The following is a 72,089-nucleotide window of genomic DNA, read 5'->3' on the forward strand; positions in this document are numbered from 1 at the left end:
TTTCCTGTTTGCTTCAGAAGTCTGTATGCAAAATTTGCGATATGACTACTATTGTCTAATACAGGGTAATATTTAGGGGGGGAGGGGTATTCCTCCAAAGCAAAAGCCCCCTAAAAAGGAAAATATACCCCTCAAACCCCCCTCCTATTCCCTTAATGGACTCTCCGATTAATGTTAATATTTTATGGTACTTCCTTTAACATTGAGTAAAGAAAGTACCTTTGTTTTATGGCACTTTCTTTAACAATGGATTTTGTATTTAATCGTTTAATATTGAAATTAAATGAAGTTTATTGTTTTTTGCCTAATAACTTTTTTCTAAAGAAAAAATATGGTGAAGCAAAGGTTTGGGACCTAAGTTTAATCACTCCTCTCCATTAAACAAAAAACCATAAAAACCGGTTCATTAAGTGAGACGCTTTAAATTTACAAACAACAAAGCATGAGTATGAAATTTGAAGAGTTCCCACGATTTCTCCAGGATCCCTCATACCCGGAATTAAAGACCATTAAACGACCGAGAGAAGTATACCGTTTCAAACAGAAAAAGAATTTTTCTAATCGGTCCAGGCGTCTTCTAGCAATCGGGGAGCATAGTACATAAAAAAAAAGTTCCAACGAAGTCTGTTAATTAGTACTGCCATAACTGTAAATTAAACTGACGACGTCATGAAATATTAAATCTATACTCCTTGTCAAACTTCAGAAATTAGACATCTCAGTTACGATATACAGTAAAACCTGTTAAGTTGACCACCTCTCTAAGTCATTGGCGTAAACTAGGGGGGGCATAGGGGGGCAAGTGCCCCCTACTTTTTTTGAGCTATGGGCAAAGTATTTTTTTGCCCCCATAGTTCTTTAAAGCAAAGTTAAGCAAATAGTTAAAAGCAAAGGACTTTTTAAAATTGTATGTCAAATGATCAATATATTATTTTCAAATGATAATAAAATGTAATTCGCATATTATCAATGCAATTGTCATGAATTATATGCAAAAGATGTATCCTTGTCTTTAACCACCAATTAGTAATTTCAACCTATAATTAATCTGTTTTTAAACTGCACCAAGGCGGCGCAACTGAAGCCCAGAAGAGGCCCGTGTACCTGATCGCCTAATCCCGAAGTGATGATGAACATCTCCCCCCCTCACAATATATAGGCATGTGATCCTAGTTTACTAAATTCAGGTAGTAAACTAGGATTACATGACCAAAAAAATGAGTGTTTTCGGGAAAGAGCGGAAATGTTCCTGCAAAATTCCGAAGTTTTTCTTAAAGCGAAATTTACTTTTAATCCTTTAATTGGAGCTCACATGAATGAACTACCAACCATGCAATGGACGGGTCAGAATAGAACAGTGGTACAACCAGAAAGGAAGCTAAAAGCCTGAGCCCCATAGAATGCTTGAATTGAATGTTTTTTAAAACTATTCTTTATTATTGATGAGAAGACGTCTTTCGAAAACAAAGTAATTTTTAGAAATTAATAGTAATGTTACGGGAAAATCTTAATTTCTTTTAAAAGTAAATCTTTGAATAAAAAATATTCAAAAGTAACAGTTTATTGATCAACAATCACCCCCGCCCCCACCACTCCGTCCTATTATCTAAAAATAAGAAAGTTATCAAAATGCTGCTCCTCCGAAGAGCCCCCTCCCCCCTCCCCCCCCACACACACCGGAAGCATTATGGAGCATTTGACGTTTCATTTTCAGGTTTCAATTTCGCGAATTTTCCAGGGGAAAGCCCCCAATTACCGAACAACATCGAAAATCGCTTAAAATTACGTTTTTGGAGTTTTAATTTCGAAAAATTACTGGCCCTAAATTACAAAATATGGTCTTACAACCGCGTTTTAAGACTTGAATTTCAGAAAATATTCGGGCAAGTGTCCCTATGCCGCCACCCTCCAACACCATAAACAGTTTTGTTTTTTAAACTATACATTAAAAAAAAATTTAAGTGGAATAGCCCCTGACTATAAAACATTGCTTTAGTTTTTAGCACCATATTTTTAAAAATTTTACCAGGGAAGAGCTTCAGAACCTTCTTCCCGTAAAATCTTCAACGTTTGTCTAAAATTGCGTTTTTAAACTTCAATGTCAAAAGCAGTGGGAAGAGGAATTGATTTCAACCTATAAAAAAAATCGATCGGGGACAGTCCTTGAGCTCCATCCGTTACCCTAACGTCGATAAAATATGGCCTATAATCGCGTTTTTAAAGCTTCAAGTTCTCGAAATTCCGCTGAGACCCCTGTACCTTTTGTCACCCTAACATCAACGAAGAAAGTTTAAAATTGCATTTTTGAAGTTAAAAGTTTAAAAATTTTCCGGGGGAAAACCCCCGGACCCCCCCCCCCCCTTCCTATCAGTTCTACATTTTTCTTTTCTTTTTGGATGTGCTCCCTCCTCCCCCCCCCCCTTTTTCTGATTGCGTCACTGAAGTAGAATATTACTTTGGTTCAGGGCATAGGCTACTAATAGCAAGGTGTATACACTGTACCAATTCTTCATTCCCGGGATCCTGGAAAACAACTTCGGAAAGAAAGAAAAATCATTTCTAAAGTACAGAATTCCTTGAACTTTCTAATTAGTCCATGGAATTATTCGAAAATTAAAACCAACGCAACTTAGAAAACGATATCCGTACTTTAGGATTACAAAACGTAAGCAAAACTGTTAGGCGCCAGTGATTATGTAAACTATAAATACAACAACAAAAGAGTATCAGTATATTTTTTGGGAAAGCGTGATACTTCTCCGGATGTCTCTGTAGCTTTATTCTGTTTATACTAAATAACGTACATTGTGTTAAAAGTTATTATGATTTTTTAAATTCATTTATTTTTTGAAAAAATAAATTTTTTTCAGAATTTAGTTGGATGGCAAAATATGAATCAAATAAATTTCCCTTGAAAAAAAAAGTTTGCCCCCCTATTTTACGTGGCCAAGTTACGCCTCTGCTCTAAGTTGACCGCTTTTTTCAGGCATGGAATTAGCCCTTATCATATAAATCAACCTCTGTAAGTTGACCACCTGTTTAAGTTGACCACTAAAGTAGTGCACCGCGAGTGGTCAACTTACACAGGTTTCACTTTATTTAATAAGGAATATAAATTTAATCGTCGGGAAGAGGGGAATTTTTGTCTTCAATTCCCCTTGAATTGAACACAAAATATATTTGAACTATTTGAAAAAAAAATATATTAAATTAATTAATTTAACTATTTTCGTAGCAAAATACATTTAATTTACTCATTTGCTACATAAGAAATAAATACATTAGTAAGACTATAATTAAAATTAACAGGTTGCTCCGTGAAAATCAAACATTCCGATGCATGAGAATTAAATATTGTTCAAGACAAGATTCCTCCGTCGAAAATTCACCATTCACGCAAAAACCACGTGACCTGTGAGTGACGTATCTCGCAGTGACGAAAACTGGTCTACGAAGCCACAACGTATGAAATATAAAGTTTCTTAGATTCCTCCGAGACCCCTCATCAGATCCAGACAAAATTAACTTGGAACCATCTGGGAAGTATACCCTTCCAAACACAAAAAGAATTTTTCAAATCGGTCCAGTATTCTTCAAGTAATACGAAAACATACATAAAAAGCCGCATGACGAAATCATAAACTCCTTTTTTGAAGTCGGTTAAAAATACAACGATAGCAAAAATATAAATAATTTAAGAAAAATAATACAGATAAATTGTGAACAAGCGTTGCAACTTGTTCGTCCATGAATTCAGCACGCTTGAAAAATTTTTGAAATACATTCAGCAATAGAAAAAACGGTCGTGATTTTTAAACGGTTAAAAAGGTACGAGTATGAAATGAGAGATTCTATACATATTATGTTTTTTACAAGTTAGCTATACATTTTTTTCATTGTTCAGTTGCTATTTTTAAAATAAGTTATAAACGACCAGGGGCGGACCTTACTAACAAAGGGCGCAAAAAAAAAAAAAAAAAAACCGAATGAGCACTGGTTTGGAGGCGGAAAAAGAAAAGGACACTAAGAGCACGATTTAAAGTTGAAAAGAAAAAAACGAAGGCGCACAGGTTTGAGGGCGCAAGAACCGAAAGCACACAGGTTTGAGGGCGCAAAAAATAATAATAATAATAATAATAGTAATAATAATAATAATAATAATAATAATAATAAATAAATAAATAAATAAATAAACAAACGAAGGTGCACATATTTGGGTACGCCAAAAAACCTGAAGGCACACAGTTTTGGAGGCCAAAGGCTCGAGGGCGCGAAATGGGCCGTCGCTGGGTGGCGGGCCAGTCCGCCCCTGTAAACGACGTTTTTCTGGGAAGTGTCGTAATAAGCAAGCTGACTCTAGATAAAATATTTAAAAAGTTAATGATATTCGGCAAACTATTAATTCTTGCAGTCTAGTAGAATTTATGTAGCAATTAGTCTTGTGTCCTATGCCGGTAACTATTATTTCGTTTTCCATAGGGAAGATTCAGCATCCAAAGTACTAATAATAATAGTACTCTTACCAATCTAAAGAATGTTTTGTTCAGTATTTTAGATTTATTTTGGTCTGGAAATATGTGAGTAACTCTGTTGCAATTAAAATTATGCACTCATTACTGCTTTGTGCTTTGTCAATCTTTCGTTAAGATGTGAAATTTTAAAAACCAAAAGAAATTTATTATGTTTAGTGATTTACTGTTATCATTCTTAATTAAGGAATTCATTTTTAATTATTATTATAATACATGATGTTAATGTTACCTAGTAATTTATATTGGAATATATTTGATTTCTTTTCTCTTTTTTCTCTATTTTGTACTCGTTTCAAATTGAGTTTCTCAATATTTTTCCCTGCGTCGTTCACTTTAAACATTTCAAATGAAATACAGTAGGCAATGTAGTTTCATATCAGGGTAGTTTAAGCATTTTAACGACATTTATGGCCGCAATATCAGTTGCGAGTTATCCTCCGGCCGAAACAAGGGCGGATTCAGGGGAGGGCCAAAAGGTCAGCTGACCCCCCTGTGACAAGATTTATATTATGATTATTATTGAACTTCAAATTTTTAGATCCGAAAATATAGTACCTGGTATCAATGTGAATCTTTTTTTTTTTTTTTTTTGGCTTGGTTCTGTTCGGTATTTCTTCTCAGCGCGTCATAATTCAAAGGATTGACTGGGTTAGTTTACTGGGCCATTGTTATTCTTAATTTTTTGCTAATTTTCAAAGGAATAATTATTTCTAATGAGCTTAAAGTTTTTTCAAAGCACTCTTCCAACTCAAACCACATGTCGTATGTGCGTTGTCTGAGCTTTTTTTCAACTATTTAATAACTGTAATCTCATGTACTCAGAGCTTAGGCTAACGTGACTAGCCTGTCTATCTAAAGAAATATGAGTTTTGATCAAAATTTAAGGGAATATAATCTATGGCGTAAGTTGCGGCATTGAAAAATGTAGGGGGAAAGATTGACAGGGTTTCGATCTCATTTGGGGGAGGAGGGGATGGGCACCCCTGCTTCACTGATACTATTTTAAGTTGGAGGTGTAACGCTGATCATTAAAACCTGACCTCCCTTACAAAAATTTCTGGATCCGCCCCTGGGCCAAAAATAACTCTTGAGTTCAGGTAGCCTTATTCTAAATCCCAATACAAAGCAATCTCAACTCGTTCTCATCGTAATGAACGGGTTTTTGCTCCGTCACAAAAGTTACCCCGAGGATAAGAGCCAGTAAGTTTGCTTACACGTTAATAACTGTAAGAAGCAGCTTATAAAAACTGATAAATGTAAGCCACACAACACAAATACAAAACTGCCTCACTGTTAAGCAAACAAAAATCAAAACTATGTTGGCATTATGTTTTGCATATAAAGAGAATTTGCAATCATATTAAATGCATTCAAAGTTATATACTTCCTTCATTTTTTTGTAACAGGTTATTTTTGATAGTTAATCTTGTGCTTTTTCAGAAGTATCTCGTAAGTATAACTGTATGTCCTGTTTAAAATATTGTAGTGCATTTTTGAATTCTCACTTTGGAAGTTATTTTTCAAAGCGATTTTGAAGTAGTGTCAGAAAAAAAAGGTTATTATATATATATATATATATATATATATATATATATATATATATATACGCTTTGGAAGAATTTTTTATGCAATATATATATATATATATATATATATATATTGCATAAAAAATTCTTCCAAAGCGTTTATTCGCAGAAAATCGACCTGCTAAGGTTAGGATATGTATTAGGCTCAAATTTCCTCATAAAGACAAATGTAAAGCTGTTATTTAATTTGAACTTTTCAAAATAGAACGAAAAATTATTCCTGTTAAAAATAGAGAAGAAAAGGAATCGACACATTTCGACTTCTCATACGCCTGTTTTCAATTATATTTTTCAAAGTAAAAGGGAGGAATGCAAAGCGTGTGTATGTGCGCAGTGTTTGCTGGTCAAAAAATAGACGAAAAAGAGTGTTCAAATAAAAACATTTGAAAAATGGGACTAGGCTGTTATGGAAAAATGTCTGGTAAGTTTTTATCGAGCTATTACCTCAAAAATTACCTGAGGGAAGGAAATGGCAAACAAACATACCTACGTACATACCAAATGTTTTGCTTTTTAATATAATTTAGCTGGACATACATTTGAGCCATATTTTTATGTTACTAAGCTTTCTTTCACGATTTTACTTTTATTTAGCATTAGACAAATCTTTTATAGAGTGGTAGGATGGTAATTAGAAGAAACAAATGAAAGACGCATGTACTTTTTTGTTCACCGTAATAGCTTTAATGAATGAAGTTCACTACAGACATTAAATATCAATAAACATTTAAACACAAAAAATATCAGAAGACGCTTCACACACATAAATCGTATACTAAAGAGACCAGATTGAAACAAACTACGTATACCAATTGACTACCTTTCTGAGTCCTTTTGCGATTTCTTGAACTCAGAAACAAATTTTCGAAATAGATACATTTCATTTACATTATTTAGCTTTTATATGATGTACATATACATTATAATGTTATCATTTGTTCAATTTTTTACAAAATAAAGTCACTGGAATCGAAAACACTTTCTTTTTTAAATGTTGACATAATTTTCAATAATTTTTTTAAAGTAATTAAAGTAATAAAGAAATTTACTTCATTAGAAAAAATAACAAAACTGAGAAAAATTATTTCATAATTTTTCTACTTAAAAAATCTTTTTTTTTTTTTTTTTTTTTTTTTTGAATAAATCTTCCATTAGAAAAAATAACAAAACTATATCTGTATTCATTTAGGACCAGATTTATTAAGAGACTCCTGAATCCCGAGCTAAGCTCGGAGAGTCTCAAAATTGTAGATCATGTAGAAAATTACAACTATCTGATTTTAACTTGTTTATTATGATGTTTAAAATCTAGAGTGACGAACAAAATATGTATCAATTTGGATTTTAACACCAAAATAAACATTTTTTGCTGTCTAGTATTTCGATTAGTTAGTTTACACCCTCAGTGTTCCCTCGCCTGTAGCATATGCAATAAAGGAGTGCGGTTGCACCGCTACAACTCTTTATTCGATTGCACTATTCAAAGAAGCCCCTGGGTGTCCAGCTTACAGTTCTAAGATTTCTAAATTGGGTCCTGCATGCATTTCTGCATGCATTGATTGAAGAGTGTATGAAAAGACTATATTTAGATTTATTTGGAGATTAAAACATATTTGTAGAGCATAAAAATTTAACTGTAGCTATTTACATGTAATACTGCTCTTGTTCCAAGTCTTTTTTTGCGTAATTTTATGTAATTACAATATGAAACATTTATTATGTCAAGATCATAGTTATGAAATCTTGGATGTATAAAACAAGTCCAGTAAATGTTATTGATTTCAAATAATAATGTAAAATTTTGGATTAATTATGACGTTGTGTATAGTATACACATTTTCTTTTTGGGAATACATTGCGTTATCTACACCAGTCTGACAGGAAGGAAACAAGTTAATTTTGTTTCTACAAATTCCAGAATCCGGCGCTTCAAATTCAAAAGAATTGCAGTACACTTTGTTTTCAACCAATAAATAACATTTTAGGTTTTTACAAAGTTGCTCTTTGGATTGAAATAAATAATTTTTTTAGTAACAATTCGCTTTGTATATATTTCCAAAAAATGTCCTTTATTATTTCTGTTGGTAATACTAATAAAATTTTTCGTAATAATTTACTTAGTATGCCTTTAAAAAGAATCTATAATTGTCAATATAAGTAGTAGTCTTGGAAGTTTTCCAAATTCTACGCAATTTAGATCCTACTACTATCTAGTGATCCACGGACGTAAAATTATAAAAATAATTTCACAGTTCATATTGTTCCATATGTTCACACATAAAATATCACACATTTTGGCTTCATAACCTAACCATATTTTATCGTGAAAATGTTTTAGAAAAAACAAAACTTCCAACAATATACTGGAAAAGTAATCGGATTAATCATGAATTCAGTTTTCTTACCGAAATATCGATGATACTCGTTCCAGTGTATCAATATACAATTTGAACCACCGATTTTACGTATCCACGTTGTGGTTAACATTATTTTCTTCGTAAAAATACTTCTTCAATTTCATACTTTTTCGTATGTTCACACATAAAATATCACACGTTTCGGCTGCATTCTGTAAACTTAGCCACCGTTCATCGTGGGAGTGTTTTAAGCAACTCTTTTAGCGACCTAAATGCATAAATAGTAAGATGAATCACCGATTCGATTTTTTTTCAGAACGAAACACCAATAGTGCTTCAGTATATAATTTAAACCACCGATTTTTACGCATCCACGCTGTGGATAATAATATTTTTTTAGTTAAAAATACTTCTTCAGTTTTTTTCCTGTTTAACCGCATATAAACTGAGTCACTTTCTCTTTGCACAGATCACACTTCACGTCGCAGCACCAGTAAAATTTACAACGACAACTAGTTTCAACATTCACAGATTTCTTGCGAACCCTCAGGCCACAGCCACGACACAAAGTCCTGCAACTCACACGTTCTGATTCAGACACGTCGCTACCCCTTCTCCTAGAGCATTGTCGTCCTTTAGTTCCAGCGATGCCAGCAGTCTGGTTAGCCAAGCAATAATTGGGAGATGGTGTCATGTATATCAACTGGTGCCTTGGGACCTTCAATCTGTGACTGGAAGAGGCTGAGTTTTCACCCCTCTGCTTACGTTGTTTCGTTGCTAGGAGATTGCCGAAACCATTATAGTCCACCCGGACAGCTGTCTTGTAAGCATTCTTTAGGTGATTCCCTACTTGACGAAGATCTTCCATGCGCATCCAACAAGTCTGCGTGGCACAACTGCCAGATACACCATGACACTTGCACAGTCTTCTCATAGTCTTTTTGACGAGCTAAAAACATATGGATGATTGATTAAAATTGTGAAAAACAATCACACATTACAATTTTAATCTGGATCAATTTTAAAAAAAGTCTGCAATAGAACTGAGAACTACCAAACACTTGCCAAAAAGTTGATGGAGGACAGCAGCTTTTGTTAGCAATCTTAAGCTTTAGATTTTCGACGACAGATACCAACCTGACATCACATGCTCTTATGTGCGCATGCATTCTAGTGAGTTGGAATTTCTGGAGCATGAGCAAAAGAGAGCATGTCATGGCAGCTTAGCACCAGTCATCCAGATAGAGCAAAAGCCTAATAAAAACAGGCTAAAATGTTTTATGATCACCGTATTATATCAACGACGAACCAATTTTTAAATTCAGTCAGAATTATGCCTTTCAGAAATTTTATATCAAAAAGAATTGTTACAGGTTACAGTCTATCATACTTCCGACGCATATGTAAAACAGGATTCAATACCGCATACAGAAGATAGTATTGTACAATTTAAGAATATATCAATATGTGCTAACCCCGTAGTTAGTAATATGAGAACATTCATCAATACAATAACAGCCATATTTAAGAAAATGCTGCTTTTAATTAATAGATATTTATAAAATAAATTGCAACAACGTAATTAATTGTTGTATATTTTCTTCTCAAATGATAAGAAAACTATTTGATTTCTTACAATAAGTAGTGAAGTAAGTTAGTAGGTTAAAAACAATATCTATAGCTATTTGAAATATTTTAGATTTTGAAATTTACAAAAAAAAAAAAAAAATTACAGGCTGTCTGTAACGATGTAGCACATGGAAAAACTTTCACCTTTAATTGGCCGATATTTTTAGTTTATTTTCTTGGTGTTTTGAAACCATGATCATACAGATTAGTGCATCCTTAAAAATGTTAAAATATTTGACCAATTGTACGCTTCACAAAGGAATAAATTATGCGAAATCAAGACCTAACCGTAATTTAAATGTATTCATAAAGTAACATCATTGATTTTTCAGAACAATTGACACCTTTATTGACTATCTTATATACATGAGGGCAAACTGCGCCCTCTATAATTAAAGTAGAAGTTATTAAATAAAATTAATATCCAATCAACAAAAAAGAAAGAAAACACAAGTAAATGGAACAATTTCCCAGAAAAGTTTTATTAAATGCTTTTCGTACATCGCAAACGTCAGGATTTTACTTAAATCAAAAAATAATATATTTGCTGATATCCTTCTACTACAATTGCATAATATTAATAAAAAACAAAAGAATATAAATTTTTGATCCTAAAATGAAATTACTTACTGTTCTTCCAACCTTGTTATTATGCAAGTTAATCAGCGCTTTTGCATCTCTTCCCATTTCCTTCGCATCTAAGAACTCTTTCGCCATTTTGTTTCCTATCATTATGTTGTCACTGCAGCCTCCCCAAGACCATCCTTTGTAATCTAAAAGAATAATGTGAGTATTTTATTTCTGAGTTATATCAATTGCAAGACATTTTTTAAACTAAATTAGAGTGAATATCTTTTTTATCGATATCTAATATTACAACAGATTATAAGGTACAAATTTGACACGAAACTTAAAGGTACTAATCGCGGAGTAGAAGGAAACCTCTTATTCAATGCCATTTTTATTTCTTACAAGTACAATTGGCTTGTGTTGAATTCGTCCATATGCAACTTTGGTGCAGTTCGAATTTGGATACATATAAGTTATGTGTATATTGGTATGCTAAATGTTGTACGCTTTTGTTTTATTTACCGGTGTCCTTAGTTTCTTAACAACTATATGGGCTTAATTTTTACTTTCTAAGGTAAAATATTTTACAAAAACTCAAAATCTGGTGCACTATTAAAAATCAAAAATCCTTCTAAAATGTTTTTAAATAGCAAAGCGAACAATATAAATTTTGTTAATCATTTCTTTTGAACTTAATCTCCTAGAAATGTCGCATAGTATTGCTTCTTCTTTTCCTTACTGTTACTATTATGTATTGAGGTTATTATTTTTTCTCTCAAAATTTACATTTCTAAAATAATTATGATGGCAAAGATGAAAAACGAAGTAATATGAATGGATGAAACAATTTATGTTCAAACCTTCACAAATTTTAAATGCTAAAGGGAATGCTACCAACTTTACTGTCTCATTAAATTATTTTTTACCAAGAAACGAACAATTATTTTAATTAATCATACATTAATTTTTACTGTCTTTTCTAGATACTTTACACTTTAATCATGTCTTTTTTGTGGCTAAACTGCGAAGTGCTTCAAAAATTGAGATTAATAAAGGCTGTAAAGAAGAAAGGTATCTACCTAAAATTTTTTGTTCTGCAGCATTTGATAAATGACCCTGTTCACGAGTGCCCGTTTCCAAATAAACACTTCCTAAAAAGAAACAAAAATATCAGATATATTTCATTGCTATCAGATCTCAATTGATATGAAAAATATTTAATGTCCAAAAAAAAAAAACTATTTTTTAATGTTAAATTAAATTTGTCAAAAAAAAAATCGATTTTTTGTTCTAATATGATTATCACAGAAAAACAAAACAGAAGGTGGAATTATTATGATCAAATTAGGCGCGGAAAATGCCTTTTAAAAATTTTTATGAAAATATCAATCGATCCAGCTTTTGAAATTTACCGTTTTAGATTTGTTTATTTTCATAAAAACGAATTAATAATTCTATGAAATTTCAAACATTTAAATGTATGTTTTAGCATTTTCTATATTTTTTTGTAAATTCTTAAAAATAAAAATAATCTAGTGTTTTGAGAGAAGCATAAGTTTCAAGCATACATGAAAAGGTCATTATTCATTAGTAGGCTTAATTGTGTCCAATACAATGGCATTGGTAACACTTTTACCTAATTCAGTTATTGTACTTAAAATAGAGGGTATTTGAACCCGGATGTTTTGAAATGTTGGATCCATAAATTTCTTGTTTTTTTTTTTTTTTTTCTTTTTTTAAATTTTGAAATTATTTAACGAACATTTTATGCTTAGGTGTTTGAGGCACAATAATATTTTGTTTATAATTTTTTAATTTTTGTTTCCTGCTGCAAAAAAAAAAAAAAAAAAAAAAGATTTTTTTCGTGATCGTGGATTTTCTGTTTGTTACCTTTTTTTTCCAAACAGGCAAAACAAAACTGACATAGAATGAAAATTAGCCGTTTTTAGAAGAGAATGATTTATTTAAAAGAAGTCCCTAGTTCAGTAAATAATAAATCCTTAACGCAGATATTAAGAGATAATAGTTAATTTTAAACGATTGCAGGTTAAAAGTTCACACTTGGTCACTAACTGGTCACCTCCCGCAAAGGCCAGATATCTGGTTGGGAGGGGACTCAAGTCAAAGTGCATTAGTAGGATGTCTTTAAAAAATGTGATTTTGTCGATGATAACTTTACATTTATATTTTTTACAAAATTGAGAGTATATTTCAAATCTGAGTCGTAATATTTACTTTTTATCTTTCGAATAGCGGTTTTTCTTTTCGCTCACATTATACTATAACAAATTTCAGGGGCAGAAGCAAAATTTATTAATCGGTTTTTTTCTTCATTTGTTATTCAACAAACTCTCAGCCAAATAGAAAATACTCAGGTAAGAATACAAATAAAAAATGCTATGCTCTTCAATATTTAAAATAAACATATTGCAATTTAGAAAATAGGAAGCAATGTCTCTAAGAACCCCCCCCCCTTCTCCCCCATAAATACCGGTTTTGCACTATCCGAAGAATATGATTAAGATAATATTTCGCCTACACACCATTATTAAACACTGAAAAGAGGTTTCCTTCAAACGTTGGGCAACTATTTTTGTGCAGTCTTTTCTTTCTTTCTTTCTTTTTTTTAAGGAAACTTTGCAAATTTTAGCTTAAATAGCTTCAGAATTCAGTCCCGTTTTGTTGTTAATCTTTTCATGCACAAAATTTTCTTACCTATGGCTCCATTCTTCGTCTTGTCACATCCACACGAATCGAAATGTCCCAAGCTGCAATTTCTCGTGAGCGTGATCACGATGGCTGCACTCACAATAGCATGCAAAAATGCCATTTCTCGGGTCGCTGAAAAGATAGTCGAAAATAATAATTACGGATTTGCCAAATGTTGTTTTGTAACGAAAGCAACAATTATAATAATATGAATAATTTTTCACAGTGATGCAGAAAGAGGAGGAAAAATACAATGCGGACAGGGACGCCGCGAACTTCAATTTTTGAGAGGGCAGAAATTTTCAATTTGCCAAATGGAACCAAAAATTTCGCCGAATGAAATGAGCCGAATATGTTTAATTGATTATTAATTGACATTTTGCCAAATAGAACTTCAAATTTGGCCGAATGATGATAATTTTTCTAAATCGTCAGACAGAATTTGCCGAATTAAGAAATTTTTGGAAGATATTTTGTATAAACAAAAATCTTAACGAGTAGGGTCCTATCGCATTTCGTGGTTGCGAAAAACATAATATGAATTCAAGTGGTCAAAATTCAAATTATTTTATTGTTTCTTTTTTTTTATTACTTTTACTCTTATTTTTTTTAACCAGGCATTATCCACTTTTTTTTTTTTTTTTTGTAAAAAGCGATTTTTCCTAAAAAAGACTTATGAAAAAATCTTACCTGGTTGACTAGTTGACTTTGAAAAGACATTAAAGCTGGATTTCGGACAGTCCCACCTTTCCCATTCAAACTGATGCCGACATTCCTCCATTCCTCGCTGGGCAGCTATGGCTACACTTTCGGAAAATATGTGACTCGCCTAAAAAATATCATTTGGATACATTAATAAATTTGTAAAAGAAAAGAAATAATGGCCAAAAATATTTACTTTTTCACAAAATCTGCAATCGACAAAAGGTATTTGAAACTCATAAAACTTGCATTTTATGAAACATATATTGTTTACAAATAAATGTTTTATAAACAATATATAATATTAATGAATATAATATAATATAATATATAATGAATTATAATAAACAAATGTTTATTATAATTCTCGCTTATAAATAAATGTTTTCGCTGTTGCCACACGCTCGGTGGCTAAACTTTTCAGGATAAAGTAGAATTACATGCAAATTCGACCGAATATGCAAAAATAAAAAGTCCTCTACAAATTTAAGTGTAAGTGTCCTTTGTAAATAATATTTAAACAAAATTCTTAAAAGCCTGATAGAAAAGTATTCAATACAATTTTGCTTTTTTTTCTGCATTTGGGGAATTTGAAATTAAAATCATTGTGTAAAAACAGTCTTTGTGACCTAAAATGTAATTAAAGAACTCTATATTATGGACAAAAAAGAAGAAATCCTAAACTAGATGTTTTGTTAATTGTGGTACGTATTTACAATATTTAAAAAATAAATTGTTTCATTGTTTGTCGTTTTGGTTATTGCGTTCTATAAAAAAAATTTACAATAAATATGAAGCGCAAAAAAAAAAAAAAAGTACGAAAAATTAAAATTAAATGGCTCTGAAATTTTCTTGTCATAAAAATAAGTGTTTGGACTAATTAATTACCTACTATGAAACATTGCCTTCTTCGCTTATTTGAACAGGCTCATTTACGCTTCTATTTTCTTATTACTCCCAAATACTTTGAAAAATAATATTGAGAGGGGGACTTTTGAAAGAGATTTGGTGGATGCAAAACGTTTTAGGCAAAATTTCACGGATAGTTTTTCGCTTTAAAGTGAGGAGATGAAAAGGATAGCTATGCTTATGATTTTTAAATATCGTACGTGTAAGAGTTGAATTCATTAAAACGTGTTGTTACACATTTTCTGTTTTAAGTGCATTAAATAATTTGCATACGAAGCAAAAATAAAAAAGATTTTTAAAAAAAATTACTTTATTTATTTATTTATTTATTTTGAGCTTGCGGAAAGAATTTTTATTATTCCTAAATGTGAAATTTTTTCAAATCAAATCATTTTCAATACTTTTCAGAGTGTTGCTGTAAACGTCAAAAGGAGGAAATGTCTTTAAAACAAAATTATGGCTAGCTAAAGCTAAGCAGTATTGTAATTATGAACTATTGCTGTAAAATATTTCTATCTTGAAATGTAGTTCTGAGTTTATAATCCGAGTCATTGATATCGTATTTACATTTAATCCACTAGTAATTTAAAAACTCAAACAATATAGTATATTCAAGGTTATATTTTCTTTTTCCATTCCATTGACGGGAAAAGTGGACCACCCATACTGGTGACTCAAATCGAAAACGACTTCTGCATCGGTACGATTTCTTATTCAATTTAATTCACTTTCACGTTTGCAGTTTCAGGTGTTCAAAATCACGCCCTCAAATCTCGAAACTCTCCTAAAGAACTCCCAAAAACAAATTACACGATCCAACAAAAAAAAAAAATTTTTTTTCTTATATTTAATTTTATACGCCTCGAAATCCAAAAGCATGGCATTAACCCAAATAATTCAATTGAATTCCGGGACTAGATAAATAAGAGCTCAGGTTTTCTGAAAAATATTAATATCATAACCGCAAACCTACACTTTGAACCTCAAACCACTGCAAATTAAATACCACTTTCCATCAAGTGCGAGTAACATTAAAGAAAAAAAAAAAAACGAAAAGCAACCACCCACCGAAACGTGCACCACCCCTTCCCACGTGCCATTCACAGCTTCGAAATTGAAGACCTTAAAAAAAAAAGAATCCAAAGCTCCGCTAAAGTACCAGCCTTTACAAAACCATCCAACACCTTTCGTGTGCACCTGAGAAACCGCCAGACAGAGTAAAGGGGGAAAATCTGTCCTAGGGAAAAATGCAATAAAAAGTTAAGAAAAATATGTAATTCTCTAGCGGAGCCGCAACCGCTAATAGAGATAATTTGATTCCATAAACGCCAATAGCCTGTCCTTTCCATAATGAATAACACTTGTGAGGTCCCCTTAATTTTCTTTCTAGTCTTTCTTTTCCGTCTGACTGTCTTCCCTCCACGATTTCTTGAGGTCTGATCTTCCAAACCTGTTGCGAGTCTCTTCGTTGGAGGTCTTTATATGCCGTGGCATCCTGTTTTTGCAGAATACGTTAATTAAATAAGCCTTCTCGTGATATGAACCAGCTATTTAAGTATCTATGTACACATTTCCCCAGAGTACTCATATTCGCGTTTGGGCTTGAGACACTCTGTGCGAGTGCTTGATTACGATTCCTTGAATTAATCGCGATGGAAAGTGATTCGCATTTATGGCGAAACTCCCACTTTCCGAGGTAATGAAGAACGAGTTAGCCTCAGATAATCAAAAACTCATGTAATACGAACAAGATAAACGTTCTCACGGTAACATTCGTTCTTGGCAACTGCCCAACTGGTGTTGATTATATTTGATTATATGGTGTGGTCATCTGTGGAAGCCAGTGCGCTGACTTGTTTGGAAGAAGTGTGTATAACATGCATGGTGTAATTATTCATAGTATGTACGTTTAGTCATAAATCGAGCTATCTTCCTTTTCTTCTGAAAGTCGGTTCAGCGTTGTTCAACTCCTACTTCAATAAGCAGTTTTTAACTGCACACTATAAATGTAAATACGAGTATAAAGGAATCACTTCAGAAATCTTGCAATTGAAGCAGAAAGAGTGAAAAATGAATCGACTATACTTCCGTGGGCATGTAAAGGTGGGGAGGTAGGGGGGTTCTCAACATTTTCCTATGATTATATTGAATCTAAAACACGTTTCTTTAAATATCTCCAAAACTTACCTCAGCACTTTATTCTCCAACTTATTTTTTTTAATTTAATCAAGACCTAAACTTGACTTTAATCAATATCTGAGTCGCGTAGATTCAGTCAATAAAATAAGCGAGACAAATAGTAGAATTTAAATAGGATTTAAAAACTTACTTGAAGGCAAATAACTTTGAAAATCCCATTTTTCATTACTTTTCGTTGCTACTTATTTTTACAGCCCAAATTTGATCCCCTTTCAAATAAGTTTCTCAATAAAATCCTGTTACCTGCTACTAAACCTCTTTGCCCTGCTTGTTTTTTTTTATGTACTTGGTCCTTCTGGCGTTGAAGTTGATTGCATTTTATCTCAAATCTACTTCCAGATTACATAAACTTCACTACCTGGTCGTCCAACCGCATTCGTCAAAGAAATATTACACAAATGTCGCATTCAAGCTGGAAGGGACGAACCTTAAACAATAGACACCCCACTTGCCATCTGTCAAATTCGTTCCCACCGGGTGGAACGAATCTGAGATTCTAAAAGGACCCGTTGGTCAAGCATTCGAAGGGAGCAAATGGACCTGAAGAGGGGTTGTAAACGATAGCCGTACCCTGCCGCGAACATGTAGTGTGTTGTCCAACTGTTGAAAGTCCTAGTGGGAAATATCTATCTACAGAACTTCTGAAAGGAAGAGTAAATGTTTAGGGGAGGTTTGGGCCCTTTTGAAGCACGCACGTTTTGGAAAAAAGGGTATGTTTTGTTGGAGAGAGAGACAAGGAATATAAAGTGTTTTGAATGGAAAACTGTTGATTCTTTTGGGAAATTACTTGCTGCGATTTTATCTACCTGTTTACGTTCGCGAATAGTACATTTAAAAATGTTAAATCAATGTTATACTTTCTCCCACTATTGCCAAATATGTTCCAAATATATATATAAGTTGGTGCTCGATTTCACAAAGCTCTTTGGGAATACGAAAAATGTTCGTAAAATCGATAAAATTTAGTAAATATTTACTTAAAATATATTCTAAAATAATAATTAAAGGATCTGTGTGATTGTTTCCATTGGAAATATGCATGTTTCTTTAAAATAATAACACTATCACAAATTATAGATTTGAATTTATGCTTTAGTCAAAAAGTAACCAAGAATCAAAATCTCTGTGTACACTAAAAGAAATCATATTTGTCTTTTTATGGCAGTTTTGATAATTTTTTCCCGAAGAAGTTAAAACATTTAAAAATATTTCGCAGGTGTGGAATTTTAATTTCGTTCTTTTCTTGCAAATTTTAGAAAATTTGTTTTTTGGGATAAGGAGCGTATATTGAAATCTATTTCGGGAAGGGCCTGAACCAAATATTATGAGAAATACATATAAGTTTAAAAACTTGAAGTCCTTATTCACAGTGAGTGATTTTAAATTTAGTTTGGAATAGCTTCCCCTTTAAGTACGCCATTGTTCCGTGTAACATAACAAATATTATGAAGAGCAGTAGACAGTTTTGTAACTATTTCTTAACAAAAGTGCAAATATTAAAGACAGAATACATGTCTATCGAAATTGCTGGGAACATGTTGAGCTGAAACGACATCGCGACAGTTGCCGCGAAGGTAATTTTCACAAAGGGAAGTTTGTCCAGTTGTTCAAAAAGAAACCTGATACTCCTTGAAAATGCACTCAAATAGCACTGGAAGAACATCATCCTTATAAGAACTAAGAATGTACTACTTATTTCAAACCTAAAACATTCATTCTGGGAAAGCTTTTCCGCATAAATGAATAATATGAAGACATCTGGGGTTCATCACACAAAGGCGGTAATAATCCTCCTAAGCTGTCCAATCGGTTGCAGAGTGGGTAAGTAATCCCATCTAACTGAATCCATGCCCCCCTTTAACTATCCCAATTACTGGCTTTATTACTAACACATCGCTGGACATAATAGGACTTCGAGAGTTATTCCGACCTGCCTCCACGCGTGCCTCCTTCTCCATTAAGCAGAGTTTAACGATTCACTGATTTCGGAAAACCCCTAAAAGTATCCGCGTTTTGTCCACTGCCTGATCCGCTTTGACACTAAGCTACTGCTGATGAAGATGGTTCCAACAATGGCCATCGAGAACGGAAGCTCTTCAAAAGCAACAAGAAAAACCGCACTATTAAAGTGTGCTCAATTTTTGTAATTTCGGCGTCTGGGAAGCAGCAACGGCCTCAATGTCACAATAGAAAGTGCGAATGGATGAATCCCCCCCCCTTCTTTTTCGTTCCTATTTGTTCGGATAGTTGTATTTGTGGTTGGAGATCCCACACGAATATTTTCGAGAAATGCAGTACGTTTTTGCTGTGTTGGTGTAACAGAGTGGACGTAATAGGACAAATATGCTTTCCGGTGGTCTTTCAATCGTTTTTTTTTCCCGATGTTTCTCGAGTCGTTCATCTTTTTCCATTGAGATTTAGGGTTTTAAAATTTTTACAAATTTTTTTTTTTCTACAAAACCACTTGTTTTCAACTGATTTTCATTTGGTTTTGAATTTATTCATCTGTAAAATTACTAGCTTCTGCCCTTTTGTTTAGTTGTACTTTTACGGAAAAAAATTACTTACATGATTTTTTTTGTCAATCTATTTTCAAACATTACGTTTTTTAATGTGTTCACAAAATACGTTTAGTTGCTTCTGAGCCATTTTAACATAACATATTTAATATTTATCTATTTAGGGGATTTTAAACTTTCTACAAAGAAACTTTCTCTTCAAAACCACTATTTTCGTCTGATTTTCATTTGATATTGTATTGATTTGTTTATAAAATTACTAATTTTCGTCCTTTTGTTTAGTTGGTGTACTTTTATAAAATAAAATTCACTTGCATGAACTTTTTCTCCATCTATTTGCACTAACATTACGTTATTTAATGTAAACGCAAAATACGTTTAATGGCTTTTGAGCAATTCCATTTCAACGGACTTATCATTTATTTAGTTAGGGTTTTAAACTTTCTACAAAAAATATTCTCTACAAAACCACTTATTTTCATCAGATTTTCATTTGTTATTGTATTTATTTATCTATATATAATTAGGTTCTCTCTCTCTCTCTCTCTCTCGCTCTTTCTTTTTTTTTCTTAGTACAAGTATTATACTTTTGTGAAATTAAATTCATAAACATAATTTCTTTTGTCTATCCATTTGCACTAACATTACATTGTTTAGTGGGTTCATAAAATACGTTCAATCGTTTTTGGGCAGTTCCATTTTTACAGATTTATCACTTGTTTTGCTTGAAACACCTAACAAAAACTCCAAACTCGTTGGATTCTTGTTTCATTGAATGAACTTTAGGAAAAACATGGAGTTTTTAGTGCAATTAAAATTTTGAAGATTTCTGGGGAAAATGTTTAAATAATACTTTTTGCCTCAATAACGGACGTATCTTTTGAGATACGTCCGTTACTGAGCAAAATTAATTATTTAAATATTGTTTCTGGAAATCTTCAAACTTTAAGTGCATAATTTAGAAAAAGAGGCATGTTCTTCATAAAGTTTACTCAATGAAACAAGAATATAACATATTTAGACTCCTTGTTCCCGTGTTTTAGGCCACAATAATGCGTTTGTCATTGCAGAATTGCCCTTTCTGTTATGAAAAAAACAATTTTTAAAATAATAGTTTTTTTTTTTTTTGGAGATGGAGGTGGAGTGGATGAAAGTGATCTTAAATCAAACATACCCTTTCCGGAGAAATTTTCTTAATTGACTGAACTTTTAATGTGCAGATTTTGAACTGATAACAACTAAAAGAGTTTCATATATAAATTTTAATTTTCAGCTGGAAAAAAAAGTTTTTGTACTTATCAGCTTCGTATAAAAAGACTTTGTCGCTTTTAATAATATTAATTTTTAGCTTTTTATAAAACGACGCTCCCTCCCTCTTAACTCTGTATATTAGAACGTTGTTTCTTGAGATAAAAAACTGTTTAGAGAGAGCTCAGGTCAGAAAATTTTAATCGTACCGTCTTTTCAACTTCCAAATTTTCTCAATAATTTGTGTTGATTTATGGGGTATATGCGAGTTTAGTGCTTTATAAAAAGGTACTTTTTAGGGGAAAAAAAGTCATAACGTGTGTTGCTTCTACTCCCGCATTACTTATTGTACACATAGTGAATTTCACATTGAAATCATCTCTTGTTTTCAAAATATAATACGTAATATTTTTTATGTGTTCCTCAAATGAATTATATTTTGTAAAGAAATACAATAAATAATGAATTAAATAGAAATTTTTCACTTGCAAGCCCATAACACAGCTTAATTATTTTTTTATGAAAATTCATATATTTTAGTTCAATTTAAACATGCGCTGCATTTTACAAGAAATAAATTGCCGTGTTATTCGAGAATTATGCCCACAGAAGTCTATAACTATAATTATAGGAAAAAAATACTTACTTTTGAGCCTGATAGCATAATATTGCTGAAAGACCTGAAAAGGAGATAAGTACTGTGAGAAGGTGTTTGCAATTTTCAAAACATAAAAAACACTACAAACTAATCAAACTGGTTCATATATCTAGAAAATATCAAGGGGGGAAAAACCTATTTCAGTTAAAGTAGGTCGGAGTATCACGCCACGCCAAAAAAAAAAAAAAAAAAGGGTAAAAAGGCTGTAACTTTATTTCACGATTTCAGCAACCGTGTGCCTGTGTCGACTTTTCAAGAGCTTTTGTGTATAACAAGTTTTACGTTTACACTACAGCCATATTCAGCAAATTTTTAGAGGTATTTACAGCTTTATAGCAAAGTTAAAAATAAAAATAACACTTTACAACGCGTATTAAAACGTTTTACATTTTCATTTTGTTAGAACAAAATGGATTTTGATTTTTCATTTCGCTGCTCATATTGTGATTTGTATTGATTTGAATTAATTTAGTTCATTTTAAATACTTTTTGCTAATTACGTATTATAAGTTTGGTGATGCTACCTCAATTGGTCATTTAACCTAATGGAGTGGGACCTGACTGTCAAAGTAAGTTATAATATAACAGGAAATATCCAAAGTTTTTTAACATAAATGAACAGATTACTGAATACATGTGTTTCGGGGTTTCTGGGAAACCCTTTTTTCAATTCAAAGTTGTGAGCTTTTGGATGTAACCGGATGGCTTTACATTCCAAAGCTCACGACTTTGAATTGGAAAAGGGGTTCCTGGATCCCCCGAAACACGTGTATTCAGTAATCTATTTATTTGTGTTAAAAAACTTTGGATATTTCCTTTTATTCCTCAGTATAAAGGTATTTATTTATTTATTTATTAAGTATTAATCTGTCCCAAATTTGAAATTTTTTTTTTTTTTTCGAATTAAAAAAGTGAAGTTTTTGGTATGATAGATTTTACACAGCATCTGGACCTACATCAAGAAAGGCAGGAGGTATTATCTTTTATTTTTCTTTTACAAAAAATCTTTTTAAAACGTTTCTGCTTAGTTGGAGCGTTATACCCTCTGACTTACTCTACTTTGATTTTTTCCCCATTGCAATCTATTTACAAACAAAAATAATACCAAAATTAGTTAAAATTAATATCAAATATGTTTTACATTATTTTCCTATTTTATTTCTAATGACAAACATGATATTCATTTTATTAACTATTCGCTAACAAAATACTAACTAATTAATGGACAGAACTTCAGAGTCTAAGAAATTTACTGTTGAAATAAAGCAAGCATGTTTTCATTTTCGAAATAAGAATAACTGTCGTGAATTTCATAGGAAGGAGTATTATAGTATTCTTTTATCATGCTTCTTTCTATGAGCACAAAAAAAAAAAAAACATGTCTTTTGCACTGAGTATGTCAGAAATCATTGTTTTTGAAGGCATGCATTAAAAACAATCAACAAATGTACATTTTTCCATTGCATTTGGGAAAATACGTATTATAAGTATCAATTAATATTATAAATAAGGAAAATTATTATTTTCAACGTTCTGACTTGAAGCTTTCTATTTTTATCTACTCCTACAACATCCCAATCCCAACCATGGTAAATGTAAGATTTCTCGTACTCTATATAATATCAGATTGCTCAAATTCCCAGTAAAAAAAATCAGCGAATTCGTAAAATTATAAATTTTAATAAAAAGACTGGAGCATAAACGCATATTAAGAACGTGAATGTAAAATTTAAGATTGATGCATAAAAGCTGGTAAATGTGCAATTATCAAAATAACTATTGAATCAAATTAAATCATGAACAAAGACGGGTAGTCTTAGCAATTAAAAATATACAGTCAATTTCATAACGAAATCAAAAACTGCAAAAACGGAAAGAGGAAACACTTTTATAAATAGTTAATGCATATCAATTTCGGAAAAAAAAGAAGAAACCAAAATATTAAGAAAATGTGCAATTACCCTTAGTAATTAATAGGTAAATACAAGATCAGTTTTGAAACGAAACCGAAAGAAAAACTGCGAAAATGGAAAGCGGGAAGACTTTTTATAAATTGTTAATGCCTATTAATTTTGAAGGGGAAAAAAAGAAGCCAAAACATTAAGAGATATGTGCAATTGCCCTTAGTAATTAATAGTTAAAGATATGGTCAGTTTTAGAACAAAACCAAAAGAAGAACTGCGAAAATGGAAAGAAGAAACTTTTTACAACAATTTTGAAAAAGAAAAAAAAAAGGAGAAGAGGAAGAAGAGACCAAAACATTAAGAAAGATGTGCAATTGCCCTTATTAATCAATTGAAACTTCAAATTTCAATAATAGAAATTTAAAAAAAGATAAAATTTAAAATTGATAAGAGAGAGAGAAAGTAAAAAATGTGAAGAGAAGATGAAAAAGTTGGAAAAAAACCAATTTTCCTTTTTTTTTAAGGACTTACAGAAAAAAATACAGAATAAAGCCAATATACTTAAGAATTAAAATTCCAATTTAAGCACTTTAACGGGCCCTATGTAACAGGTCACTGAAAAAAATCGCTTTGAGAGACCTGTGAAAACCCTACTTATAAATTGAATAGACACACTTTCCCATAAATTTTTCAAACCACAGATTGCCTCAAAAACATTTTACACCCACTCTCGGCAAGTCAGCCCGGACAACCCCCATTTAACACTTACATAACCACAATTTTAACTGGAAAGTAAGCTATTGTCTGGCGGAAGTGTCACGGAACGCGTCAGTTTCCGCTCTGATGACAAGGAGTTTGTTATGGCGTATCACCTTTGCGTCAAGGAAGTGGGAATTTCGTCTGCGCACCGGCACCTCCTTAGGTAATCAGATACTTTAGGTGGCGCCCCCACAGGGCGTCTAGAAGTTTGCTCATCCGCTTATATCCTTCAACAGGTTGACATTTCTTTCACCAACAAAGCTTCGCAGTTGTTAAACTTTTTACGCCGGATTTATGCAATTTATTACTTTAAGGAAAAAAATTATTTCTCAGAAAAAAAAAGTTTTAAACGGGGAGGGGGGGAGAGAAAAAGAGAAAAGAAGATGAAAAAATAAATTTTTGCTTTTACCTTTCTTTTTTTTCTTTCTTTCTTTCTCTCTTTCATTTATTTATTTAATTTTTTGAATGTGTCTTTTGATCTAAAATATGATTTTAGTTCTTGTCTGCTTTGTCGTTTTGTTTGCTGCTTGTTCATTTTTTATGATATTTTTCCACAATTTGATCATGTAATTTGTTATTTAACTCAACAGTTTACGTAAATTTCTAGCTCAGATATTTAACCAAATTTAATTCTTTCGCGGTGTGAATAAAATCCATAAAATTAAAATATTAGACCATTTTTTACGTCAAAATTAAAAAATAAAAGGCTAAAAAGGTAAATATTGCTCCAAAAATCAAAATTTTATACAATGTAAAAATGCAACAAACTCTTTAAAAAAATAAAAGAGGAAGTTTAAAAGTCCCACATAGGGATATATATGAGTTAAAAATTACTTTAAAATGTTATATTTCTTTCGAACAATGGGCATACTACAGTGCGCACTTGACGGAATATTTCGTCATTCGCTAAAAATCTGCTATGAAAATTTTTTGGACATGTTTTAGAGTTGAGTTGTGACAGACGTCTAATAAAGGAAAAAAGTGTTTTTATTTTCTTGCACAGAGAGTTTCGAAACACGAGTATACATTTTTCTTCAAAAATGTTTCATTACATTGGATTTTTCAAGTGCACAGTGGGCACAAATATAGTCTTTTGCAAATTTAGTTTCACAGCGTAAGGTACAAAGGTAATCTTTTACAAATTTAGTTTCATGTTTATTGTGCAGTTATTGTTTCACAAATTAAGTTTTATTGAAAGTACAAAAGCGTTCTTTTTCACATTCTGTTTTACTGTATTCCTAAAATACATATTTGGTAACTCAAATGGAGAGAAATGGTGCCGATAAAAATGCAATGTTTCATGCAATGCACCGAGAAGGTACAAAAAATTTTCTATCTCCTAAGTAACACAAACTAAACGAAAAAAAAATGGAGCAATTTTTATAAACGCGAATTAGTAGTAAAACGAAACAGAAAATGAGATATCGAGTTTTTATTCTACTTTTGAAAATAGTAAACCAAACTCCTGCAAAAGATTTGGCTTTTTTTTATGCAACCTGCCCAGCTGGATATGACATGAATTTCTAGACTAGTTTTCAGTAAAAGTTTGAAATATTTTAAAAAAAAGTAAGTTTACTGACAATTTTAAAGAATGAATTCGACATCACTTTCGAATAAACAAATCGTTCTGTTTCTAACTAAAAGATATTTTGTTTTCATTTTAAAAAAATGAAAGCAAATAAAAAATAAATTGGCAGTGAAAAAAGTATAATTGAAATAATTCGCTACTTATAAACTTGTTCAGAGAAAAAAATTAACTGACGTAAAAAAATTCGATGTATTATACAAGAAAATAGGCTCATTTAATTCAAAAAAGACAATTTGTGGTTCTTCAAAACTGTTTTCAACCTTTCTCAGATAGTCCAAAAGTATTTTTTAAAATAAAAAAATATTATGTACTAAATTTAAGAAATGTAAAAATACCTAATAAAAAATTAAAATATAATTTAGTCGTAAAAAATAATTGAATAATATCATTCTGAAAGATTGCAATAAGACTTTTTGGAGAAAAAACGCACGGTGGTTCAAATTACGCTGAAAGAAAAACGAAATATATAAACTGAATCTTAACTTAAAGGGGACAGCTTGTTTTGAATGGGAAAGAAAGGACAAAAATGTCTACAAATTTAGCTCTGTGTGTCATTGCAGCGTAAGATTTTTGCCAAGATTTAAAGATATGTAACTTTTTATAACCTAAATGCTCTGTTTACCCAGAAGTATCGATGAAATAGTACTGTGTCATACTTTCTGTGAGCTTTAGCCTTTCTAATCTGTGGTAAAAATGTTTCCCTCATTTTTCCCCATAATGATAAAAACTTCCATTATTATTATTAAATTTCAAGAATAAGCGAGACTCCGTGACACATTTCTAATAAGTGTACCCCCCATCCCCCCTACTTGAATGAAATACCCTGTTTTTCGTATGTTAGTGCGTGAAGAAGAATCAAAAGCAGCGTATAAGTCTGAGATACGTGTAAATTTTTTTTTTATTTCTTGAAAATTACCTAAATAAATAGAGAGGAATAAATGCCCAGTAATGTTTTCATTCAGTGATTTTTCGACAGTTAAAAGTTAAACAAGGAAGAAAAACAGTTTATTTGATTAAAACATTGTTCGTTTGAGTTTTTAAACAAATGTTTGAAATTTCTACTTATTTTATTCTATCCAATAAAAAGTCCTCGTGAAATATCATATTCATGTCAAAAAAGATATGTTTCGAACAATTTCCGATATGTTTCTAGAAAAATGTTTCATATTACTTTTTACTCTTATATGTCTTCTTTCCGATAATTTAATCATTGTTTGTCTTTCTTTTATATTTGTCATGCCTTTATTACCATCTGAAACACTATTTATTATTCGAGATATCTCTTGAGGGTCCGTAAAATGATTTGCTAACATTTCATTTAAACTACCTAATGCAAAAACTATCAGCAAATCTGATTAAATAGATTTCGAATAAATTAGAGTCACAGTATTGACCTTTATTAGCACAAAATTAAATTAAGATTTTAAAAAAGCAACAATAAACTTTATCTGCCTTTTAATCGAATTTCAAGACATTTCCTGTTTAGTAACTTTTTTGCTCCTCCATATGAAAAGGGGACAAACTCAGTACTATTTTGAAATTTTTTACAAATTCTATGCTTAGCAGTAAGTTACCGCATCTAAGCACACGGCTAAGGCAAAACAACACGCAATACACCAGACAGCCCGTTTATCACATCCAGAGACTGCAGCAAAGACATCTTCCTCCAGCTCGATTTTTCTCTATTCCAGACTGATGAGTTCTAATAAGAACGAAACTTCAGTCTCTGGATGTGATAACCGGGCTGCTTGGTACATTGCATGTACATCCTATGCCCTTTCGTTTAATTTCTTGGCATAAAAATATTTTAATGAAGGAAAATTTCATTTAAAAATTTTAACGGTGCGCTATCAACATCTTTTGAAAAAATAAATCAAGCGTAAAAACTGACTAACATTATTTTCCTTTATTTTTGTCCGTGCTTTGCATATCAGTCGTAAAACACATTATGAATAAGAAAAAAAAAATACTCATTTATCGAAACTAATATATTTATTTGAATGCGTTATGTGTTCGACAGAAAGAATACTGAATATATAACATAATTTCTATTACTAAGTATATTACACAATCTCAAATACTAAGTGTATTATAACATAAGAGATAAAACTTGTACCTTTGAGTCAGATATAAATTTAAACTTTCATATTTTTTATGAACAACATTTTAAACAGTATTCTGAAGTCTAATGTATTTGATGACTTTCTGTAGTCCGGAGTTAAAATTTGCCTACCTGATAATTTAATAAATATTGTAATTACACAGAATTCTATTTTACACTAATCGTTTAATATAAATTGAAACAAACATACTGAACTTATTTCAGATTTTTTTTTTTTTAAAGGGTAAGTTTTTCAAAATAAGCACATGCAAGGAGGCCATTCCATAAAAAGGTTCCGCGCGTGACGTTTCATGTATTTTATTAAGAAGTAATATTTTTAAATGGTACTGGCGAAATTTTTTGCTTAAGATATCGCACATAAGTTTGTAATTTGTTAAGCAGAAAAAATTTGTTCATTAATATTTTCAAGTATTATTTTAATGATATATATAAGGCGTCACGTGCAGAAAAAAAAAACGATCGTTTTCCGTGGAATGGCCCAAGGAAGAATTAATTTCTGAAATGTAGACCGCAGAAAGTGCAATATAATTTCAATTTTAAGTGAAAGTAGAGTTCACATTCATTGGAGTTGTTATTATATATTCACCTAAAACGTTTTCTTTTCATAGAACATATTAGTGCAGATTAAAACTTTAAATTCATAGAAAAAATTTCCTTACCCAAAATTTGATTACGTTCTTTCGAATAAAAGGTTAATTATTAAACATTAGTTTAAAAAAAAAAGTAACCATGCCACTAATTCACAAAACGGTGAATCTTCAATTAGAATTCAATAGCTTCTGAACTAGCAAAATTTCTCCGAATATTTGCTTGTATAATGCATTCGCATTAAACGAATTTTATCTGTCATAAATCTTAACTAAAACTGTACCTTATTGATTTTTTTCTTGAACTTTTGTTTCCTTTTGCTTCTCTCATTTGAGGATTTACATTTTTCATAACAGTTTTTAAACCCTTAAAATATCTCCCCACACCTTTTATAAACCAAACTCTATTGTTGCTATAACAAGAGAAAGAAAGATTTTATTATTGAATTGTCCTGGAACTCCTCTCTTCGTCATTGTACTTTAAGAACCAAACAAACATTATTGCTGATCACTAGCGCAGCCAGAAATACCTTCTGGAGGGGTTTTTTTTAATCAAAAGTACCTTCTGGAGAAGGTTTTTTGATTAAAAAAAGTACCTTCTGGAGAAGGTTTTTTGATTAAAAAAAAGTACCTTCTGAGGAGTTTTTTTTTTTAATTATTTTTTTAATCGAAACAATCCTTTCATATGCATAAACTACTATGTTAGAATTTGCAGTGTTGTTAAAACCAATGCCTCTAGGGGATGTTTTTTACCCCCAAAACCCTCCCTTCGCTGCACCACTCTTGCTGATCTTTGACTAAATCTCTGTATTACCTCATTTTATGAATTAACTTTTATTTATGTTCTCTTAAAAACTACATATTACTTCATTCAGAAAGAAAACTCACTCACAGATAATTCTTCTAATGGATAAACAACCTCACAAAACCCTTTTAGGAGTTTCATCCATACCTCTTTTCAAGATCCAACTATTTAACAGACATTACTTTCAATTTTGGAGTTAAGTTTTATTATTACTTAATCTGGATCTTCAATTTTTATTGTTAAAAACTATTTCTTAAGTTACTTTCTCTGTCCTAATATTTGCCAATTTCGTTTTTTGGGAATTTATTTAATTTTTTTACTGTTGCCAAAGACAATGACAATAGTAATTATATAAAGTTAATTTTGCCAATAAAGTAAATAAGCTAATTTCAAGACTTAACTTATGTATTGATTTGTGGATTTTCGACATTTGAAACTTTAAAATTAATGCAGGTTTTCGAAACTAGCGATTAGTTTAAAAGTGGTTTCAAAGTTTTTTTTTCATTATATACTTGCTGAAAATTATTTTTAAATTCAAGCAAACAAATTTGAAATTATAGTTTATTATTTTTTAAAGAACTCCAGTTACTTCAGATTTTTTAAATTTTTTTTTAGTTACCAATCATTTGTATTACGCTTTTGTAATATTTTATGCATTAAATAACAAAAATCCATCAAGGTACTTTATGTAACACACTAACTGAAATTAAGATGGAATCAAACTATAAAATTTTTCCTTTACAATGAATGCATTCAAAATACGCAAAATATTGCCGCGCGGAATAGATACAGTAACAAAGGAACGTTTCATACATTTTTACCAATTCAGACTTGTTATTATTTTTTTAATTATTTTGCAAAAATTAACAAGTAATTGTTTTACTAAAACCAGGACCCGATTAACCTATCAGGGGGCCCTAGGCCATAAGCTGTTTCGGGGCGGGCCCCTGCGTAGTCAACCCTTACAATTTTAGCCATTGGCGAAAACAGTTTTAAATATTGAAGAAAAAAATAGACGTTTGGGGGCCCCTAAAAAGTGGGGGCCCTTGGCCACATTCTAGTTGCCTATTCAGTAATCAGGACCGGACTAAAACAAAACAAAAAAAAAAATCTTTGTCTTCACCGACAAAAATTCCAGTTAAGAGTTGAAATAATACTTAATTGTAATTAATAAAGTAATAAAAGTAGAATTTTTAAAAAAATACAAACGATACTTACAAGCACTAAATGTTGGTAAAATACATTTAAAAGAAATTTGTTTTCTTTCATAAAGTTTAACATAATTTTTCGTACTCAAAAACTCGGAAAAGCGAGAAGTACGGTTTGTCAGTTGCATAAAATGAAAATGAGAAAAACCACCATTATCCGGAAATAGAATAAATATATGGGTATATTTAATAGTTTCCTGCAATGAATGTGTAAAACTTAATGATATCATATACATTATTGATATCATTACAAAACTCCGAACACAGTGTCAGCGGAAAGTTGTTTAGTGAGAGTTCTAACTACGGAATCATTCACATATTCCGTACGTTTTCATTTTCCATGCAATTAAAAAATATGTATTGTGAAAGAAATTTCATGTAAATACATCACTAGCAGTAAAATTCAAAATTTTTCGAATTAAAGCGTACAAAATCCTATTTTCATATTTCTTTCATTCCCGTAACATAGCAAGAAGTTAATCTCTGGAATACCCCTGTAAATTACACTGCACAACATTTACAGTGAGGATGCAGCTAAGCTACTTTAACCATTCGGAGGCAGTGTAAGATTTTTTTTTTTTTTTTTTTCAAATTACTTTTTTATAAAACCCATAGTTACAGTAATGTAATACGGTAGTCTACGTTCCGTATGTTTTTTTATTTCTACTTAATTATAAAAACAAATGTGAAAGTGGTAATAATTTCATGAGAATACACCAACTATAGCATTGAACATTTTTTAAATGAAAAGGCACAAAAACTAATTTTCATATTGCGTTTCTTTGATCATAGAAGGTGATCTCACAAGAATATCCCTGTAAATCACACTACACAACACTTACAATGATAATGCAGTTAAGCTATTTTAAGGATTCAGAGGCAATGCGAAAAATTAGTAATTATTTTTCACATATGAATTTTAAAAAACTATTATAATTGTTATAAAATATTGCAATATAATTTCTCAAAAATTACTTTTTAGCTTTCCAATTTTACACAAAAGTTAAGTGTTTTGTTACTATTAAAATCAGATGACAAGATTTCAGTTCAACGTAATCAATTACGCAGAATAAAATTAAGCGCAAAAATATCATAAAAAATAAACTGGATTAGGTATTAAACATAAATTTTTCAAGATAAATGACACTAGTTCTTTTTAATGAATGAAACAGGAGTTTTTTAACACGATAAAAATACTTACTTCCTTATTATTACTATTATTTATTTATTTATTTATTTTCTTGCATAATATTACATTTTATCTATTAAAAGTCTCTTAAATAACTCTCTTGGCAAAAATCAATCTTAATAAAAATTCCTTAAATAATTTACTCTAAATAAAATGCAACGCATTACACCTTTTTTAGTACCATTAAGATAAAAGTAATACTGTTAAAATTATAATATACATAATCATCGATGATTTTTGAATAAATATCATAACAAATAAACTGAATTAGGCATTGAACTTAAATATTTCAAGGTAAATGACACTAGTTCTTTTTAATGAATACAACATGAGTTTTTTAACACAATAACAAAACTTACTTTCTTATTCTACTTCATCTTATTTGTTTTGAATACTATTATATTTTATCTCTTAAAAAAAGTCTCTTAAATAACTCTTTTGATAAAAATTACTCTTAATAAAAGTTCATTAAATTATTTACTCTAAATAAAATGCAATGTATTACGCCTTTTTTATTGCCGTTAAGATCAAGTTGGTATTAACAACATAATGTATAATTATCGATGGTTTTTCAAATTATCTGATAAATTTTAATTTAAAGATTATTAAATATTTATTTTCATTATATTTTACTGTATTTTAAACAAATCAATCGATTTGATTATGATTTGCTTTATATTTTCTACAAAATCTTCGAAAAAACAATAGTGAAAAGCTTTTTTTGAAATTGGTCAAATTAAAAAAAATTAAAACACTTGTAATACAAGTTGAATAATGAAATCATACAGTTTATAAAATTATGTAAGAAAATAGAGTTAATTTTTGTGTCATAGTGCTGTTAGTTGCGTTGTAATTGATTTATTTATAAAGATAATCTTCATCGAAATAAATAAATAAAATAAATGTGTAACATGAATAAATCGTTGTACATTTGTATTAAAATATACACAAAAACGAAGATGTTAGAATATTTTTTATAATTACCATGCTGTCGATTCCACCAAAATTTGTCCTGCAGTCGCAAGAACAATAAGATTTTCCATTTTCATGATCACTTTGAAACAGTTTGTATCTTAAGTTCAAGCAAAATATTTGCACAAATATGTTCTTTCGTTGAAAATAAATTATTTAAAAGTATCTTCTCTTCAAGCAAAGTTTCATTTTAATGTCACTTATTGGAACTACGAAAATTATTAGACAGTCAATTATTTTTTATAGTTCAAAATTAAATTTTAACTTGACTAAAGAATCTTCAAGTATCAACTTTTGAAAATGCAATAGTATTCTTATAGAATGTTTTTCTCTTAGGAAGAAGGAAAAGTTGCTATTTAATATTTTCCAGATCGAAGCACAGATTTGTATTTCAGCTAAACAGATTATTTCGTGATAAAATCCATCTACGCATAAAATGCCAACAATTTAATTATTTAATGGATAAAATTCAATGAAGATGAATTCAAATCACTTTTCAAATCCTTCTAAACTAAACTGAAAATCGTTTCGTTTTCGGTTTTGAGTTAAAATCCATGACTTGGATACTGTGCCGAAATGTCAAAGCAACGGAACGAATTTCGCGGTCTGTTTAATGTCCAACTGATCAGAGCGGCATGTGAACACCAAATAAACTCCTCACACCATTTAGTGATATCTATTTCTTAGGTCGTTTTGGACTTACCGACACCTTTTGCGGACTTTTTCGCTCTTTCGGCTGTTGGCTCCACCCCTTCGGGCGACGTCAGACCTCCCAGTTCGCGAGCGATGCACGCGAATGGTAGAGCTCTTGCCCCGCCCACTCGGACCCTCGGGCTATTGTTCGAAGGGCCCTGTTCTCGAACGGGGCGTGTGAAACTTGGCAAGAATGCTGATGGTTTTCTCTCTCTCTCCTTTTTGCGTTTGGCATCCTTTACAGAACGTTAGCTCTAGCAGGGACGAAATAGCAGCTGAATGACTTCTTTGTAGGTTAGATTTTTTTTTTTTTTTTTAGTTGATAAATAAAAATTCTGTGAACTATTTTCCGCAGAGCTGTAATGAAGGTTGGACTGAGATTATAACTCAGACTTTGCTCTTCGGTTTAGAGAATAATTTAAGCAGTACTTCGTCGCATTTTTACACTTGGATTTGAAAAGGTATAAATTTAGACGTCAACTGCTGATCAAGTTTTAGTAGAATTTTGATATATTTTATTTTACTATTAAGGAGATTCCTAAAATCAATTATCTTTGACAAACAAAAAAATCATCATCATCATTTGGTAAATGAGTTTCACTAATGTCTGTTTTCATCCATGTCATGTTTAAGTGGCAACATCTATTGCATTTCAACCTCTCCTTGATTATCAGAGATGTTTTCCACTTTTTTTGTCCCTTTGACATATGGTCTAAAAAAATTTTACATGTGTCCGAAAAGTCCTTGACACATTTTAAAAATTCATGGAAAAACAACAAATGTTCCTATGAATATGCATTGACGCCATAATACTTAACAAATTCAAAAAAATTTTTGAGACATCGTAAAAAAGAATGAAAGGGTAAAAAGGAAAATAAAAAAAAGTCACAAGTATAACCATGGGTAATCACTGTAACGTCACATTAAGAAAAACCAACGTTAAGTGAGGTGTTCAATCATTTTATGAAACATAAAGCAGAACCTTACATTATCAGAGTTCAATGTTTGTACCGTTTGAGGACATGGAATGAACTAAAGTGCCGCTTAGATGTGGTTCGAGCAACATAAGGCACACATTGAACTCTGGTAATGAAAGGCTTTGCTTTGTGTTCAATGCTGTTGTTGTTGTTTTTGTCGTGTGCTAGCTAGTCTGGCAATTTGGGGTGCGCTGCTTCACTTTTCCAACTGTACCGTAATTTGGTGTGAAGTCCGACTTCTACAGTACACACATGCCATAAAGACCCGTTTATAGGGTAGGCAATCGTTCACAGCATAACAACACATTCACACAAAGGAAGGACAAGGAGTAGAGGAGAGAAAGTACGTCCATGCCCGAGCCGGGATTTGAACCCGGACCTTCCTGTCGCGGTCAAGAAACACCTCACACGATGTTTGTTTTTCTTCCTGTGACGATACGCAAATTACCTAAAATTGCACTTATTTCTTCTTTTTTCTTTTATTACTAGACTATAAAAAATTCTTCAAGCTGTGAAGTATTATTTTGCTAACCGCATAATTCATGTTACAATTTGTTGCTTTTCTATGAATTCTTAAAATGCATCAAGGACTTTTCGGACACTCTGTACAAATAATTCGTTATCTTGCTGCAATGAACACCAAACAGCTAATCAAGTACAATTGGCTAGATGAAACAGTTGCTCATATTCATCTTCTGTAACCTGTTATGGGGTTTCGAAGGACCTGCAGTTTTTTACACAGCAACTCTACCGTGATGAGAACTATGGTTCTCATACTTTCGTTTTAGAAAACGAAATCCGAAGACTTGCTCCAAATTGTAGGCTGATACAGTGAGAAGTAAGATGTAATTGGCATATTTTAAACATTTTGAGCAACATGCGCGTCATGCTCAAAGTGCAAGTAGATTTTCATTGAAAAGTTTTTCTAAATTATGCTATTTAGCAGCACCTATCAAAGCTACTAGTAGCATCCCTTGCCCTAAAATATGTATGAGATTTTCTTCTACCGTTTGTACTGGGTATTTCTTTCTTTTTTTTTTTTTTTTCATTTTCCCACTTACACCCTTTTGTTTGTAATGGCTTCACATGTAACCAACGCATTTGCTTTGTAACACGAATTTTGAACTTCTTTTTAATACCACAGACATTGCAGGTATTCACTCAGTTGCTTGCGTTAAAACTAAAACCTCTTTTAGTCACACATATATGTATGCTTCACTAAACTGCAATAAAATGTTATAAATATTTTTACTATGTAGGTCAGCCAAGGGCGAATCTAGAAAAGGTTCAAGGAAAGGGCGATTTTTACTCTTTAGTCCGTGAAACTTTAATTTCTAAAAATTTTCGAAGGAGTGTGCAAAACCCCATCGCTTGTGTCCAACAGTTGTGTTTATTTCGAAAATATCCAGAGGGATCCCTTGAACCTAACTCTACTATCGTCTAAAATTGAGGTTTGGAACTTCAATTTCGAAAAAAATCCAGCAGAAAGTTCCTATCTCTAATCCCAGAGTAATACTTATCAAGATGTCTTTCTAACAGAATACTTTTGGATGCCTTGGACATCAGCCACATTCTACTACTTGGATAAATATTAACATGAAACTACTGAAATCAGTTCAATCACCCCGTTTTGTCATAAAACACCTAAAAGGAGTTGTACATAAAATGCACCAGCTGTAGACTCTGTGCGGGAGTAAGAGACTTCGTTTGGGAATTCAGTGAACATCACATGATTTTTGCTATTTTCATGGGATGTTCAATTTTGCAATCTGGACTAAAGTGATTTGTTAAGAGGAGAAAAAATAAAATATTCCCTAACTTCAGCAGGAACATAAGTTGAAAAAAGAAGTGCCGTCTAGAACTAAACGTGCCTACTTTCCCGTACACCAATATCGGCTTTCTAACATCAGATCAATATTCTTTCAGATAGCTAATATTGCAATTATATCAAACCTACCTTTTTAACATTTAAAGCTGATTTTTTGAAAATAAAATGTGTCTCTCTTATATAAAAAAGGGGGGACTGAACAAAATAGGAGACGATATGGAATTTTTATCAAATTCAATTTCTCAAGTACTCTATTTTTCACTAAATGTGAATCATTAATGACCTTTCAATTAGGATCACTTTAAATTTAGCTATTTTGTTTAATATTTTTAAGAGTACATTATCATAAGAGGTAAACTGAAGAACAAAATTACAAAAAAAAAAAAAAATAATAATAATAATAACGAGCACGAACACCACATGACTTCCTATAATGATACCCCCCACCTACCAATCACTTGATTTATTGGTTTTAAATGCTTAGATAAATCTGAGTCAGTGCGTCCCTGAGGAACTTTATTTTAATTTTTTCAAAAAAGAAAGAAAAATACATTATTAGTTACAATTTTGAACTTTTTACATACAAAATGGACTTATCAGTTATTTTGTATTTGTCATACATAATGTTATTTTATTTCGACATATAACGCAGGGTAAGATGCAGGACATATGGTGGGTCATTCTCCAGAATGTGTAACTTTTTAACGATATTATTTTTGAATTTCAAAATCTTTTGTTTTCTTTTTTTTTTCATTCTTACATGAAAGTGTTACCTACTAGAAGTAACCACAAACAATGGATTGGCTAAGTTCCAATAATTTTACTCATAAATAAAAAAATGAAAAAATACCTCGTTCAAGAAAATATTTTTTGAAAAAAAAAGATAAAAGCTTTTAGTGATTGAAAATAGAGGCCAATTTAATATTAAAGTAGTAATTTTGTTAATTGTGAAAGCAATGAGCTATTTCAATCATTAATGTGAATCTAATATTAAACTCTCTTAATTAAACTACGGCTAAAATTTTAGTTATCCTTTTAGTTTGTGTTAAAAAATAGCACAGTATTAATTATATTTCCAAATTAGTAAATTTAAGAATGTACTGGTACTTTATAATTTTGGTAGACTGTCTAAAATTGATGTATTCCCCCCCCCTGCATTTAATTTCACCTCAGAAATAATGATAAGGTCTGTCACGGAGGTGAGATTTACGGAGGTAAGGAATTTTCCATTAATATAGGCCTATAAGGAAGCATTTCTTAGGTAAATAAATTTTTTCTTCTTTGCTACAATCTGCATATGAAAACATCTGTTAAGCATATGAAAACACGTGCACTTCTTTTTTTATGTTAATTTTCATCCCCGAAATTCAAGTTAACGGAGGTGAGAATTCCCAATAACCACACTTGGTTTTTAAAACAAAATCTATATCTTCTTGTTTTTCAACAAAAATTTCGCAACTTCTTTATAGCTAGAAATAAACAAGGGAACTAACTCCCTTGTATCATGGGAAATAAAATGTGATGTCATTATTAGCTTCTGTTAATGAGAAATGGCATTTTGTCTTTGGGTAACGGAGGTGAGAATTTATTGCTTGAAGTAATTCCTTATCCTCTTAAAACGAACTAAAACACAAATTTAAAAAGTTAAATGTACTTAAAAAATTAGTATTTCAGACACTTGTGAAATAAATAATAAATAAATACTTTTAATTAAACACGTTATTAAGCAACATAAACAGTCACATCAGGTATGTGACATGCCAGGGAGATGAGAACTCACATGTTGTGAACCAAAAATGTATTAAAATAAAAATTATTATCAAAAAAATGTTGACAGGTTTAAGATATATTTTTGATGAAATTAAAAATTATTGTTAAATGAATTGTTCCTTAAAGTGTTTACTGTAAAAGGCGTGTGACTGAAAAGTTTATGCTTTTTTAAGAATGACTCGGTTACAATGTGATATTAACCACAATTTTTACATTTTTCTTTTATAAATATTCAATTAAAAAAAATCAAAAAATAAAAATAAATGAATAAATAAATTAGAGAAGGGAAAAAATGGATAAAACACCTTGAACCACAAATATTTCTTTAGAAAGATGCACAAAAAGATAATGGAGTTGATTATTAATGCAAAAGCAGCAAATGCATTAAGGGCTGTGATTTTCAACTTTTTTTTTTTTTTTTCAAAACATTTGACCTCATCCCCCTGCGTCATAAACTGTCACACTTTGCCTTACTCCCCTTCTCTTTGCACTTCTTGTTACCCATTCCCTCCTCCTTGTCACAAACGATCACAATTTTGCGTCACATTTATGTGCAACCCCATTGCTTTTCAACATATATTTTTTAAATAATTTTTTAAAGGAAAAAAATAATTTTAAAAAAACCTACCAATATGAATAAAATTTTATCAAAAATAATATTGTTAGCAGTGCTTTCTTTTAGGTAAAAATAAAACGCCTATAATTTTTCTTTTTCTCCTGCTGCCAAAAATTTAGAAAATAAATGAATAAATAAAATAAAATCCTTTGCAGCTTCACGTAAAAAAAACCTCCAGGTAAAAAAAAAAATCCGAGTTTTCTTATGTTTTCCATTGCCAAAAAGAGGAAAATAGAAGGAGATTTTAGAAATAAATTTTTTAAAAGATATCAAAAATCAGTATTTCGCAAAAAAAAGTCAAACTCAGTCAATAATATTGTCAGTGTCCAGTCCACGAAAAAAATTATATTTTGGCTTATATTAATGACTTTTTTCATATTTCTTTAAACCAAAATTGAAAATTATATTCAGAAACTGCACAATTTTCTTAATTGTTCGCTACTAAAATGTAATTTTTTTCGTGTTGTTAGTGTATTTGCTAAAAAGGTTTGAAATTCTTCCATAGACGTTTATGTTAATGTTTTTTCAAACAACATCTTTAAGTAACCAAAATAAATAATAATAATAAAAATTGTTCTTCAAATATACTTTTTCCAACAAAGTTTGTTTGAAAGAAATCCGCCTCAAAGTTTGGGATCTATATTTGTCTTAAATTTATCCTTATGCACTCATGTTGCGGTTTTATTTTTGAGTTGCTCAAAATTGAACAAAAAATTATTCAAGTCAAAAAATGAAATATTGGAAGGAAGCGCAATGCCGAAATCTTTCCAACTTTTTCTGGGTCATTTAATACTGTTACTTTGTTACACAAAGGGTAAAAAGCTTGTTCGAATCGGAGTAGCTACTCCCTCAAAAGTTATTGTGGTAAGGGGGGAGCAGAGCCCGATCATCCTGACATTGGATATGGGGCACATTTCTAATTTCAGGGCTCCCCTAGGGTCCGCCTAAGATTTTTGAAGACACCGGGCACGAAATTCATTTTGTGCCTCCCCCCCCCAATTCCCGCTTTTTTTTAAACGTTGAAGCAATAAAATATTTCGGTACTTGCGTTTTTACACAACCATACTAAATTTGGTGGTACCTCATATCACAATATAATACATACATTTAAAAAATAGAAGAGATATAGTAGTATACAATAAATATATAAAATGGGGTTAAACTTTGCTCGTTGCAGTAAACCGTAAATACCAAAATTATCTATGATATAACTTTTAATACAGATTAAATTTGGAGTAATTTTCTGATTTGCAAAGAAAACACCTTTTTAAGGAAAAATTTTATCAACAAATAGATTTTTTCCTTGTTTTGGCATTTGCAAAACTATCAATGATATCATTGTACTCTAGATTCTGAGTAAAATCATTATATATTTTTAATTAGCACGATAAGTTAAGGGGATTTTTGTCCCCCCCCCCTGAAATCTAAGAGGAGGGGCCTGTGCCCCACATGCCTCTGCGGTAATCAAGCTCTGGGGGGAGGGGGAGGACAGAACGAGAGAGACACATTTTCCCCATCTCAATACCCTACTTTCTATAATATTTTACTTATATATATTATATATTTAATATTTTACTATATTTATTAAATTAGATTACATATTTTTTTGTTTTCCTGTGGTGGGTCTATGCTGCCTGCGGCGGGTGAGAATTGATGATTTTAATGATTTTACCCCTGGATGTCCTCAAGACATCCCAGAAACCTGGTTTCTTATATCTGGCCCCTTAAGCTTTATACGGGTGAGACAAAGCGGAATGGCTTCCCCTAAATGTCCTATATCCAACGGTACGAGTATTGACTGATCCGGACAGTCCGAAGAAGATAGAGTTACAGACACACACGCATAATAAACAAACATGCAGAGGTTTTAATAGTACAGATTTGATATTTTTTTATTTTTCTTTCTTTCTTTCTCTACCCTTCCCCTTTGGGCGGGGGGGGGGGGTCTTTACAATGCATTGAGCCTTTTCTTTCATGCTCTCTTCTTTTTCCTCTTTTTTACTTTTGAGAAAGTGGACTAAATAGATATTGATGATTATACAACCAAATCCTATTACACGGAGGAGGAAATTTTTTTAGAAAAAAAATTTAAAAGCCGGAAATCAGGGGACAAAGAAATTATGTCGGAAACGCGCGCAACAATGGCACCTTGTAAAATGAAACAAGGCCCTAACCAAGGTCGTATCCAGAAATCTTTTTCGGGAGGGGCTCGGATTCGCACATTACCCTAACACACACACACACACACACATATATATATATACATATAGACACATATACACGCTTAAAATATTTAACATAGAAGATGGTTTCTTGTCTCGATTTTTAATGATTCCTCTGTTTGGACTGTTGTTATTTTTATTTTTATTTCTTATTATTTTTTTATTCACCTTGTAGTGGTAAGAATAACAAGAGAGTGTTTCCTTTAAGTCGAATGTAGAACATCGAACACAGGAAGTCCGTGGGGATGGTGAATTTTTTGAAAAATAGATGTAAAAACCTGTATTTTGAGGCCTTATATGGGGTAATTTATACTACAAAAATATGAAGAAAAATAGGCAAACAAAGTCTTTTAAAAGTTATGCATTCTTTTTCAAATCAAAATCAATCAAAATAAAAATTGCTTGCTCGACAAATCGTTGACATTAATCGACAAAGAGAAAAAACGAGAGAGGAAGAAAAGGGAAAACACATCGTCATTTGCTCACATGGTTTTTTTTTTTTTTTATCGCTTCCCCAACGTCCCCCCCCCCCTTTTTTTATCAAATGCCTTAGAGTATAAATAGTATAAAATGCTTTAAAAGAAATGGTGTAGAGATTCAGAAAATAAGAACGAAATACAGTTGTCCCTCGAATAACACGATTAATTCGTTCCGTGTAGTATAGAAACCGTGTTATGCGAGACTTTTTTAAAAATAACATTTTTACTTATTTTTAATACTAATTATGTGTGTGGATGAGAAAAATCAGATTAAGATGTATCGTGTTATATCGAAACCATGTTCCGTGTTACATCGAAACCGTGTTATACGAGACTTAGAAATAATGTAAATCCCCGGATTTGTACCGTGTTATATCGAAACCAAGTTTCATAAAAACAAAGTAAAGTCTTAGAGTTATTAGCAAAAATTAACAGAATGTATTAAACAAAAATGAAATTCCATCTTTTATAAATATAACATTCGTGTTTTATCAAAACCGTCTTGTATCTAAAATCAAGTTTTGTACCGTGTAATATCGAAACCGTGTTGTAGAAGTACCGTGTTATATGAGGGACGCCTGTAGTAATATTCTGGCTATTTAGACAATTCATACCTTATTTTCTTGATAAGAGACAAGCTTGAAGAACTTTTCAAGGAATTTCAAAAACTTAAATAATTTTCAAAGACTCTAGAACAGTTGAAATTATTTGAAGCTCTTTACTTGTACTTTTAAGAAGTTTTTTGCACAGTCTTACAAAATGATTATAACTTTGTAAGACACGCCAGTTTCAAGTTAAAAGTAAATAGTCCGGGAGCAAATGGTTTCCCGTGCGATTTTTGTGATACAATTATAGCAGTTAGTTTTTCTGAAAGGTATTTGCATGAGGAAAACGAATTCAGATGTTGCCACCCCACAAAATGGTGCAGGGGGGCTGGGGGGCAGCTATAACTGCCGTGGGGGCAAGTGATTTCCCGTTCAATTTTTGTGATACAATTGTGTGACTTAGCTTTTCTGAAAGGTATTGGTACGAGAAAACCAAATTTCGATAATGCCAACCCCGAAAATGGTTCAGGGGGGCAGGGGGGCGGCTATAACTGCATTTGGGGGGGCAAGCTGTTTCCCGTTCAATTTTTGTGATACAATTATGGGAGTTAGTTTTTCTGAAAGGTATTGACACGAGGAAACCGAATTTGGATGATGCTACCCCCGTAAATGCTGCAGGGGGGCGGAGGGGGGAAGGGATTATAACTGCATTTGGGGGGCAAGCTGTTTCCCGTTCAAATTTTATGATATAATTATGCGAGTTAGTTCTCCTGAAACGTATTGGCACGAGGAAACCGAATTTAGATGCTGCTAACTCCGAAATTGGTGCTGGGGGGCAGGGGGGGCGGTTATAACTGCGTTGGGGGCATGTAATTTTTCGTTTAATTTTTGTAATACAATTATGGGAGTTAGTTTTTCTGAAAGGTATTGTCACGAGGAAAACAAATTTGGATGTTGTCAACCCCGAAAATGGGGCAGGGGGGCGGGGGGCGGTTATAAATGTGCAGGGGGGCAAGAGGTATTCTGTTCAATTTTTGTGATGCAATCATGGGAGTTGGTTCTGCTGAAAGGTATTGGCACGAGGAAAACGAATTTGGATGTTGCTATCCCCTAAAATGCTGATGGGGGGCAGGGGGGGTATGACTGCAAACATAACACACTTATATATTCAAAATTTCTCGGTTTACAACAAGTTTTCAAAGTTTACTATGCTTAAATCCACTAATAACAACATTAAATGCAAAAAACTCCGAATTAAATTGCTGACACGTGTTTCGAAGCTATTAAGAGCTCCTTTTTCATTGTAAAAGATGTGAGTTTATGAATGAAAATTCATCCGACTAAAGACGATCTTTCCATTGATAATGGGTTCCTGGTAACAAAGTTTATCATTTCAGTAAAAAATATTAGGAGGAAGGGGGGGGTCCCCCCCCCCCAAATTTTTTGTACAGGTGTTTCTTTCGGTTTCAGAATATAAAGAGTATTTTTGAACAAAACAAAACATTTATTGAAACCGTGACTTTTGTTTTATTATGCCAACATTATAAATTTTAGGTAAAATAACAGAAAAACTTCATTTTTTCCGTAACAATCATGTGCTGCCAAAATATTTAAATCGAAACAAGAATGTAGAATTATATTTACAGAGATCAACACATAGACACTCATTTGGTAACGTTTGAAATAAAAGATACATTTTAAATTAACCATTAAAATAAGTTTTTTTATACACAAAACCATTTCAGGAGAATATTTGATCTTTCTTTTTTTTTTTTTTACTATACCAACATCATAAATTTATGGTAAAAGATCAGAAAATCAACATACTTTCCGGTACAATCATGTGCAACCAAAAGAGTTAAACAAAAACAATATTATGGAATTATATTTGCAGATATCAACGCATAGGTACTTAATTAACAATGTTTGAAAGAAAATATGCATTTAGATTAACCATAACCTGCAACAGATTTCTGTAGCAATTCTTTTGTTTCTTTCCTTGTAATGGATGGATAAGGGACGTTATTCATAGCACGAATGTTTTCATACGTGGTTTGTACATCAGCCATACTCAATGTACCTGTTTTTAAACATTCTTGAATCATACAAGTAAATTCAATCTCTGACGCACTCTCAGGGGCTCTAGAAGTGTTGGGTGCACTGGCATTAGGACATCGTAGTACATTTGTCACATTCTTCGCAAAACATTGTAAATGGTATCGAATGTCGATAGCGTGACCATCTTCAGGGTTTATTGCTGTATTAAGTTTTATCTGGAGGGCTTCATTTCCACTTTTAACAATAGCATCACTCAGACTTTTTTGAGCATGATCAACCGACAGTTTTCTGAGGGACTTTGCACGTGTCTGACCTTTGTCACAGAAAAAGCATTTCTCTTTATTGAATGGAATGCAATGTGAACGTGTCAGTCTCGATGTGCTACTATTTGTAACAGGTGATGTATGCTGAGCTTGACTTTCATATCGCTTTTTTATGCGTTCAAAATGTCCCTTATGAGTGACATCTTGGTAACAACTTCGATGCCATGATGCCTTGTTGTCAGCCAGTATTTTTGCAGTCATTCCACGCAAACGGATATTAGATGAAACATACTTGACGTTTTCATATTTAGCATTTTCTAGCACACTCTTTAAAACCTTTTCATGTGTGGTAGGGTTAATGATTAGTCCTTCGGTGGATTTCTCTTGACATATAATACATAATGTATAATTAATTCCTATTTTTAGCTTTGTATTTGGTTCAGTGAGATCCATCTGAAAGTGACTAATTGCTTACTAAACTAATAAACGACGTGCGTCAAACTTCTGCATACAATATTTTTATTTTAAATGAGCTAGACTAAAATAAGAATCCCTTCTCCTCTCTTTCTTAAAAATAAATGGTACAACGTTCCCTTGTTGACGAATTTCCATTTCATGTGATTCCAGAGAAAAAGTGGCCAATTAAAGTGTCCAATAAAATAGATAATACTGGTGACAGCAATAAATTTCTGTTTTGACCATTTAAAGAGATCTGCTCTTCCCTCTCTGAAACTTGTTCGTGAGAATTTTCTTTCAGAAGAATAAAAAGATACGGTGCGCTTCATAGAGAAAAGAGATATTGTAAAAAACCAATACTATCACGATCTGATTAGGAAAATGAGACCCATCAAGTTGCTTTGTAGAATAACTAGAGACATATAGGTTGTAAAACTGGACATGCCGATTCCGTGAGAACTGGATCAGATTTTGACATTGTTACTTTTGGAAAAACTGACCGCCAACCAAGAATTGAAGATACACTAGGCCGCAATACAAAGGGAAGGAAGAGATAAGCAAAATTAAAGGCGGCGGCAAGGAACTCATGTTAAGCTCTCGTAACAATGCCTTTGTCCTCCGCTTCTATGAGTACAAAGGAGAAAGGAGAAAAAAGACCTCCTTCGACATATGTTTGTTTCTTTAATGTACGACCGCCATGGTGTTGGAAATTTCATCCAAGCGCTCCCACCACTTAGTTAAAATTTACTTTAAAAAAAAGGAGAAAAACTCAAACGAAAAAACATTATTCTTTCAGAGCTGGGGCCGTCAAAGCCGTCATTTGGGGGGGCTTAACACTGCTCCCCCCCAAAATGATAGGCCTGGGTAAAGGGTACAAATTTATTTCGGAAGAGGAAATATATACAAAGAATAATAAAGTACACAAATACAATTTTGCATTTTTTTAATCAACGGGGGGGGGGGGGACCGCAGCGGCGTACGCAGACAAATCAGTTCGGGGGGGGGGGCTGAGCTCGAAAGTCTTTGAGCTGGGGGGGGGATACTTATGAACTGTAGCTAAGAAAAGTTCATGTATCGCTTTTCTGATATCAATACGAATGTAAGATTTCAAAAATACATCATGAAAAAAAAACTTGTTCTTTATTATAATTTTTATATTTAATTTTGAAAATTTCGGGGGGGGGGCTGTAGCCCTATCAGCCCACCCCCTGGGTACGCCACTGGGGGACCCCCCCCCCTTCCTCCTAATATTTTTTACTGAAATGATAAACTTTGTTACCAGGAACCCATTATCAATGGAAAGATCGTCTTTAGTCGGATGAATTTTCATTCATAAACTCACATCTTTTACAATGAAAAAGGAGCTCTTAATAGCTTCGAAACACGTGTCAGCAATTTAATTCGGAGTTTTTTGCATTTAATGTTGTTATTAGTGGATTTAAGCATATTAAACTTTGAAAACTTGTTGTAAACCGAGAAATTTTGAATATATAAGTGTGTTATGTTTGCAGTCATACCCCCCCCTGCCCCCCATCAGCATTTTAGGGGATAGCTACATCCAAATTCGTTTTCCTCGTGCCAATACCTTTCAGCAGAACCAACTCCCATGATTGCATCACAAAAATTGAACAGAATACCTCTTGCCCCCCTGCACATTTATAACCACCCCCTGCCCCCCTGCCCCGTTTTCGGGGTTGACAACATCCAAATTTGTTTTCCTCGTGACAATACCTTTCAGAAAAACTAACTTCCATAATTGTATCACAAAAATTAAACGAAAAATTACATGCCCCCAACGCAGTTATAACCGCCCCCCCCCTGCCCCCTAGCACCAATTTCGGAGTTAGCAACATCTAAATTCGGTTTCCTCGTGCCAATACGTTTCAGGAGAACTAACTCGCATAATTATATCATAAAATTTGAACGGGAAACAGCTTGCCCCCCAAATGCAGTTATAATCCCTTCCCCCCTCCGCCCCCTGCAGCATTTACGGGGGTAGCATCATCCAAATTCGGTTTCCTCGTGTCAATACCTTTCAGAAAAACTAACTCCCATAATTGTATCACAAAAATTGAACGGGAAACAGCTTGCCCCCCCAAATGTAGTTATAGCCGCCCCCTGCCCCCCTGAACCATTTTCGGGGTTGGCATTATCGAAATTTGGTTTTCTCGTACCAATACCTTTCAGAAAAGCTAAGTCACACAATTGTATCACAAAAATTGAACGGGAAATCACTTGCCCCCCACGGCAGTTATAGCTGCCCCCCAGCCCCCCTGCACCATTTTGGGGGGTGGCAACATCTGAATTCGTTTTCCTCATGCAAATACCTTTCAGAAAAACTAACTGCTATAATTGTATCACAAAAATCGCACGGGAGCTAAAATTTGACCGTTTGCTCCTCGACTAAAATGTAACGAAATATTTCTCAAAGCAAACAATTTTGTTTTTCAATCACAAGTAGTGCAGAAAATGAAATAGGGTACAGTAAGAGTTATTTTTTTTCTCATGCTTAAGACTAAGCTTAAATAATAGTATGCAGTAGAAGTAAGTTAAAAACAAGCAATAACAAAAGAACTTCCAAAATACTGAATTCGGTAGTAAATAAATGTCAAGTCATGGAACATATCAGTCACAAAAATTTATCTTGAAAAATATGCTACAAAAACGCGAGAATCATGATTTTTGCATTTTTTACTCAGGATGTATCAAGGAACTGAATTTGGCATATCTTGATAACCAGATACTAGCCTAATCGGAAACTGGGGGCCCGGCCCTAGAGAGTCCCCGGCTCGAAATCGGTGCAATGTAAGTCTTACAAGAGTTTTTGGGTAGGAGGGCAGGGGGAGAAGCGACACCTGTTGGCCCGGGCCCGAGCCTGAAGGAGGCCCAATATTTTTAAAACTAGGGTTGAAAATAGGGGTAAACAATATGAAGGGAGAGAGGGGGCGAAAAGAAATTTTGGGACCAAATTTTGGAGTCACAAAAAGTCATTTGTGACGGGCCCCAAAAATTCTGTGCACGCTCCTGGAGAAGGGCAAATTTACCAAACTGACAAGGGGCCTGCCTTGGCCCTGGACGGCCCTGAATTGTATTGGCAAAGAGAGCAGGAAGTCCAAATTAAGGGTCTAAATTTCAAGTATGCTTTGCAGCTAATAAGAACTAGAATTGCTTTTTCTGTATTTCTTCAAATTTTCACTCGTTTAATAGTTATAAAATAAGAACAAATAATTTTTGTTATTTTCCTTTTCTGACATTAGAAATTTAAAAAAAAACAGAAAAACTTTTTTCTGTTTTACGGTACAAAACATTTCGGGTTGCGGGGGGAGGGGCTCGGGCCCGAGCCCCCCCCCCCCCTGTGGATACGCCCCTGGCCCTAACTTTCAGTTTCTAATCTCTTGAATACGAATATAATACAGTCGAGCAACTTGATCAAGATGATCAGTCTCTTAGCGCCTTTTTTTTTCGTCTCTTAATTATAATGAATAAGAGTTATAGACACTCGAAATATATGAACATCCATTTAGTACAAAGAAGATCTACCTCCACGCAGTGTACCCTGGGCAACTTCTTGTGCGGCAAAATAATCTACAGCTCTGAGAACAGATCAAACTGTCAAAGCCGATTCTAATGCGAGGACGGATACAAGGGAGGGGCGATGGGGGCGAGCGCCCCCTCCTTGAGCGAGATACAGGAACCTTTTTCAGGTATATTTTCGATATTTAAAACCGATAATAAAAAATTGCCGATCAGAAACGGCAATTTTACATAATCTTCGTTGGTGTTAGGAGAAAGGGTGATCTCGTCCCCGGAATTATCACGGAGTTGAAGTCTTGAAAACGTAATTGTAGCCCATCTCACGGATGCAGAATATGTCCGATCCGGCGATCTAGAATCGGGGGAAATTTGAACCATCTTTTTTTATATTTTGTTTTGATTGATACATGATATTCAGTTGTCTTGTACCTTGCCACTAGAAAGGAAAACATTAAGAAAAAAAGATTTAATTTTTCTTTAGCATGTCCCTTAAAATTATTTTGGAACGAGCAAGATATTTGTAAGTGGCATAAAGAGATTATTGCTTAACTTGGATACAGTAAAACACAAAAGAAAAGGAAGTTGTTAACGTTTATTATAATTTAACCTAAAAACACAATCTACAATGCTTGACGATGCTGCCGTGGGAGGGCAGTATCTGCAGAATTGCGTTTTCGAGATATTTGAAGAAACACATTTTAGATTCTATACCAACAATTCTGAACTCCAATAAGCTATAGGGGGCACTTCAGTCACTGTCTAATGGCGGATGAAAAAGGTAAAACAAACAAATGCCGTAACTTATAACTTCCTTTGATGCTTAGTGAATGACAGTAATTTTTCGTCCTGTTTGTGGGAAGCTTTCTTTTCTATTCTTCTGAAATTGCATTACATCACAAACTATCTGAAGCCCATAATTTACCCCAAAGAAAACACGCGGAATGGAATGTTTTACCTTTTTCATTAGTATTGTTAATCACCGCAAGGTAGCGAATATTCGAGCTCTGGAGTTGCGAATTGGGAAATGTTGGAAGTTGACGTTTTTTTGGTGCTTTATTTTCGGCGGATGCGAAATAAGCAAGCGTGTACAATAAAACTAAAGTACTAAAGATGACAAAAATACTAAACAATAAATAAATAAATAGATATTAAAAATTTTCAGATACTGCCCTTCTCATGGCGGAATAAATATGTATCAAATATGGCAAACAATGTACAGTGACTCATTATAAATGTATTTTAAGGTTATGGAACAAGTTTTATACTCTTTATTTGACAGGGAAAAAAAAAAGAAAAGTACGCAATATTGTAGCTTATTGGAATATTCTATAATTCTTCCGTTTGAAGCTATTTTTAGTGTTGCTGAAATTGCTCTTCCAACATTGTAATATGCATGCAATTACAGTAAATCATAGGAATCTTGCAATGTTGGGACCATTGAAAAGAGATAAAATGGAGGGAGTGAGAAGACTTTCATTCGTGGAGCCAAGGCCCCCAAGTCATGTGATTGATTTTAAAGAAAAGCATTGGAAGAAATCAAGTTTCTTTCGCTTGTGCTCACGAACGTGCCAACAGTTCATCGTTGTTTAGTCACGTGACTTGGGGTCTTTGGCTTTTGATAAGCCAATGATTGGACTCCATTTGCTAATTCCTGCTCTAAGGTTGGGACCTACAAAGGAGGTGTTTTAAGCATTTAAAAATTTCATATTGCTGCATTAAAGTTGATTTCCTTTTTTTTTTTTTTTGATAATTTATTTTGCATTCCGTGTCAGATTTGGCTCAAAATTGTCCCGAACAGCAAGATTGCTATACAATAGGCTAATAATGCGTTTTGGATTTAATAATTAAAATTAGTTAATTTTGCTTATTTAAACAACAGTTGAAGACAGTTTCTCCCGTTTTACGCCAACAAATGCAGTAAAACTCTTAAAATATGAGAGGAACTGTCTAAAATAAAGTAACTGTGGCGCTATGTCAACATGAATAACTGCACTTTTGTTCCAAGTTTGAAGCATTTGGTCCAATGAAGAATTAATGCATGATTGAAAAACTCAACTATTAAGTACATGGTTAGCTTTTATGTAACATTTAGGGAAGCGCATTCAGTTACGATATCTTTTCCAAAAGAGGGCGTTTATATGAACAATATTAAATAAGTTCTGAAAAACGTAGAGCTTCTTTACAAAACGTTGAACTCAGATATCTGTTTACAAAAGTGACATTTCGTGTAGACATTTTTTAGGCATTTATGTGTGCATTTTAGAATTATTATTTTAGAAAAAATAGAGCCGCGATTTCATATCGTGCATTATAATATCAGAAATAAAAATGGTATCTGTGCAAATACTTTTATTTATCAGTTATGGTAGACAAACTATAATGGTATGTCCTAGTTACTTGCTTACACAAAAATAAGTGTAATACTTTTATAATTTTTTTAAAAGTAATGTTACAATCGGTTACAATACGGTATCAATGCCATCCTCACATGCAGTCGAATCTCAACTTACGCGAGGGATGCGTTACAAAATTCTAGGTTGATATTTCGCTTTGTGGTAAAGGGTATGTATCTATACGAATTTTTATGAACATACCAATTATTTTAGAATCTTGCTTGAAAACACCCCTCAAACTGTTTTAGCCCATTTCTTGACTTCACATTACCGAATTCAAACATAGAGTACTGAAATTTTACTGTACTTAAAAAAAAGCTGTGTTATTGAATAAAAGTACGGTTAGGATGCACAAAATCAATAGGAGAGAATGGCATAAAATAAAACAGTACTTACGTTACGTATAGTATGTAGCAATAATAAAATGCAGCACAACAATAGTACTACTGTACAGTAGATACAGTACTTTTACTCTCCGCACTTTTTTTTGTTAAAGCACATTGAAAATCTGTACATTTCTTCATTTGTCAGAAACTATCTGCTTTTCCTTCCGTTTTCAAACTTTAGATAAACAGCCCGCTTGTGTGAAATCACGTTTCATCAACTTCATATTTAGAACGAAAAAGATGCGGAGTGGCAATTTGTAAATTTACAATGCGATGTTTTGACTAGTACGGTGTGGGGAATTAGGCTTTCAGTGATGCTCAAGGGAAATTCCATTCACCAACTAATGTTTAGTACCCAAGAAAGAAAGTGATATAAGCATTGCGCTTCTGCTCCGAAAATAAAATCCGGTGAGGAATGGGGTCGTTTCCAAAATTTTAAAAGTATTTTTTTCTGAAAGAGCATGCTTAAAAACATAGGATCTGACCATTTTTTTAAATAATTTATTTAAGTTTAATATTTTTAAAAAATTACTTAAATCGTTGCGCTTTCATTGTTTACACTTCTGTCGTGTGACATAACAAATGATTAAATGCCATTCAATGTTGCCATTCACAGAACAAAATATTTAATTCGCATCTTTACTCACGTGTATTGGCAACGATATGGTTGATAGCAAGTGTAGAGCGCAATTTTAATTCGCTGCTTGATTATCATAACGTAGAAACGTAATAGAAAGATGGGCCACAAATTGCATCATTTGTGACGTCATAAAGACCACGCCTTGTTTGAAAAATCGGACATTTAAAAAAATTAATTTAAAAAAAACTGTTGAGAAAATGAAAGTATTTTCTGAGTCCTTGTAATTTTTTTGCTCATTTTATCCATTTCAATGACTAAAAGTAGTACTTTTGACTGAAGAAACCACCCCATTCGCGTCAGCTGCAAAATTCGGTTCTCGAGAAAAACTCTCTATCTATCCATTTCACGTTAATCGAATTGCGTTGTAACCCGAGTCCACTGTAGTTAAAAATTGCACATTTAAGTAAAGTAAGCATTTTTAGTTGTTTCATGTTATCATGTTTCGGATAATTAGTAGTACCGTTTGGGATAAGTTTTCTTATTTCTTTATTTTTTCTTTTTTACTGATTGAGTTTTGAATGTTGATATATTAGCATAATAAAAGTCAATTATCAAATGTTGCGAGTTTTTGAGGTTATACAGTAAAATTGAAAAATGCTTTTATTTCATTTTATCAGGGGTGCAAGAAAAGAGATGGTGTCCAGGTCCGGACGACTAGCTTGAAGCTCAAAAGCACTTAATTCCTACGAAATATAAGTTCCTTTAAAATTAACTCCTATAATGAAAATTAAAGTTTTTCTCCTCTGTTTAAAAGATGCATTTAATCATCTAAATCAGTTTTATGTATGTGTATGTCTGTGTAAAATTTAAATCAAATTATGACTAGATGTATCTCAATTTCAATTAGCTGAGTTGCACTTCTTGAATGAAATATTTATTGTCAGGAAAGGATTAAAAATTTGAAGATTGTGAATTCCTTCCACTTTTAAATCCTTTCTTGCTGGAAATATTCGTAAAAATCGTAAAAAATGTTTGGATTGACGAATCGGCTCAGTAAAGGAAAGAAAGAATAAATAATTTATAGTTATATGCCATATTTAAATGAACCAGTAAATCAAAATAAGCAATTTTTGGAATATTTTCATTCAATCCTCAAATGGGTTGTATGTGTATGTTTTTTATTTATTATTTTTTTAAAGTACCGAAGTAGCGACTACATTTCAAAAGTAGTTTGTAGTTGCTACATTTTGAAAAAAAGTAGTTGTAGTAGTAGTTCACTACAAAAAAAAAATGTAGTTTTTCCAACCACTGACTGAGGTAATCATACACTGTTAAAAGTTCAGGAAACATTGTGGTAAATATTACTGTAAAATGGAGTGTTTACAGTACAGAAAAAATTTACTACGATTGAAGCGTCAATTGATACACCATGTGACTTACAGTGCGAAGCAGATAACATAGTAGGGGAACATGGGGCAAAGTGAAATGTTCAAATATTTACTCTGCTTTTAGCGCCACCTGACTAGTAATATTTTAACTATGCAGTAACTCATGTAATCTATTCCGGTCAAGAAAAAATTACCTCTGAAAATCAAAGAATATGATAATAGAAGCAATTTTCAAAAATGGATACTCATATTGTAACATTTTGTTGTAAGTCAAAAATTATTTTTGTTATTATTATATGATAAAGTTATTATTATTAATATTTTAAATATTAATTGAGACCTACTAATATACGGTGGAGTATTCCTTTGCTTAATGTTAAGATTATTTGTATTTCAAATGCTTCGTACAGTTAGTCAAGTCCATGAGGGGCAAAGTGAAATATATTTCATTTCATTTACTTATTCAACCTTTAATAAAATCACTAGCAAAAATTGCCTAGGTCAGTAATAATTGGGAGAAACAATCGCTACTTTCACTCGTTTTCTGTTCTAACTGAAAGAACTCAAAACACACCGCGTTGACGTGATTAAAAATCGAGCTTCTTCTTTACCCATAAAGGTAAAATAGCAATAAGTATAAAGAACAAAATAGTATTCAGTTAGAAACGAAAGGACGACATTTAAGCATATAAAAATTTGGTAAATTTCCAAAATATTAAGTTCTACTTGTTTAAAAAGATTTATCTCAGTTAATATTCCTTTCTTTTTTTTTTTGAGCAATCATAATTGCTTATTGTTCTCATTTGACTGTTTTGAATTCCTATCATTTTATTTTCCCACCAGCGCCCTCTGCCAGCACCACCGTCGCGTCGACCGGCCTCACGATGCTGCTCCTCTTGCGAAAACCGTCTCCAGGTTGTGTCCATATCCTACACACGCACGCCTACACACACATACACACACTCATGCCTGCGCACAGACACAAACACACACTCCTACACACACACACACATATACATACACACACTCATGCTTGCACACAGACACAAACACATATGCCTACATACACACACACACGCGCGAACGCCCGCAGACACAGCAATGCATACACAACACGCACACACATGCATACATACACACACACGCACCCACACACATGCGCCTACACAAACACACACACACATGTGCCTACACAAACACACTCGCGCATTCATACACACACACGCTCGTGATTGCAAAAAACATAATTCGAATTCAAGATGCCAAAAATTCAAATTAAGATTTTTTTTTTTAACGTAGTCTAAAACTTTTTCTAAATGGCTATTGAAAAACAAACGGTTTTTAAAAATCTAGCCGCCCATCATCCCTATGCTTGCTTTAGTTATTTTGGGAAATTTCAATTATTGTGGGTTTTAGGTGCGAATCAAAATGTTACCAAATTTGCGGTAATCGTTTTGGGATAAAGCTCCCCTTCCCTACTTTGCAAAACTGTCAGTTACTAATTTTCGTAAAAGAGATATTGTCGCCAAATACTGAGATATTTTTGGTGACCTTAAAATGATACTAAATGTTTTCTTCCGAAATAAGTAGTAAAACTTGGCCAGTGTTTGAAATTGCGCACAAAGACAAAATGATGGAAGTTTTTGTGCTACTTATAGATTTACCTGATTTAGTTAGCGGATTATTTTACATTTTAACAAAAGTTTTAAAGATTCTTTTAATTGAGATATTTTGGTTATATGGTGAAATGAAAGCCGGGAAACATTATTACGTTGTCTTTGGCTGCAAAAACAGCTCAGTTGAAAAGATTGCCTTAAGTTATAATTGAATCGTTATGATTAAGTATTACTATGTTCTTATTTCTATGAAATTAATATATATATTTATTAATTGATTTCCAATTGTATGTTTAATGCATAAACTCGTTTGTAAGTAATAAACTTACACGTATTTTGAAAAGACTCATATGTTAAAGCCCAACTGGTCAAAATCTCTGATGTGATTAAGAAAAATGGGTGTCATATTTGAAATTAGCACATCCAATAGAATAAAAGTCACTCATTACCGTACAATCACTTTTTCATGATTCGAGTTTTGCGAGCCTGTGTAATTTTAAACAATAAACACTTTCTATTTTCAAACTGTAGCCGAAATCAATTGTCTTTTTACTTACCACCGTTATCGGTTATTGGCATAGATGAGGACGAAAATCCTAAGAAAGCAATAAATTTCCTCTTGCTCCAGAAAAGCCTTGATTCAAAATTTTCATTATGATTGCTTTTAATATTGCTGTTGTTTGGCAACGAATGTTTGTAACAATGGGTTTTATATTTAATCATTTAATGTGGAAATTACATGAAATTTACTGTTTTCCATCATAACTTTTTTAAACTAAGTTTTTTAGGAATAAATTATAGCCTAAGTTGCTTCCTGATAATGTAACTATCTATAATGAAAAAATGGTCAAAATCCGTCCAGTAGTTTTGAAGCTTACCCCACTTACACACATACAGAAGCAGCCATTTATGTATATAGATTTACGTATTAGTTAATTAGGTGTTCCATTCACATTCTTCCATTTTAAAAATTACCTTGAGATTGTTCATTCATTCACTTATTTTCTTCTTCATTTGCTATTTTATTCATTCATTCATTTTTTCTCATGTATAACTTATTTATATATTTATTTATTCGTTTTCGCTTCATTTTATTTTCATTTCTTCATTCATTCTTTTACTTACTCATTTATTCAAACAAAAGTACCTTGAAAAATCGAATACAAAATATTTCATTAGAAAAATATTTTATTTTTCACTTTGCCTCATGAAAAAAAGAAGGGGAAAATTTCAACCTTTTTTTAAAGGTACAAATTTACTGTCAAAAATAGAAATAACGTTTCAGTGCTAATTTTGTTATAGAATATAGTGTTCTGTCTTTATATAGGGTAGACCGGGCCACGTTTATGCATGGGGCACGTTTACGCAGTGCCCTTTTTTCAAAACGAATTATAACTGGAGAGCCAACCGTCATAAAAGATTGATGCTGCTCCCTAGCAAATATCCTCACAAGTTTTTGAGCATCAGTCGAGCTTCGGTCTAACATGCAAAAGGGATAATCTGTTTTTTTACCAAGTCGAGTAAATTTTGAGTTGGGCGTTTTGAAGCGTATTGTGAATAAATAATACTTAGTTAAGAAAAAAACAAATATATAAAAAATAGCAGAATTTTATTCTTTTTTGAGAATTGTATTTGTATGAACTGAGATCTTATTAAATATTTTTGAACGTTAAAAATAAATCCAAACTTCGAGACGGGGCAAGTTTACGCGTTGACATCTGAGCACTTTTACGCACGTTCTTAAAATGTCTCACTTCTAAACGTGCCCTAATTTTTTTTTTTTTTTGATCCGAACTGTCTCAAAACTTTTTAGTATTTTCAAGCTATTTAGTTTTAAAAATCACCATTTAGTTTTTAATTGAGTTACACATTTGCATCTTAAAGCTTACAATCATGGAGTGCAGTCTTCATGCTCGTTCAACTTTTACTTTATACACCATTCAGTCTGTGATAAATTTGCTTTATTTTAATGATGGTAAGACATTATATTCAAAACACTAACAGAACCACGTTGGGTGTCAAAATAAATATGTAAACATAATAATATAAAAACGTAAACGCGCCCCGTGCCCGGGGCACGTTTACGCAACCGACTTGAACACAAGAAATAATTTTTTTAGCGATTAAAAACACAAACTGAGCAACAACCGAATATACCAATTTTGACTCCATTAACTGCTTCATAAAACCACAATGTCTAAAATTTCCTAAGTTGATACATAAAATTTAGAAAATTCATTGAAAAAAATCAGCGTACATGGGCTCTAGTCTACCCTGCATTAATTTTCAAAACAAATATCTAATTCGTTAATTTTGAAAAAAGGAAGTGATCTTAACCATTTCACTTTGCCCCACATTCCCCTACTTTCCCTCACTCGATGTGTCCCAACTGGCATGGTGGTCAGCAAAGCCGACTGCCAATACGCAGGTCCTGAGTTCGAACTTGCTGCTCGAATTTGAGTTTTTCAACTTTCGTCTATTCTACCGTAAAATTTTACAGTAAAATAGGATTTTACGGTTAGTTACTGGAACTGGAAACATGGATGGCAGTAACTCTTACAGTAAAATTTTAGGATTTTTTACAGCAGTGCATGCATTTAATTTTCAACTAAAATTAGAACATAAACGTAGTAGTTACTTTCCAAGCAATGTTTTTAATTCTGATTCCTATTTTCAAATCTGACGTTACTTGTAGAAGTTACTTGGGTATTCCTATGTATCTAATATTCTACTAAAACTAAAATGTTAACTAAGTAGTTACTTTCTAAGCAGCTTTTAATTCTGATTCCTATTTTCAAATCTGACGTTACTTGTAGAAGTTACTTGGGTATTCCTATGTATCTAATATTCTACTAAAACTAAAATGTTAACTAAGTAGTTACTTTCTAAGCAGCTTTTAGGAAACTACATTTACTTCTGATACCTATTTTCAAAAGTGACGTTTCGTGTAGAAATGATTTTCCTTTGTAGCTTTGCGTGCCTTGTCTGCTTTCTTCCAAATGAAATTCCGAACACTTTTATTTCTCAATATGTAGGGCTTAGGAGCAATATTAAGGGCAAGAGACAGACTTAAGTAATAATATATGGAAATCCAATGAAACTGTCCAGGAAATGGCTCTTTTAGTGATGTCTTATGTGAGGTCTATTTACATATTTATGTTTCCTTCTTCTTCTGCAGAGGTTTTTCCCCAAGACAATGAAGCGGAAATTTACGAAGATAATGTTTTGCTATATGACTGGCTTCGGCTTCCACAGTTTAAATGCTGTTAATAAAAAGAAGGTTGATTAGATGGTTTATATTCTTAATTCGATTCGTCTTTCTTAATGAATAGCCTATCTTTCTTATTGTTCGAGCAATTATAAATGTCCTTCTAACGTAGAAGAAGTTCCTAGTTCCTCACTCCAAAAGTATATTTTATGCGTTTTTATCCTTTGACTGCATTTAAACAGGTATGACTTCATTGGAAATAAAAGTCAGACGGTTGTAAATCAGCTAAAAAGTAAAATAATAATAATACATTCAAAGTTATGTGGTATATGCTCAGACAATTTCGTTTTAAAATTTTTAGGACATTTTGTACACTTATATTTGAAAATAAAGGCCAAATTAATTTGCCTTCGAAAGTATTCATATTCGGACACTTCGAAAAGTTTCAAGCATTTTTCCCAAAAAGAAAATTAACTCGTTATAATGGTACTTTTAAGGGATACAAAAAAAAAAAAAAAAAAAACAATTCCACGTATTTTCAGTTACTTCTAATTTTTCCCCCCTCTCTCAACTTTTATGGGAAATCATGCTGAAGATCATTGCGGGAGTATTTATTTTAACCCTGAAATATGAGCTACGTTGTCTTTACATGAAATCCTTACATAGGCAATGAAACTGAAAATCAAGGGTAATAGTCCGTGAGTCTTGTGGTAGATACTTTTTATTTCACAAAAGCCGAACATTAGCGTCTAAGTCATTAGTTCACGATATCTCCAGAACTTTTTAATTGTGTCATCATAATTGCAATAGCACAATTCAACTTTCTAAATCTTAAAAAGTGATTGCTTGTTTAGACTCACATAAAGTAACATTCTATTGAATCCACTACTCTGATTCTATACAGATAGTCCCGCAAACAGTCATGTCCAGTGAAACCTCTGAAAAGAGCCACTGTTGTCTTCTTTGGATACTATTAATCGTTCTGTTCCCCCCTAAGCCCCCATCTCTAGTTAATAGCCCGTTGCAGCAGATTTTGTTAGAGAATTTTTCTAAGGTTATGGCAGTTATAAAAAGAACATCACTCAGCTGTAGAAATTAATTTATCTTTGATGTGGTCTTCTTTAGTGCTCTGAACTAGAACTTGAATTTTTTTGTGGTACTGTCCTAAATGATAACACTGAGTTCAGTGGTTACAATATGCCGCTAGAGATCGCTTCAACTGTCTTGACAGACAGAAACTTCTTTACGCAAGGATCACTGAATGTTCTTTCTTTATCAAACATCAAAGAATCAAAGCATAGGATTGATTTTCTACGTATAGTGTTTTTCTACCCATTGTGTGCTGTAGGAGTAAAAAAAATAAAACTCAAACTTTTTAATTAAGTAAATAAACAAATAAATTGAAACTAGTCGCTGGAAGCTAATTACAGTCAACCTTCCTACAAAATCTCACAAAGTTCATTGACACTTGACTCTACGTGATGAATTGTTGCCATAAATGGGGCAATGTTGCCTCATTATTATAGGAGACGAACATGAAAGGAACTTGTACTGCAAAAGTGAAATTTGATGCACTTTTTTTTTTGCCCAACTGCACCCCTGTACTAAGTAAATAAGGACAGAGCATTAGGCATGTAACCAGAGCCTGATTACTGAATAGGCCTAGGTAGTGGCTTAGGGCCATTGATATTTAGTGGCCCCTAAATGAATGAAATTTCTTTAGTCTATGGCTAAAACTGTTTCAGCCAACGGCTAAAGTTATGAAGTACATGGGGCCCCAAGAAAGTATTTTGCCTAGGGCCCCTCGATATCTTAATCCGGCCCTGCAAGAACACAAAGATCTATTACCTATTAACTCAACTGAATTTCTAAGATGTTATAATATATAAAATGAAAGGAAAGTAGATGTAAGAGAATGTTACCATTCATGCGTTGCAATTCCTTCTTACTTAATTTTTTGAAGAAGAAGAAGAGGAGGAGGAGGAGGAGGAAGAAGAAGAAACTGTTGGATAGTGATTGAACCATTAGTAAAGTCCTGCTGTGAAACGAACGGAATCGGTTTCAACTGAGTTAAGGAACAAAGAAGATTTTGATGAAGTAATTGCAGTAAGGTGATTTTTTCTAACGTAAGACATTTAATCTACCTTGGTTAAATGAGGTGCAATATGTGTGTCGCCGAGCATCGGAAAAAATGTTTCAGATTGTTTTAATATGGTATTAGGAGATATCCTCAAGGCCAAGATGATTTGAGTATGACTTTGGTATACTGAGAGAGGATTGTTTCCATTTCAATAAGACAGTCCAGAAATAGGTGATTGCCTTTTATCGCTCTATGTATGCCAAATTAAATGGAAACAATCCAGTTAAAGTTGTTATTGCAATTTCTGACATTTCTATTACCGTATCACGGGATTAAACGATCTCTTTGTGGGTCTGCATTCAGCTCAAGTTAACTGAAAAAATGGGATTGGCCTTAAGAGCACAAAACCTTTTTAAAACTCGAACAAAGCGATTGTCGGGATGGCACTTGTTAAGCCACGTGTGGAACACACGACGTCCGTGGTTCTTCACGACACTGCTTATAAAGCTGAAGCGATACGCCTCTTTGGGGTAAAGGGTTGAGGACAATGCATGAAGTCCCGAATTTTGTGTTTGCAGCAGCAGGAGGTACAGCCCACCTTGACTGCTGTGTTAAGAAAAGCAAGAGCAGAGACGTGTAACTAAGCGAAAAACACTAATGATTCCTTCAAATAAGGCATTGTATCTGAAAGTGATGGCTCGGTAAGTACATTAATATTTTCCAAAATGCTTCTTCAGTTAACCTCACGTTTTTTTTAAAGTCTGTAAAACTCTCTAATGCGGCATAAGACTTTGCGGCGCTCCTGAAATACGTTTCAGCTTAGTTTTACCAAAAAAGAAATATCTAAAGCAAATCAGAAAATAAGAAATAATAACATCAATCCCTCCTCCCCCCCCCCCAAATAAAAGAGTCAAGGTAAAATAATATAAAATGAAAACAAAATATGAGTTTGGAAATGTAAGACAGGTCGGTCCATCAGTTTAGCCTATTACCTCCCCCCCCCCCCCCAACCTGCACCCTTTGCTTCAATACTACCTATAGTTGGGGCAGACCTAACCTGGCAGCATTTTGAGAAGGCTACACCGAGCCTTGTTTTTTTTCTTTCTTTATGCGCGTGAACTGATAAACTTTGTTAATGGATAAAGCAAAACCTGGACTGAGACATCACATACGTGCCAAACAGAGGAAGAAGACCAAGTTGAAATTCCTAAGTTCCCTTGGCACTCGCGAGGAATAAATCAATGTGTAACTTGTAAAGCCGCATTGCAAAGTTGCAACTAAGTCTTCAGATTGGACATATAGATTCATTCTTGCAAAGCTTCCCTCAAGATGTATTACTAATTTTGCTCAAAGATTGAATATGCCTGCAATTTTTTTCTTTTTTTTTTTTTTTTGCCTACGTATGTGTTATCATATTAATGTCGTGATTTAATAGAATTTTCAGAAAACACTCACTTACTTTCACTGAAGAAACATAATGTCAACTTTTCACTGAAGTGAACTGAAAGATGGAGATGTCAAGTGGCTTGGGGTACATCTTAATATTAAAATGCTACATTGAAGTGTGTATGCGTTCATTTGAATCACAAATGCAACTTTTCTGCTCCTGCCGCTTGAAAATTCCAAAATTTTCTTTCCTTAATAGTGTTCATTCTACCCTATTGTATATACACTGAATATGAAATTTCAACTTTCTAGTACACAGCGTTTTATTTTAATTTTTTATATATTTTTCAATTATGTGAGTTATCTTCTTTAGTACAGGCATACAAATGTCAAGGCAAAACGAATTATAGCATATAACAAAATGGGTTTTTTTAATTAAAAAAAAAAGTTTGAAAACTATTTCGTGGGTGATTGAAATCAAAATCAGAGTGGGAATTTCTTCGAGAATACTTTGTAAAAAGAAGTGAAGTGCAGATTAAGTGAGTTAAATAGCGCATTGTTTGCATTGCTGCTGTTAATCTTGCTTGTTAACCGGATTATGAGGTTTAGGGAGCTGTCGAAATGCATTTTAGGGGCCTCTTAGAAATGAACAGAACTACAAAAAAAAAGTGTCCTCTTAGATTCCCTCTGGGGCCACCACCATGTCGTGGTGACCCCTCCCAATTGCGGCATGATATATAAATCCACTTCATGTAAATATAACTTTCAGAAATGAAAATAGTACGTTTTAAAAATCATACGTTCAACTAAAAATCAAATTATATGACTCGACAAAAAATGAACACACTAATGACTTCATAACCAAGGTACATTCAGAACCGAAAAGTTGCATTTCATCTTTTGAAACTGACTCCTGTCTCTCTGTCTGTTTATTCTGTCTATTTAAAAATACTCTTCTTCAGCGAAACATCAGAAAACGAAAGTTAATCTATGAGAAAAAAAAATTTAAACGCTGTACGTATTTTACTTTAGCCATCAGAACAGATTATTTTAGCTGAAAACATTTAAATTAAAGAATTAATTTTTATTTTGTTTGTTTGGTAATAACTCAAAAAAACGAAGAAAAGGAAGGGGGGGGGGAAGTCGAGTTGGAAATAATTTGTTGAAAAAAAAAAATCCTCTGATGTAGAATTATCCATATTTTTTTACCACTCTATAATTTCATCACGTCTGAGCTTATTTTCATTTGATCTGGAAAGCCTCAGCCATGAAAATGACTCCATCTTCCAGCCCTATATCCTATATGATTAAAGGCGGTAGCCATAAACTATTTTGAACTGGAGAAAATATTTAGGGGGAAGAAAAAAACTCGAGCACTCTAGTGCAGCAAGGCAAACATCATCGGATTTTCGTTTCGGAATTACTTATCGTGGCCTCGATGTTGAAGACATGAATGAAAACGAGCCACGGCCGACAAAAAGGGTGGGCTCCAGCAACAAAAGAACCAGCAAAGAGATATGAAAGGGGAGGCCAAAACGGGGGGATGGAACTCGAGAAAAAAGAATGCGTCTAGGAGGTGGATCACGGAAATGAAGGACCACAGGCAGCACTCTTGTAACGCCTGATTAGGGGCCGAATGATCACTATTTCAGGTGGTCTTCTCCCTCCCTTTTTGTTCACCTGAAGGGAGTGCAAGGATCTCTAAAGAGGAAAAAGAAGAGCTCTATTTTTATGGGGAATTTGACAACATAATCTAACGGTAGGGCTTCCTTTTTCTTTTTAGGATGGTATGCAGGCAGAAGGTAATGGTTAGGTTAGGCTAGACTAATTAAGTCGCTTCACACCTGTGGTCTAGCCCACCGGCAAAGGCAACCGGTCTTCATTAAGTCAGATAGAATTGACTGTAGTGTGAAATTAAGACCTGTTTAGGCCATTCTTGCTTAATTGAGCCTTAAACTATCGCAATACGCCCAAAGGCTTAGATGGGGCAATGGAAGGACTGTGGACAAACTTGAGTGGAAATCAATTGCGCGAGTTAATTTGCTTGGTGAATTACGTACTCCACCGTAACTTCGTGCTTTGACAAGCTAATTCAAAAACGTATTTCGTTAATTGAGCATCTAACTTTCTCAATGCTGCGGAAGACTTGGCAAAGTGAAAAGCTTTTGAAAATTTTAGTAAGATTTTTTTGCCGTGAAAATCGCTTAATTTATTTCATGAAATATATTTTTCAATGATTCGCAGAATGACGGCATTTAAATTCAGAAGTTTTTTTTTCTTTACATATGAGCTAATATAAAATCAATAGTTATTATCTTGCCATCAGATATAGTATTAACTTGCCATCAGAACTAATTTAACTATATAAGGTAATTTTTCAAATCTTTAACAACTCAATTGCAAAAAATTGTTAATTTGTAAATTGATATTACACACACACACACACACACACAAAAGGTCATGTCATGGGATTTAATGAATTGTTAAAAATTAGAAGGTTGCTTGCAATACTTCGCTACAGACTCGTGACAAAGATTTAATAAAAGGAAGGGTTTCAATATTCATTAAAAAAAAAAAAAAAACTCTTGACCGTATTGTCAGAAAAACAAACCAGTTGGTCAAGTAATTCATTTCTGCTTAATAGCCACAAACAGGGGCGCAAAAAAGAGGGGGGTAGGTGGTTAACCCCCACAAAATACTTGATTTTAAGCCATATTATCACTAGTATGGTATTTTATCTACATGTAAGGACTGCTATGCTCACAAGAAGGAAAACTTTGGATGTGCCACCCTGTTCATTCTTTTCACAGCATACTTCGATTAAACTTTTTTATAAGCTCTTCACTATGCGGTGAATTGCAAAAAGTATTTGTAACAGCATGGGTTTTAAATTACATTTTATCTGTGTGCATAGAGGGTGATTTTTTAAAATTTTTGAACTTTTGTATTTATTTTTCAATAGCAATGAAAAATTTAACTTTTTTTTTTAAACTTCGACAACATGTTATTCTTTTGAAAGGGCGATACATTCTACTCTCATCCGGGGCCCAATTTCCCAATAAGCAGAGTAGGCAGCTGCCTAGGGCGGCAAAAGTTTAAGGGGCGGCAAATTTTTTTTAAGCCATACATTTTTTAAATGATTTTTTTATTCTTGAAAGTAAAATATTAGCATTCTTTCATTATTCACAGAGAATTTTGTCTTGAATTATAATAATAATAATTACTTTCACACATCTTATGAAAATCAAATGTTTTTCAATCATGGTAATTGATCAGCGTAAATAGAAACAGAGACGCATCGAAATAAATTTTTTCGGAGGAGGAGGAAAATTCTAATTTTACCGAATGATAAAACACGAGCTTACACGCATTACATACATACGTACATAACATCTAATGAGAAGGAACGTTAGGCATCATTGAAAAACAATTTTAAAAATTTTAAAAAAGAAAAAAGAATATGTTGCAATATTATCTTGAAATTTTCAGAATCTTCAGCAAAATTTGCCGAATTAGGAATTTTTTGGGAACTCGCAGTGACTTCCCATCAGTTCGCCCCTGAATATGAAACGTCATCATTTCTTCATAAGCTTGACAGTTTAAATTTCGGGAGCACTTTTTGGCGTGTTTTTGAGTTTTTGCTTCTCTTATGGGGGAGGGTGCGGCAGATTTTAAATCTGCTTAGGGGCGGCAGGGAGCTAAATTCCGCCCTGCTCTCATCTTCTGCATGTTCCCTAATAATTTTTGAACTCGAATATTTTCTTGAATTTTGGTCGAAATCGTTTCAAAATTTTCGTGTTGGTAGGGTTGACCGGGACACATTTAGGCATTGGGCACGTTTACGCAGTGTCCTTTTTCCAAAACGAGTTATAACTGGAGAGCCAACAGTCATATCAGATTGATGCTGCCCCCTAGCCAATATTCTCACTAGTTTTTGACATCAGTCGAGCTTTGATTTAGCATGCAGGTAGGAAAATCTGTTTTCTACCAAGTTGAGTAAGTTTTGTGTTGAACGTTTTAAAGCTTATTCTGAGTAAATAATACACAGTTAAGAACAAATAAATATACAAAAATTAGCAGAATTTTATCCTTTTTGGAGAATTGTATTTGTATGAACAGAAAAGTTATTAAATTTTCTTGCACGTTAAAAATAAATCCAAACTTGCCGACGAGGCACGTTTGCGCATTTTCATTGGGGCACACTAGCGCACGTTCTTACTGTGTCTTACTACTATGTCTTACTTCTAAACGGACCGGGCGCATTTTTCGCTCTGTACTGATTCAAATTTTTAGTATTTTCAAGTTATTTAGTTTTGAAAATCAACATTCATTTTAAATTAAGTAAAAGCTTCGTATCTTATAGCTTACAATTATATAGTGTTGGCTTCATGATTGTTCAGCTTTAACTTTATACACTATTCAGCCTGTGACACATTTCCTTTATTTTAAAGATAGAAAGACATTAAGTTCAAAACACTAACAGATCCACGTTAAATTTCAAAATAATGAAAAGGCTTATCGATAAGTCAAGTATTTTTCCCAGCAGGTCTTCCACATCGCCACATGTGGACTATCCCAACTGAGACCATTTGAAAAAGTAGGATCAAATCTTAAGAACCAGGAAAGGAAACAAAAGTATGGATGCTCACAATTCTAACTGATACTGATTAAAGAAGCCCTCCGACAAGAGCAGTTAGAAGCTACAAAGATTAAAAAAAGAAAAAAGGGCAGAACAAAACAAAAAAGAGAAATTACTTTAATATCTACAAGTTTCTATTGAAGCAGAAATAGAAGACATCAAAGAAAAAAGTATGAAACCAAAACCTGCGACAGGGAAACAGTTAGTACACTCTGTAAAAAGGAAATTAATGAACGATTCTGTTTATGAAGTAGAAAACTGTGCTTGCATCGATTGTTTGAAAGCACACAACCAATCGAAAAAAGGACAAGACAGGGTTACATGTCTTAGATGTCAAAGCGCAGTCTCATGCACAAGTATGCGAAAAGAAATACTTGAATTTTGTTAGTAAAATCTAACAGTGATGAAGAAGATGACTAAATAGTTTCTGTTTTTAATTAGCATTTAGTCCTATGATTTTAGGACTATAAAATGTTTTTTAATTAATCATTTGAATTTTTTTTTTATTTTTAAAGTTTTTTATAAGAGAAATAAAATGTTTAAATTTGGTTAAATATCTATTTCACTTACACCTTGGTATCATTTTTAATATGCGTAAACGTGCCCCACTTGATGCGTAAACTTGTCCCGTGTTCGGGGCAAGTATTCATTTTTCGGGCCTTATCGGTACTTCAAACAACGTAAAACGTTCTAAGTATATTAGAGGAAATTGGTGAGAAAGAAAAAAGAACCAAATCGTATTTTACACGAAACCCCTTCGAACTAAAGTATACAAACTGTTTAGAAGTAATTTCAGATAAATATGTAAGAAATATCAACGGACATTCTGTTGACATTCAAATTATCGCAATATTTCCATTGTTAAGAAACCAAACCAAATTGAAGTGTGTTTTTACTACTGATAACATTTCTGCTCGCTCTTAAGTCTGGTAAATAATGTATTAACTAATTAAATTGTTAGTTTTCACATTTCTATTTCAAAGCTGTTTTACGTATTTCTTTAAAAGTATTCATTTTGAAAAATGAGATTAAAAAAAAAGCACTTAAAAACAGAAAGAAACGAAGGAAAGAAAGAAAATTGCCTGAAACCTTTTTTAAAAATAAAACCTTTTAGTCCTGTTTACTGTATTTTCTTTTTCAACTACATTTTACGATACAATTTGAAAGCAAACCGAATTTAAATTTATATTTCAAGTTTATTTGCCTCTAAAAAATATCTCAAAATATTTCCCCAAAATTATACACTGTTTTAACTTTAATTGCAGAAGTTTTAGTTACATACAGTTTGCTTTCACTGACAGCGGTGGTTGATTGTCAGCGCTGTCATCAAGAGAATTTTATTGAGGATGTTCAATGATGAACATGTAATAATAGCAAATTTCAATATAATTAAAAAGCGCCATTGTAAAATATCTAATTGGCTTTCGTTCGAAATTCAGTACTAATAGTTTTACCAAATACAAAACTGCTGATGATAATTTTTATAATGACATATAAATATATATTCAAACGAGCTGATGTGTGCCTCACATGACCTCCTTTTACTCCGATTTAATGTCATTTTCCCATTATTGGTAATTTTAATGTGATTAAATAGTTTACTCTCTTAATATCACCAACAGTGACCAAATTGAAACCAGATTTTTAAAAAATATATTTAAAAAAATCGCCAAATTTGTCGCCAAGTTGGCGACAAAACTTGGCGACCAAAAGACTGGCGATATATCGCCAAGTGTCCACCAAATTGTAACACCACTTGGATTAACATCGAAATTAGCAATGACTTTCCCCAAAAAGGGGGAAAAGACCCCCTTAGAAACACCCGAGTGCAACCAAAAGAGGAGGTGCACAACTAGACCCCACTAGGAGTCTACGTACCAAATTTCAACTTTCTAGGACATACCGTTCTTGAGTTATGCGACATATATGAGCAAATACGCACATCCGCACATACATACATACGTACATGCAGACGTCATGAGAAAATGCGTTGTAACTAACTCGGGAACCGTCAAAATGGATATTTCGCATATCTATACGTTCTTAGGCACTTATCCACGTGTGGTCGAGTCGAGCAAAAAACTCAACATTCATTCGGGGGTGAGCAAAATGGACATTAAAGTCGATTTTTGAGTGAAAATTTTTTCGCGAATACAATACTTTCTTTTTTGTAAAAGGAAGCAAAAAATGTCTTAATACACTACAAAGCTTTTATGGAAATAAAATATCATTTCTCTTAATGTTTGTGTTAGCATCAAGAACCATTGAAATGGCAATACCTATGAATACCACCAGTTTGAATTGATATTGTATTTAATAAATATTTACAGAAAATGCTTTTTTTTTTCTGCTGAAGAGAAGGCTGCTAATAACTATAACATCCATACATAGCCTGTAACTCCTATTTAACAATTTATTTAATGTCTGCACTGTTTAAAATTTCTTTAAAATATTCGCAATTCAAATATACTATAGGAGGCGCTGTAGTCTCTGAGCAATGGATGCTGAAAAAGATAAAACAAAGACACACTCACTTACACCTGTCCAATGAGATATGTGTCTCATCTGCTTAAAATTGCAATGTTTTACCTTTTTGAATGATTTATTAAATTACCGCAAGGTGGCGTATCCAAGCTCTAGAACTGCGAATCGATTTATATATTGTTTGCAGTATTTATTATTTATTTATCGTCTGTATTGTTTCATATTTATTCGATGATAACTAACTTACTAATCGTTTATACTATTTATTAGTTTATTTATATCGCCGGCATTATTTAATATCTCTTTAATAATAATTAATTCACTTATCGTTGCGCTATTTATGTGTCTTTCGAGGATCAGCGCTAAAATAGTTAGTGTGTGAATGTTTTCATAGAGTGTTAGTGTTACTTCTTTCCTAATTTTGGTAGGAAAAAATCATTAATAAACTGTGGCATTTGTAAAACTAAATGTTATTTGTGCAAAAGTTATAAGACTGGAATTTTCTTTGCGAAGAAAAGCGCTAAAATGATGAAATTCTGAAGAAAAGGAAATAATCAAAAGATGTTTTTTGATATGGAGGCACATTTGAAAAAAAGAAGTTAGAAAGAAAAGACATAGATAAGACATGTACATGGATAAACTCATATGAAGTGTTTCGAAAGATATTATTTTGATGGCGTTACACATTCATTGTTTTCACAAAAATAACAAATAAAAAGTGTAAAGGATGATTTTAGTTTTTAAACTGCGAATCATAGATACTGCTCTTCTTATTTTTAACTCTTAAATTTTAAAAAAAACTCCACTAAAATTTATGTTTATCTGTTGTACAGAGTTAGCACTAATATAAACGTTTCAATGATTAATAACAATACTATTTAAAAGAACATAATTAGTTCCTAGAGATTAAGCATACACCTTCGAGTTACTTCTATGGTTCATAAATAATAATTTTAAAGTTATAAATAAATTACATTTTTCAAGCAAACCACACCCATTTCATCATAGGCCTTTAATTTTGAAACGTTGTTCTGCAATGCCCTATTAAACTACTTCACACTATATTTTTAAAAAATCATATAATTTATTTATTCAAAATGAGTTGAACATAAAATGTGAATTAATTATTTTTTAATTTATGCCATTTCAGTTCTGATAAAAATGATGTAATATATTTCAAGATAAAATTTTAAAACAGACACAGAATTACTACAGAAAGAAGAATTGCAATTGAATTTTTTCTCATTATTTTAAAATATATTCTTAGTTGTAGCCAGAAGGGATCAGGGAGGAGCAACTGCCCCAAGCTTGGATAATGTTTAGTTCGTCCTCTTAACTCAGATATGTATTTCTCAGAGAAATTGACTTCTTCCTCATTAATTTGAGTTGTATTCTTTCACAGTGGCGGATCCAGCCGATTGTTTTGGGAGGGGCCATCCGAAATTTTTGAACAAACTCCGAAATCCCCAGAAATTTTATTAAAATGAAGTTTTAAAACTTAATTTTCGGGGTATCGGGACATTAGGTGAGGGGGTGGATTTCGGAATCTCCCTTGAAAATGTTTCAAAATTTAAATTACCGTGTAATTTTTGAAAATTAGGAAACTAAAAACGCATTTTGTCTATTTTTGATGATGTACCAAGAAAGGTCGGCTTTCAGGTGCTGGCCCCAAAATATTTTTTGAAAATAAAGCTGAGAAACCAAAATACTCTGTCATTATACATCGAGAAGTTAGAAGAGGAGGGATGCTCTTCTAGCTCTTCAGCTATCCATCATAAAAATGCACCTTTAGGTAATGTTTGCTTACATTTCAGGAAGAGTGAAGGTGCCTAGAATCCTTCATTTCTGGAAATATTTTACATTTGAGGCTCTAAAAATTCCATTTTTAACTATTTTTATACATATTTTAGAAAGAGATGGAAAATTCGTGAGCTCCTCCAAAAACCTTCTTTTAAAGCTATTATCACGATATAAACTAGGGAGGGAGGGGGTCCTATCAAAGATCGTTTGTAATTGAAGTCCCAAAAAATTTCATTTAAGTTGCTTTTAAGCAAGTTAACTGATAAGGGCTGGATAAGCTAGTTTCCGTTGACAGTTTTGCCAAATACTTAAAATGCAATTTTTTTACTACATATCAAGGCATTTGTGAAAGGGTATAGGAAAAGGGGTTCTCCTCCTAGTTTCGAAATTAAAGCCATAAAAACGAAAATTTAGGCTCTCTTTGGTCTTGTAAACAATAGGTATACTCTGAGAACCGCAGCATTTAGAGATCGTCCAAGTGTCTGTAGTTGGAATCAAGAAATGATGTAAAAGATGGAGAAAAATTTTGGAAATAAGTTTTGTTTTGAGGGTAGGGACATAATTTATCTCCCAATTAAGGCCTATACTTCTTTTTCAGTATAACACATGTGTTAAATTTTGTTATCTTCTCATAATATTTTTTTTCTCTTTTTTCTTAAAAAAATTCCTACAATCACAAGGCTTTGGGAGGGGCCATGGCCCCCATGGCCCCCCTCTACATCCGCCCCTGTTCTTTCACCTATTTATTATTTCACTATGGTTTACGATTAGTAGAAGGCAACAAAAAAAAATAGAATATAGAAACGATAAAATACTAAGAACGCTGAATGCTCTTTAGATTCTTAATTAGTGTTTTTTGATTCAGTTATGTGTTATATTGTTAATTTTTATCTAATATCCTCAAGTCTCAGCGAGCATGATGTTAGGTTCAGTGCAATGACAGTTCTGCGTGTTTATATGCTTATGTTAGCGACGAACTTGGTTCGAAATTTTATGTCTTCACACATTTTTTTTCCTTGGTCATTTTTTCGACATTCTGTTGTAACAAACATACAAAACACACATTTTTACTATACTTAAAATAAATTTTAATCAGATTCATTACATTTTGTACATAATTCAATTCATTTGCAGTGTTACTTCCACGCAGTAATGTTTAATGCAATAAAATTATTTTAGGAACAACTTAGCTATTCTCCCTACTGAAACTATTTTATGTATTTTAATAATGACCCTTTAACCGTTTTTAAGCATACTTTATAGCATTTAAAGTATCTTTACTTAAATAGTGAGATTTTGAAATGATTCTATTATTATTCTACCACAATCAGGGATGCCCATCTCCCCCAACAGAAAACGGTGCATTAACTCAAATATCACGATGCCTCACTCAAATCTGGTGACCCTCCCTATTAAAAAAGAAAAAGATCCCTTAAAACAACACCCCTAAAAATTTCAATCGCGCAGTCTGTGCCCATGAAACCCGACACTTCTGCCATGACGAATTATAATTTGAGAATAGTTAATACAAAACTTCAAATTATGGTGCAACGTGATGAAGAACATGATGATGATGAAGAAAACTTTAATTCAAACTTCCATATGGCTAAATTGCATTTTTAATGCTACGTTTATAATAGACTTGTTTACATGGAAACATTAGTTGATCCTACCTAAATACCTTTGTTTCGTTTTTACAGTTCGTAGCCAATTTCACATGCCTCATAATTTCACTTTCACCATCATTTCACATATCTTACGTATCTCCAAAGGAAAAAAAAAATTAATGCGAAAAATTTGACCACGAATGCAATCAATTTTAAATTTGGTCTTTCATTAACGTTGTTTCTACTTTCAAGGATATTTTCACAGCAATGAACTGTTTTTTTACTTCCTTTTACAAAAAAGGAAGTATTGTATTCGCGAAAAAATTTTC

At 32.6% G+C, this 72,089-nt stretch overlaps 1 protein-coding gene across 1 annotated transcript; it reads right to left on the reverse strand.

Moving 5' to 3' along the window:
* Window positions 1-8,905: 8,905 nt before the first annotated feature.
* LOC129216303 (protein Wnt-8b-like) lies at window positions 8,906-32,829 on the reverse strand. Its single transcript, XM_054850512.1, has 6 exons — window positions 32,765-32,829; window positions 21,607-21,658; window positions 14,074-14,212; window positions 13,390-13,515; window positions 10,735-10,877; window positions 8,906-9,424 (listed from the first exon to the last, which is right to left on the reverse strand). Exons 1-6 carry the CDS (start codon window positions 32,827-32,829, stop codon window positions 8,906-8,908), a joined length of 1,044 nt encoding a protein of 347 aa, XP_054706487.1.
* Window positions 32,830-72,089: the final 39,260 nt, after the last annotated feature.

This window comes from Uloborus diversus, chromosome 2 (genome assembly GCF_026930045.1).
Source record: "Uloborus diversus isolate 005 chromosome 2, Udiv.v.3.1, whole genome shotgun sequence".
NCBI classification, from domain to species: domain Eukaryota; kingdom Metazoa; phylum Arthropoda; class Arachnida; order Araneae; family Uloboridae; genus Uloborus; species Uloborus diversus.

Coding starts and splice junctions, on each gene's coding strand:
- LOC129216303 (XM_054850512.1), bottom strand. CDS start 32,829: ATGAAAATGGAAAATCTTATTGTTCTTGCGACTGCAGGACAAATTTTG. Junction 14,213..21,606: donor TTATGCTATCAGGCTCAAAA/GTAAGTATTTTT, acceptor GATATTTTTTAG/GCGAGTCACATATTTTCCGA. Junction 10,878..13,389: donor GACGAAGAATGGAGCCATAG/GTAAGAAAATTT, acceptor TTATTCTTTTAG/ATTACAAAGGATGGTCTTGG.